The sequence below is a fragment of the Arachis ipaensis genome, chromosome B1 (genome assembly GCF_059453495.1).
Source record: "Arachis ipaensis isolate K30076 ecotype BB chromosome B1, ASM5945349v1, whole genome shotgun sequence".
Taxonomy (NCBI): Eukaryota; Viridiplantae; Streptophyta; class Magnoliopsida; order Fabales; family Fabaceae; genus Arachis; species Arachis ipaensis.
The window spans coordinates 96,977,145-97,049,233 of NC_142436.1; the positions used below are offsets into that span (position 1 = coordinate 96,977,145).

The 72,089-nt window shown below is 39.2% G+C and overlaps 3 non-coding genes across 3 annotated transcripts; 1 reads left to right on the forward strand and 2 right to left on the reverse strand.

Annotated features, from left to right (window-relative positions):
• Positions 1-24,869: 24,869 nt before the first annotated feature.
• LOC148577579 (small nucleolar RNA R71) lies at positions 24,870-24,977 on the reverse strand. Its single transcript, XR_015904256.1, has one exon. It is a non-coding gene; the product is annotated as a small nucleolar RNA R71 (small nucleolar RNA).
• A 13,173-nt stretch (positions 24,978-38,150) lies between these two features.
• Positions 38,151-38,258, reverse strand: LOC148577580 (small nucleolar RNA R71). Its single transcript, XR_015903719.1, has one exon. It is a non-coding gene; the product is annotated as a small nucleolar RNA R71 (small nucleolar RNA).
• Positions 38,259-45,987: 7,729 nt separating this feature from the next.
• LOC148577581 (small nucleolar RNA R71) lies at positions 45,988-46,091 on the forward strand. Its single transcript, XR_015903819.1, has one exon. It is a non-coding gene; the product is annotated as a small nucleolar RNA R71 (small nucleolar RNA).
• Positions 46,092-72,089: the final 25,998 nt, after the last annotated feature.

Here is a 72,089-nt window from a genome sequence, read left to right on the forward strand (position 1 = left end):
AATACACTAAATATTGGACATATAGAATGGAACAAAGTAAAGATTACAATCATAGAGAATGGAACACACAAATAAAATATTTATGGTTAAATAATGTAACCATATAAATAAGCTCAAATCTCACAGGTTGTGTGTTCTTTAGCTCAAAAACCATGTTCCAAATACAACTTCCAAACAAGTTTAACACAAAAAAAATTTTTTTCAATTTAAATTAGTGAAATATTATATTGAAAAAGAAAATATTACTTCAACCAAGTAGTAACTAAATGCATAAAATCAAATAAACATGCAATTAAATATGCAAATGCAACAATGAACAAACAAATAAAATAAAAAATTTGGTGTTGAAAAGAAGAGGATAGCTAACCCCTGGAAGAGCACCTACATCCATCAATCCAAGAGCAAGATGATCTCAATTATGCTATTGATATGGAAAAGGAAAGAAGGAATCATCTTCGCGAATCCATACTTCATAAAGAGCTAGAGGAGGCCCTACGGGTAAAGGTAGGAGAGACCCTTGAAGGTGAAAGAGTAGTTGAAAGGAGTCGTCATGGAAAGGAAATCATCGAGGATGAGTACGATTTTATACTTAAACAACTGGACAAGGCAGCAATTATTAAAAAGGAAGAAGTGGTTGCAGACTTAAGAGATGCTGTCCCTCAATTGGAAAGTCCAGTTATAGAACCTCCTTCCAAGGCAATTGAAATTGATGCTGAGGAGGGTGTACAACCTCCAAAGCATATCACAGTTAAAGACTTGGAAGAGGTTGATCAAGAGATGGAGATTCAAGAAGAAGAAGCACAACCTACCATGCCCTTGGAAAGCAATGAAGAGAAGATTGACTTGGAAGAAAGCTACCAAGAGGAAGATGTTGAAATTGAAGAAGCTTGCAAAGAGGTGGTAATTATCAGAGAAGAGCACAAGGGAGTGGAGCTTACAATTTCATTAAAAATACCTCCCCCTAAGTTGCCATCATCCTTCACAACATTCAAGTAGGTAAAATTCATATCCCTTAGCTTTCTAATTCCACTTGAATATGGGCTACTGGAGACGGATGGTCAACTTAGAGCTCTTTGTAACATTCAGAGTAAGAGGAAGATGGCCAGTGGTAAGAATTGTCCTACAAGGTTCATTATGGTTGGAAGCTTTAAGTTTAAACGCAACGGTTGGTGTAGAGCTCAATTGAATGGGTCTAGGAAGCTGTTTGGTAGCTGTAGTGAGAATTCAAATTACTTATCACCTAGTTGGAAAAATACAGATCCCGACAAAGATGGGTGTAAAAGCAAGATTTGGGATCCTGGAATCTGCTCTGACACTTGTTACCCCGGGAGCCTAAGAATCTGTTTGAAGCTTATTAAGGGCTTTACATGCCTAGTTTGGGATCCCGAAGGCTACTGGAGGTACAAACATTGGTGGGGATTCCTGGATCAGTACAAGCACAAGCCACCATAGCAGGAAACTCATCAAATGTCCAACTTAAGGACTATAACTAAAAGTGCTAGGTGGGAGACAACCCACCATGGTATGATCGTTCATTTTGCAATTTTAATTTTATTTAGTTTTGTTTGTTTTTGAGATTTATTTTATTTTATTGAACCTGGAGTTTTGCATAACATTCATATTAGCATTGCATTCTGCATACTGCATTATAAAAAAAAAAAAAAAAAACATGCATGCGACGCGGCAGCGTCGCTGACGCGTCCGTGTCACCAGTGCGTTTTGGAAGAAAAGAATTGAACAGAGAGTTACGTAGGGGCAGGGCTGGAGGCGTGCCAATGGCACAATTCACCCCACGCAACCGTGTCGCTGACGCGATCGCGTCATGTGGCAAAAGAGCCTCCCACGCGTCTGCATGCCTCACGCGACCGCGTGGCCCTGGATTTCGACGTAACAAGGTGTACGGCCGAAAGTTGAGCTGGAATTGGGCTGGACTCGTGCTGGAAGTCCAAACTCTACCACGCGACCGTGTGCCCCACGCGGCCGCGTCATTTAAAAAAAAAGATGGCCATTCACGTGATTGCATGCCCCACGCGATCGCATCACCCAAATTTTTGGCAAAAGAGTTTCGAACAGAGAGTTGCAAGACCGCGAGGCTGCACTCGCGCCAATCACACAAAACAGGCCACGCGATCGCGTGACCCACGCGTCCGCGTCACCTGACCTTATCACGCACCACGCGACCGCATCACTCACGCGTCCGCGTCACAAGCGGTGCACAGAATATCCAGATCAGCCAATTTTCTTACCTCTTCTTCTCTAATCCTTATTTTTCTTATCTTTTCTCATTTCTTTCTTCTTCCCTTCTTTTCCTTCTCATTCTTCTTATCTTTTATTTTATTTTACTTAATTTATTTGAATATTTCATTCATTGCATCTTAATTTTGTGCATATTTTTATTTTTCTTTTTCTAAAATTAATTATTTTTCCTTTGGTGTTAAAATTTTCTTATTTAACTATTGTAATTTCTCTTGAATTATTTTGGGTGCTTCATGACTTGTTTTATTCTGATTGGGTAATATTATTTAAATCAATGCTAATTTTTATATTACTGATATTCCTTTTGCTTTGACATGAACTTACATTGTCTTTCATTACCCACTCTCTTTCCCATTGTTGCAAATTTTGCACCACTGGTATGCCATGGCTTCTATTATTTTCTCACGTACATGTTGAAGCTTCCATGTAAATGAGACCCTTATCATTTGGCATTAACACCCATATTTTATTTATTTTCTATCTTTTGGGTTACTTTTCTTCCCGTTTTCTTTCAGGATGGCCACCAGGAAGAGAACCGGAAGACGTTCACATGGGAGAGACAAACAAGTTCTTACGCACATTCCTTGATGAGAAAAGCATCAGTTGGAGCAACCCGTCCACCTGTACATCTTAGCATGCACCGAGGACGGTGCAATCTTTAAGTGTGGGGAGGTCGATACCGACTTCCAGGGGTTAGCTGTCCTCTTCTTTTCAACACCAAATTTTTATTTTATTTGTTTGTTCATTGTTGCATTTTCATGTTTGATTGCATATTTGTTTAATTTTATGCATATTTTACCACTTGGTTGAAGTAATATTTTCTTTTTCAAAGAAAATTTTTAGAGCATTTCACTAATTTAAATAAAATATAATGTTACACTTGTTCGAAGAGATATTATTTTGGAACATGGTTTAGAGCTCGAACACACAAAACCTGTGAGATTAGAGCATTTTATCAACCTTTTTGCATGTAGTTGCATTCATAAAGATAGGTTGCATTTCATACATCCTACCATTCCTCTTCATCTTTATAGTTTCTCTTGAGCTTAGCATGAGGACATGCTATTGTTTAAGTGTGGGGAGGTTGATAAACCACTATTTCATGGTTTATCTTGTGCTCAATTGAGTGGTTTTTATCAACTCTTTACCCACTTATTCATACTATTCGCATGTTTTACATTTTCCTTGCTGATTTTGTGCTATGATTGAAAACATGCTTCTTTGATCTTATATTTGCTTATTATTAATCCTCTCTTATTACCATTAGATGCCTTGATATGTGTGTTAAGTGCTTTCATAGATTATAGGGCAGGAATGGCTTGGAGGATGGAAAAGAAGCATGCAAAAGTGGAAGGAATACAAGAAGTTAAAGAAACTGCAAAGCTGTCAGCCTGACCTCTTCGCATTCAAACAGTCATAACTTGAGCTACAGAGATCCAAACGATGCGGTTCCAATTGCGTTAGAAAGCTAACGTTCGGGCCTTCAATTTGATATTTAATATGCCATAGTTGCCCTGACGCTAGGCAACGCGACCGCGTGCTCCATGCGGCCGTGTCGCAAGTGACGAAAATCAGCGAATCTGAATTCACAACCAGCGAATTCTGGGTTGATTCTGACCCAGTTCTCGGCCCAGAAAACACAGATTAGAGGCTATGAAGTGGAGGAATGCATCCATTCATAAATCAGGCTTTCACATTCACAATTTTTGGAGTATATGTAGTTTTAGAGTGAGAGGTTCTCTCCTCTCTCTTAGGATTAGGATTTAGTACTTCTCTTAGTTTTAGGAGTGACTCTCAATCCAGGTTAAATGTTCTTTTATTTATTTTTCCAATTTAATTTATGAATGTCTATGTCAGATTTAAGTTCTTTTGTTAATGCAATTTGAGGTATTTCAGTTTAATATTGCTTTCCTTTATTTACATGATTATTGCTTCCCATATGAAGGCATTTTTATTCCAGTAGATTTACTTTTTCCCTTTTGGTTTTGGTTAAGAAATCAGTAACTCAGGAGTTATCCAATTCAACAGCATAATTGATAATTGTTATCTTGCCAATTGAATTGAACTTCAATAATCCCAATCTTTTCTTAGGAAATAAATAGGATTCGAAGATCAAACTAATTAGTCCATTGACTTTCCTTTATTTTAGTAAAGGTTGACCAAGTGGAATTAAGATTCGACTTTCATTGTTATTGATAAGGATAACTAAGTCTGGACTTCCAATTTCTCATACCTTGCCCAAAAGTTTGCTTTACAGTATTTATTTATTTTTAATTGCCATTTAAATTATTTGTCATATAACATATTCCCACCTTACTTCCAAAACCCCAATTTACAATCTCCATAACCAATAATAAGAACATACTTCCATGCAATTCCTTGAGAAGACGACCCGAGGTTTAAATACTCGGTTATCAATTTTAAAGGGGTTTGTTACTTGTGACAACCAAAACGTTTGTATGAAAGGACTTTTGAAGGTTTAGAAACTATACTTGCAACGAGGATTTATCCACAAATTTCTAGACCACACAAAAGTTCTCTCATCACGGAGATTTTTCATGCTTTAGCCCCTTTATCAACAAAATTTATATGAAACCTAAACTAAAATCCAATGAAAATGCATAGAAAAATAGGCAATGATGCCTTGGCATCACAACTCCAAACTTAAACCTTGTTTGTCCCTAAGCAAGAAGAGAATCATGCAGTAAAGTTTGACAATCCAAGGTAAGAAGAATAGCAGTGTAATGTTCATGCAACAATCACAAAAGAGATTCACATAATTGATGCCTCTATCTAGCTCATTTTATGAAATCTTTTTCCTTAAGTTTCTTCCTTGAACAAGCTTTTCATTCTGTTTATAGCTTATTTCTTTCGGGTGCTTTGCACCATGAGTTACAAACAAAGCTACGACTCTAAATGCTTTGTTTTCAAGTATTACCACTTCATACATAAGCACCACAAGCATTTAATTAGAGGACTCTTTTATCTCATTTTGTTTCTTATCTTTTTGACTCTCTAATCATTGATGCTCAGAGCCTTGAGCTTTAAGGGAGTGCCTTGCACTTGAGCCTAACCTTGACTCTAAGTGTTTTGTTTTCAAGCTTTTTGCTTGATACATAAACACCACAAATACTTAACAATTGACTTGTCATTGGTACTCAGAGCCTTCAGCTTTCTCATTCTTTCCCTTTTCTTTTCTTGCCTTATTTGTAATTTGCTTCTTCAAGGTTTTCATGATTTCAAAATTTTCATAAAATGTCCTAGATGAAAACTTCAATTCACAAATTCAAATGCAATTGAGCAACAATAGTCATGATAGCTTCCCAATACTTATAAGCTCATGCGAACTTCTTCTTTAAGGACCTTGGTTGTTTATGATCATGAAACTAAATTGCTTTGGACTCACCAAATTCAAGGTGATAATCATAATGTCACAACAACATGTTACAAGTCAAAACATCAAACTATGCTTATTCACAAGGAGAAATCACACATATATACAAAGAAAATAGTAGACAATCATGCAATTGAACATACTGGGAACAAGTAAGAGGAAAAAAAGAACTTTACCACCTTATAGTTCATCTTCATTATTGTTGTCCTTTTCCTCCTATACTTCTGATAAACCCCATTTGGAGGGTTTATCATGTGTTAAATTTAGAAGATTTTGTCAACCTTTTACCCACATTTATCCAATGAAATAACATGGTTTTATAACTTCTCCTTTAATTGTGCTTAAGAGTGAAAACATGCTTTTAGGACTCAAAATATCTAAATTTAATTCACCTTGATACTATTAAATGCCTTGATATGTTTGTTAAGTGATTTCAGATTTAGGAAGCAAAGATTGGATCAAGGGAATGAAGGAAAAGCATGTAAAAATGGAGAACTCATGAAGAAATGAAGGAATCGCAAAAGCTGTCAAGCCGACCTCTTCGCACTTAAACGACCATAACTTGAGCTACAGAGGTCCAACTGATGCGGTTCTAGTTGCGTTGGAAAGCTAACATCCGGGGCTTCGAAACAATAGAAGGTTTACCATAGTTGCTACACGTATGGTGACACGTACATGCACGCATCGTTGCTGCCATATGATCCACTTAAAGCAATTCGTGGCCAGTGAATTCTAAAGCCTTGTGGGCCCAATCCAACTCATTTATTATGCTATTTAAGTCAAGGATTGAAGGGGAATCAACATAGTTTACATACTTTCACAGATTTGTTTAGTTTAGGATAGTTTTAGAGAGAGAAGTTCTCACTTCTCTAGGATTAAGAATTAGGATTAGGATTAGTTCTTAGATCTAGGTTTCAATTAATGCTTTCTTCTTCTTCTACCTCTCAATTTTTTGTTGTTACATTCATCACTTTTCTATTGTTGTTATTACTTTCTTCTATTTTGTTTATGGATCTACTCTTGTTCATCCTATTTTCTTTTAATGCGATTTGAGGTAATTCATAATAATTGTGTTTCTTTTGATTGTTATTATTAATTTCTTGCAATAAGTAGTTGTTAGATTTCATTGTTGTTATCAATTTACCTTGCTTTCCTTCTATGCCTTCCAAGTGTTTGATGAAATGCTTGGTTGGACTTTAGTGTAGATTTTGCACCTTTTGGCTTTGGTAGAGTAATTAGTGACGCTTGAGTTACCTAATTCCTTTGTTGATTGTTAATTAGAAGTTGCTAATTGATTTAGATACCACTAAAGCTAGTCTTTCCCTTGGGAGTTGGCTAGGACTTATGGAATCAAGTTGATTCTTCCACTTGACTTTTCTCCATGATTAGAGGTTAACTAAGTAGTAGCGATGGATAATTTTGGTCACAATTGAGGAGGATAACTAGGATAGGACTTCTAGTTCTCACAACCTTGCCAAGAGCTTTTCATAGTTGTTAGTTTACTTTTATTGCCATTTACATTTCTTGTCTAAAACCTCAAAAACCCCAAATATAACTCATAACCAATAACAAGACACTCTATTGCAATTCCAAAGGAGAACGACCTGAGGTTCAATACTTCGGTTTATAAATTTAGGGGTTTGTACTAGTGACAAACATAATTTTTGTATGAAAGGACTATTGCTTGGTTTAGGAACTATATTACAACGATCTTTCAATTGTGAATTCTAAACCACAGAAAAGTCTAATCATCAAAATGGCACCGTTGCCGGGGAGTTTCAATGGTGTTATGTTATTGGTTATTGTATATATGTGAATATTGTGAATAGCTTTATTTTTGGATTGTTTGTTAGCTTTTGTTAGTTTTAGGACTCTATTAGTTTTGTTTTTATTTGTCACTATGAATTCTCGTCCTTGTGGTTTTGGATATGGTTATGACTATGTTGTAGGTGATGAAAACATGAATGATGGCTCACATTATGGGAGAGATGAATACTTGAGAAGGGAGCCACATCTATATGAGCAATCACCATGGCAACCTCCTCATTCAAGCTACTATGATGGTAATCCCTCCTTTAATGCATATCATTCCAATGGATATGATGGTTCTCATTATTATTATTCTACTCAACCACCATCATTCCATGCACCATACTCTCAACATAGTCCTCAAACACCATCATTCCAACCACCATATTCTCAATCCACATTCTATTTCCACCAATTGCCTCCACACAATCCTAATCCATATTCCCCATATGCATATCCTTGTGATAATTATGAACTAGCAACCATTGAATCACCACCACTCTAACATCTTTACCCTTCAAACTAAATTTCCATGTATGACACACTTGGTATCATTCCTCAAGAGCAAGAAGAGCTCCAAACCACACTCACTAGTTTCACCTCTACCCTTCAAGAACTTATGTAACGTATACTTTCAGCTTCTACTAACAACCAAAACACTTTCCAACCTCCAAGCTTTGGTGAACCTCCTTTCCAACCACATGATGAATTTTCCTTTCTATCACAACACTCCATGGAAGAATATCCATGTCCATCAATCCAAGAGCCATATGATCCTACTTATGTTAGTGAAGAGGAACAAGATTCAAAGGATCATCTCAAGGAAGCAATGGATCGGCTTCAAGCAACCATCCGTCAAAAGTTGGACTCGTGGGATTCATGCCACAAGAAAAATATGTCCACGGATGATTCTGAAAAAACAACCAAAGAGGGAAGTATGAGGGATATTTTAGATCTCAAGTTGAGCACAAGGAAATGGAGTATGTTTTGCAACAAGTGGAAGAGATGGAGATTGTTGAAGAAGAAGAAGTGGAAGAAGACCTAGGGGAGGTTGGACAAGAAGGAAACTCCGTCATTGAAGACAACTCTACACCAAGCGACAATAGTGATCTTGTTGAAACTTCTTCCATGGGATGTGAAACCGATGTTGAGGAGGCATGTGCACAACCTCCAATGCATGTTTTGATCAATGAGAAAGAGTTGGAAGAAGTTAGCAAACAAGAGGAAATTGAAGAGAGTTGTCAAAAGATGGAATTCATCAAGGAGGAGCTAAAGGAAGTGGAGCCTACAATGTCAAGCCCATTGGATATCTTCCTTGCTAAGTCACCATCCAAATCACAAATTGAGTGGGTAATCATCTCATCCTTTAATTTTCTTGGCCCATATCAATATGCATTGTTAGAAACGGATAGTCAACTTAGAACTATTTGTGGGTTAGAAAGTAGAAAAGAGTTGGATGTTAGTTGGCAACAAGAATCAAGGTACATAGTGGGTAGAAACTCAAATTTTAGGATTCAAAGGTGGAGTGGTACTCAAGTCAATGGAATTAGGACGATGACTAGGAGTCACAAAGAGAATTCAATAAGTTTGTCACCCTATTGGAAACATGAAGATAAAGAAGAAAGGGGGTTGACAAACAAAGTATGGGACCCCGGAATATACATAGACAATCATCAACTTTGGGACCTTGTTACTTGCTTAAGCCTCCTTGAAGGCCTTGTACGCTTAATTTGGGATCCCGAAGGCTATTGGAAGTACAAACATTGTTGGAGATTTAAGGAAGAGTTCAAGCATAAGCCACCCTAGCAAGGACTCCACCAACTGTCCAACTTAAGGACTTTAAATAAAAGTGCTAGGTAGGAGACACCCCACCATGGTACACTCTTTCCACTCTCTTGAAGCTTTGATTAATAAGTGATTTGAGTTACCATTGTAGGTAGTCTTCCTATTCATGTAGTTTTATCTTAATATCTTAGTTGTTAGTTGCTTAAAGTGCAAGTTATGTTTGTTTGCACTTGAAATTTTTTATTAATTTTGTGTTTTAGTTGATCTTTAGTGTTAGGGAGATTTTTAGCTGTTTATAGTATTTTTGAAAAAAAAAAAAAGAGTCAAGGACACGTACGCACGCTGTGCACGTGCGCGTCCATACGCATATTCAGGCCCATACTTTTTCCAGAGAGTTGGGCCAATCTCGCGCAATAGCTGGGCCAATTGCACAACTGCATGTACGCGTGCGCGCACTACGCGCTTACGCGTCGATGTCCTTATTTTGCATATGTGCGCGCCCGCGCACATGCCGCGTGTGCGCCGATTCGCTAAAGTGGTTCCCAGGCCAATGACCCGAGAGTTGTGCCAGCTCTGGGCCAGCACTATGCCTTTGGCCTAACCTCACCCACGCGTACGCGCACCTAGCGCGTACACACCCTTCGGCCAGAATGCACATCGGCACGTAAGCGCACATGCCGCGTGCGCGCTGGTAAAAAAAAAACAAAAAAGAGTTTTTTCTCCTCTTCTATTTTCTTTTGTCTATCGCATTCGTATAGTTCTATTCTTTGCATTTTCATTTTGTTTTTATAGCTTGTTTTTACTTTATTTTTTTCAAGTTTCTCATTTTAATAATAGTGTTGAATTCTTACACTCAATTGTTGAGAACTTCTTGCATTGTTTTGGTGCTTGGTGACTTGTTTAACATTAATGATCATATTTGTTCCACACACAAGATTAGTTCTTTAGTCCTTCCTCATGCATTATTCTTTGTTTTTGTACTTCATTATTGGTGCCAGAAATCGTGATCGTTCATTCCTTGGTAACGGTGCTAAAAACTTCATGCGCACGTTCATAATTTTAGTTATTTGTCACAACTTCGCACAACTAACCAGCAAGTGCACTGGGTCGTCCAAGTAATAAACCTTACGTGAGTAAGGGTCGATCCCACGGAGATTGTTCGCTTGAAGGAAGCTATGGTCACCTTGTAAATCTCAGTCAGGCGGATTCAATTGATTTTGGAGATTTAATAATTAGAAGATAAATAAAACGTAAATTAAAGATAGAGATACTTATGTATTTCATTAGTGAGAGTTTCAGATAAGCGTATGAAGATGCTTGTTCCTCCTGAACCTCTGCTTTCCTGCTGTCTTCTATGGCAAGCTGTATGTTAGGCATCACCGTTGTTAATGGCTACATCCTGTCTTCTCAGTGAAAATGGTCCTATGCGCTGTCACTGCATGGCTAATCATCTGTCGGTTCTCGATCTTACTGGAATAGGATCCATTGATCCTTTTGCGTCTGTCACTACGCCCAGCACTCGCGAGTTTGAAGCTCATCGCAGCCATCCCTTCCCAGATCCTACTCGGAATACCATAGACAAGGTTTATACTTTTCGGATCTCAAAAATGGCCGTCCATGGATTCTAACTTATACCACGAAGACTCTGATTAAGGAATCCCAGAGATACTCATTTAGTCTAAGGTAGAACGGAAGTGGTTGTCAGGCATGCGTTCATAGGTTGGGAATGATGATGACTATCACGATCATCACATTCATATTGAAGTGCGAATAAATATCTTAGAATCGGAATAAGCTTGAATTGAATAGAAAAACAATAATACTTTGTATTAATTCATGAGGAACAGCAGAGCTCCACACCTTAATCTATGGTGTGTAGAAACTCTACCTTGAAAATACATAAGTGATAATGGAGTTCATTGGTCTCGGCCCCAGAGGGGAACCGGAGTAACCACGACTAAAATGATCCGAAGATTTCAATACAATAGTAAAACGTCCTATTTATGCTAAACTAGTTACTAGGGTTTACAGAGATAAGTAAATGATGCAGAAATCCACTTATGGGGCCCACTTGGTGTGTACTTGGGCTGAGCATTGAGCTTTACACGTGTACAGGCTTCTCTTGGAGTTGAACGCCAGTTTGTAACCTGTTTTTGGCGTTTAACTCCACTTTGCGACCTGTTTCTGGCGATTAACTCCAGAATGCAGCATGGAACTGGCGTTGAACGCGAGTTTGCGTCATCTAAACTTAGGCAAAGTATGGACTATTATATATTGCTAGAAAGCCCTGGATGTTTACTTTCCAACGCAATTGAGACCTTGCCATTTGGAGTTTTGTAGCTCCAGAAAATCCACTCTGAATCTGATTTTTGCTCAAGTCCCTCAATTTCAGCCAGAAAATACCTGAAATCACAAAAAAACACAAAAACTCATAGTAAAGTCCAGAAATGTGATTTTTATTTAAAAACTAATAAAAATATGCTAAAAACTAAATAAATTATACTGAAAACTATGTAAAAACAATGCCAAAAAGCGTATAAATTATCCACTCATCAATTATCATTGAGTTTGAATGGGACCTAATGCTTTCATGCTTATCACTAATCTTATTTGTGTCAATTCTTATTTGAACTTGATGCTCAATATGCTCTTCATGCTTTGATTTTACTCTTGCATCAAGTATTAGTTGATATGCCATTAGCTCGTATTGTTTTCTCCTTCACATGCTTAGCTACCATATAGTGAGAACCTTACCCTTATTTGGCATTAGCCCCGCCTATGTTCTATTTCCTTAAATATCTTTGTTGTAGGCTTAATTTTCTTTCTTTTTCTTTCCTTTTAGGTTGGCCACCAAGAAGGAAGAAAAGGAAAAGTTTCTAAATGGGGCACCGAACAAGTCATCCGCACAACCTTTTGAAGGAGCTCATCACTTTTCTATTGTTGTTATTACTTTCTTCTATTGTTGTTATTACTTTCTTCTATTTTGTTTGTGGATCTACTCTTGTTCATCCTATTTTCTTTTAATGCAATTCGAGGTAATTCATAATAATTGTGTTTCTTTGATTGTTATTATTAATTTCTTGCAATAAGTAGTTGTTAGATTTCATTGTTGTTATCAATTTACCTTGCTTTCCTTCTATGCCTTCCAAGTATTTGATGAAATGGTTGGTTGGACTTTAGTGTAGATTTTGCACCTCTTGGCTTTGGTAGAGTAGTTAGTGACGCTTGAGTTATCTAATTCCTTTGTTGATTGTTAATTAGAAGTTGCTAATTGATTTGGATACCACTAAAGCTAGTCTTTCCCTTGGGAGTTGGCTAGGACTTGTGGAATCAAGTTGATTCTTCCACTTGACTTTCCTCCATGATTAGAGGTAAACTAAGTGGTAGCAATGGACAATTTTGGTCACAATTGAGGAGGATAACTAGGATATGACTTCTAGGTCTCACAACCTTGCCAAGAGCTTTTCATAGTTGTTAGTTTACTTTCATTGCCATTTACATTTCTTGTCTAAAACCTCAAAAACCCCAAAATATAACTCAAAACCAATAACAAGACACTTTATTGCAATTCCAAGGGAGAACGACCCGAGGTTTAATACTTCGGTTTATAAATTTAGGGGTTTGTACTAGTGACAAACACAATTTTTGTATGAAAGGACTATTGCTTGGTTTAGGAACTATATTACAACGAGCTTTCAATTATGAATTCTAAACCACACAAAAGTCTAATCATCAACTTCCCCTTCCCATACCAACTTAGGATGATTGCTTATCCTGAAGCAACAATTAAAATAGTGGTAGTAGGGTTTATGATGGGTCATGAATGTCTCATAATAAAATATGAGTGATGTATGTGGTTAAGCAAGAAAAATTAAAGATACAACAAAAGCACAAGAAGTACAAACAGAGGCAATATGATTGCATAACCAAACGGGTGTTGTTGGATACAATGCATAGAAAAATAAGTGGCACACCAAACTTAGTGTGACACTTTCTCTTGAAATTGATGCAAGTATCCAAAAAGATTGAAACAAGTTGTTGCATGACAACACCAAAATTAGAATGTAACCATATGCCATTTTGAAAGAAAACTAAGTAAAAGAAACTGTTATATGTTAATAACACAATCACCAAGAGCCAAAGGTGTCACGAATAGGGCTTCTTGGTGAGGTATTAACACAAACAGTTAAGGAGCAAGAGAAAATAAAGAACAAAAGCAATTAAATGAACAGAAAGAAAAATGTCTAATCTAGGTAATCAACCAACCGGTAGTTTGTTAATCACAAGTAATCCCCGGCAACAGTGCCATAAACTTGTTACGCGAAAAATTAATTCTCCGTAATAACTAATCGGTAAGTGTATCGGGTCGTATCAAGTTATAAAACTCACAAAAGAGTGAGGTCGATCGCACGAGGATTAACAGATTAAGCAATCAATAGTTAGTTGATTAGCCTAGTTAGACGATTCAGTTTGGAGTGATAAGCAGCAGAAAAGTAAATTACATCAAAGTAAATAAAAGCAGTAAAGTGCAGAAAAGTAAATTGACATAAATGTAAAGTGCAGGAAGTAAATGACAGAAAGTAAAAGAAGAAAAACAAAATGAACATTAGGATCAAGAGATATTGCAATTCTCCGGATCAGGATCATCCTCATCTCTTCCTCAATCAATGCATTCATTGATCTTCTTGGCAATCTTAAGTGATTGGATCCTAATGTCTTGGCTCACCAATCTCTCTAAGCTTGAACAATTTCCCAATGTCTTTGTTTAATCACTCATAGGAAGAGATGAAGCTTGGTCACTGATTATACCTCACACATTTATAGATCAAAGTATTGGTAGGATTAAATGTCACAATATCCATCCAACCTCCAACCTAATCCAATGTGTGAAAGCATTTCTAGCATGATTTCCTCATTCCTCTGTCAAGGTTCCGAGGAAATCCAATTATGAACAATTTTTCCGTCGAGACAATTGTTCAATTGAATTAAGATTGAAAGCTTTCTAGTAAGACTAAGAGAAAAGACAGAGAAAGGATGATGAAAATTACAATTAATCCATTAAATAACAATAGAGCTCTCTAACCCAATGAAAAGAGTTAGTTTAGTTCATTGCTCTAATTTAACAGAAAAGAAAGAAAGTGCAGAATAAAGAAGAAGATGAAGAAATAGAACTGGAATTAAAACTTCAAATTCATAATGGAAATTACAAACTAAAATTAAACTAACAAAAAAGAAAAGAAAAGAAAAGAAAGAGAAGAAAGAAAAGTGTATGAAAGGTGTGTGTCAGGGGATGTGGATGCATGACCCTGGACTCCCCTCCAGTCCAGAGTGATTTCTCCAATCCAGCTACTGCCTATGTATAGGCTTACAAAGATGAAAATTCAAATTGAGTGATCTAGATGCCTCTTGGGCCTTGGATTGAGTAATGTTTGATGGGCTCAACTTGCTTGCATGATTCGGGGGGTGTATTGGGGCCTTTATTGGTGTTGCAGGGTTTAAAAATTGCTCCCTGGCCCTGTCTTCCACGTTTGCGTCAACGTTGGCATGCAAACGTTCTCACCAACTTTTTCCAATCCATGCGTACGCGTTTCCCACGCATACGCGTGAATGCTGCTTTTTGCCAATCGACGTCTACGCGTAAACCATGTGTACGCGTCATATCAAATTTTTTCCTTGGTCGGGTAAGAATGGGTGGTTGCCCCAAGAATTTTTGAAATCTCGGAAGACTTGTTTGCACTACATTGTCCTTTTCAAACCTCTCTCCCTTCCTTAATATACCTCTTTGAGGTGTCTTTTGCAAGATGGTTTAGAGGTCCCTCCTCCTGCGAATCCTCCATTTATCATATGAACACGTCTGTTGGGGGGGTGAGGTGGATATTCAACTCGTCCGACCTCTTTGGTGTGGGGTGGACGTTCTACTCGTCCGACCTCTTCGGTGTGAGGTGGACGTTCAACTCGTCCGACCTCATTGGTGTGAGGTGGACCTTCAACTCGTCCGACCTCTTCGGTGTGAGGTGGACCTTTAATTCGTCCAACCTCTTCGATGTAAGGTGGACTTTCAACCCGTCCGACCTCTTTGGTGTGAGGTGGACCTTCAACTCGTTCAACCTATTTGGTGTGAGGTGGACCATCAACTCGTCGGACCTCTTTTGTTTTTGATTGGGCGAGGTGGTGGGATCTTCTCAGTGTTGCATATTTCTCGGTAAACATCCACAAGAGACACCCAAAGAGAGGTGTAATTGTGGTATTTTCTTGATCTTTTCTCCATGCTGGTCTTTTTTTTTCTTGGACTCTTTATCCTTGTCCCGTGATGGGTTAGGAGAATGTGGTTTTTGAGCTCTCTCCTAGTCGAGAGTTCTCCTCCATGTTGATGTATTTCTCTGCCCGTTCTTGTACCTCGTTCAAAGATGTTGGGTGCTTCTTGGATATTGAGTGTCTAAAAGGTCCTTCTCGTAGGCCATTGATGAAACCCATGATAGCTGCTTCTGTTGGCAGACTTTGTATGTCCAGGCACGCTTTGTTGATTCTTTCCATGTAGTTCCGAAGACTTTTCCGATCTCCTTACTTGATCCCTAGTAAGCTCAGGGAGTGTTTGGTTTTATCCTTCTGGATGGAGAATCTGGCGAGGAATTTTTTGGCTAAGTCGTCAAAACATGTGATGGATCTAGGAGGCAAACTGTCGAACCACTTTATTGCTATTTTTGTTAGGGTAGTCGGGAAGGCTTTGCATCGAATAGCATCCGAGGCGTCAGTGAGATACATTCTGCTTCTGAAATTGCTAAGATGATGGCTTGGATCCGATGCGCCGTCATATGGGGTCATGTCGGGAGCTTTGAACTCCTTTGGGACTTTAGCTTTCATGATCTCTTTAGTGAATGGGTCTTGATCTTTGTGGGGGATATCTTCATGACTGGATCGAGCGGTCTTGGTTTTGAGATTGGCTTTGAGCTTTAAGAGCATGTCCTCTAGCTTTCGATGTCGTCTTGTTTCTCTACGAAAGTTTCTTTCAGCTTCTCGTTGATGTTCAGCTTCTTGTTCCAGCTGTTTAAGGCAATTTTGTTGCTCACAGATAGCTTCCAAAATTTCTGTGCATGGGGGTTGCTTATCTCCCCCGTTTTGAGGTGTGTCTTTGTAGGTGGCGTCCGTGTCTTTGTTTGGTGTTTTGTCTACCAAACCAGAGTTGTGATCGTTGTCATGGTTGTCTGCCATGGTGATGGGATGACTTCCAGGTTCCCCGGCAACGGCACCAATATTCTGAGGGTTACCTGAATCTGTGGGTCGATTTCGGACAAGACCTTCTTTGCTGGTCGGAGATGACGTGTCCGGCTGGTGAATGGCGATTGGGATTGTCATGTCCGACTTGTTGAACTAGCGATGCTGCTGATCCTTTATCACTGGAAGGTAGTGGTACCTGCAAGGGACTCCGATGCTTAAGTTAGCAAGGGTATTAAGCAGGTTTTTAGTAGAATCAGAGTATGAGTTATACCTGGGTGCTCCAGTGTATTTATAGTAGTGTGGAGTGACCTTTCTAGATAAGATAAGTTATCTTATCTTATCTTATCTTTGAGTAAAGTCATCTTATCTTCTGGGGAGCTGCCCTTATCTTTCTAGGCTTTAACTGCCTTTAGATTGGGATGTGCCCCTTTATTTGGGCCTGCTTTGGGCTCTTCTAGCGATTTGGCCAAACTCTTTGTGAATAGGTCGGTAATGGGCCAACCTTCCAAGAGGTCGGTCATGGGCCAACCTTCTAAGAGATCGGCCAACCCGGTTCATTACAGCTCGAACCGATGTATGAACAGTTCTAGGACATGTTGTTTCTAATATTGGTATTTCTGTAGATCCAGCAAAGGTAGATGTAATTTCTAGTTTGCCTTACCCCTCCTCCATGAGGGAAGTCCGTTCATTCCTGGGCCATGCAGGTTTCTACTAGACTACTGCAGAAGGATGTTGAATTCAAGCTGAGTGAGGACTGCATGAATGCGTTCGATAGGCTGAAGATTGCCTTGACTCAAGCTCTTATTGTGAGAGGACCAGATGATGGACAACCAAGGGTGTATTGGTAAAGATTTTCCACAATAAAACTATGTTGCAAGTATAGCTCTACCAACAACAATCCTCGGGCATCAAATTTAGAAGAGGGATTTGGTTGTCACAAGTTCAACCCCAATAGAAATAACCGAAGTATTCTAACCTCGGGTCGTCTCACAAGGAATGGGCAAACATGTGCTTCAACATTGGTTAGAAATCCGTGGTTGTGAGTTATGAGCATAAAAATAAATGGGAATCTTAACAAGCAACTTGAAAATCTCTTAGATGTCGGATGGGGTCTTGGCCCGGCAACCCATGATATTTAGGAAGTAGATGTATCAAGCTACCCTTCAATTCAAAGTTTGGATCAAGGTTAGGATACCTTGCTTGGAATGGTTGAAGTATGATATCTGGAGCTCCTTGCTCATGTAAAGTGATCCGTCGTGGCTCCACCATGTGTGACTCACCTGTAGGATGTAAAGATGTATTTTAGTGCCAACAGAAGAATAGGAAGTAGCGGACTCCAAGTCACTCTCGGTACCGCCTAGTAATTCGGTATGTTCCTCAAGAGAGGCCAAAGTACTAGCCGTATAATCCAAACGCCGTCTAGCTTGCCGAGTATGTAACAAAGTTCTTTCAATCTCGGGATCAAAATTGGCTAAGCTAGAATTCGGTTGAGACCGAGTCATCAAACTCGAGAGTCATAGTACACATATAAAAGAAATCTAAACTATAGCTAAGTAATGAAAATAATTAAAATATCTATAATATTCACATATTCACATAACCAATATCAAGGCATATGTTGCAACCATTCCCCGGCAACGGCTCCAAAAATTTGATGGACAACCAAGGGTGTATTGGTAAAGATTTTCCTCAATAAAATTGCGTTGCAAGTATAGCTCTACCAACAACAATCCTCGGGCATCAAATTTAGAAGAGGGATTTGGTTGTCACAAGTTCAACCCCAATAGAAATAACTGAAGTATTCAAACCTCGGGTCGTCTCACAAGGAATGGGCAAACATGTGCTTCAACATTGGTTAGAAATCCGGGGTTGTGAGTTATGAGCATAAAAATAAATGGGAATCTTAACAAGCAAGTAATCTTGAATTGCAAGAAACTAATTCAATTAACTAAGCATGATATGAGTAATTTCAAACTAACAAAGTAACATCCAATATGATTCTATTCTAATCTAAACAAGTGACTATAACTAAAGCAAGTGATTGGAAATTTTGGTTTTCAAGTGTGAATAATAAAAGCAACTCTTGGCTAGGCATGGGAATTGGGGTCATCATCCTTGTCTAATAACCATATCATGACAATTATGAGGAACCAAACTCATTAAGTCTACTTCTATACTTGAAGTATGTCAAATGGTTTGGTCAACATCAATCCATTAGTTCTAACCTCACTACTAATTGACTTAGTAGGAAGTTAGCGTCAATGGTTATCAAATTGACCACTAAGGGTTCCCAAATCATCAAATCCATTAGATCCAATGACTCAAGTTTACCCAATTCCCTTGGCCTAGGCCAAGAGTAAAGAGAACTACTCCATAATCAAAGTAAACATTCCATCAAACACATGGTAAGCATTAACAAAAGACATGTTCAAAAGAGCAATTAAATTGAAATCAACAAGTACCCACTAACAATTATCAACATACAATCATCCAAACAACACAATTAAACATAGAAATCATCAATATAACATCAACAAGTCAATATTCACAACATTCACGAAATGGGTATAAAATGACAATTGACAAGAATTCATAAAACTATCACAAGATATAAGCAAAATTATACTAGGAAATTCAAATTGAACAACTAAAACCAGTAATTAACAAGATCCAATTCATAATTCAACAAGGGAAGATCAAATTAAAACTAGATCTAGAGAGGAACAAGGGTTTCTCTCTCTAGAAGAACAAAAGAACCAAAAACTAGCTAAAATTGTGTCTTAGTGTCAAAATGGTTGATCCTCCCTTTTTCCCCTAGCATCCTTGGGTCTTTTCCATGCAAAAACAGCTTGAAATTGGGCCTGATGAGCCTCAGAAATCGCCAGGTACGATTTCCTTTAATGAGGTCACGTGCAGCTTCCCACACGTGCGCGCCATGCGTGCGCGCGCCGATTGCTTTTGCTATCCACGCGTGCGTGCCAAGTGCACGTGCGCGTCGATAGGAACCTTCTGATCCACACGGATGCGTCCATCCTTGCGCGCCGCTTCCAGCCAACCTCATCCACGCGTGCGCGTGGAGTGCGCGGGCGCGCCAATGCTGCTCATTCCAAATTTTCAAGTCTTCATGTTCCTCCCTTTTGCACATGCTTTCCTACCCTATAATTCCTGAAATCACTCAACAAATACATCACCTCATCGAATGGCAATAGAAGAGGATTAAGATATAGCAATTTTGAGGCAAAATAAGCATGTTTTTCATCATGGGGCAATATTAGGAAGTGAACACAAAACCATGCATTTTTTGTGAATAAGTGTGAGAAATATTGACAAAACCCCCCAAATTCTACACAATATAAACCACAAAATTAGGGTTTATCAAATCTCCCCACACTTAAACCAAGCATGCCCTCATGCTTAAAATAAAAAGACCAAAGATCATGGTGAGAAAGGGTTTATGAAATGCAAACTACCTAAGTGGATGCATGCAAATAATGTAAAATCATCTACCTACTTGGTCAAGAGTAAATCTATCCTCCAAGAATACATGTGAGCATATAGGGTGAAAATAGTATGTAACTCATGAATCCTACCAAATTGAACATCACTAAGGGGTGCATATGACTTGCTAAATGAACGCTTGTGAAAGCTGGAAACAAAGAATTGAGCATCGAACCCTCACCGGAAGTGTATCCGCTCTATTCGCTCAAGTGTATAGGGTTCGTCGCTCAATCTTCTCCTAATCATGCTTTCCAAGATTTGTCTTTCTTCTAATCAATCAACAATTACTTAATGCATGCTTACAAGTATCATGAGGTCTTATTCATAGGTTGTAATGGGGCTAGGGTGAAGGTAAGGATGTATATGACCAAGTGAGCTTAAAATTTGAATCCTTGATTAACCTAGGGTCACACTAGACACATAGAACAACCTATACAACTATAATACATTACCTAGCTACCCTTGAGTTTCACTATCTTGCATACTCATGCATTCTCTTTAATTCACACCCATATGCATTATTTTCTTCATTACTTTGTCTTGGGGTTTCTTTGTCCGCTTTGTTGCTTATATATATATATACATATATATATATATACATATATATATATATACATATGTATATATATATATATATGTATATATATATATATATGTATATATATATATCCCCTCTTCTTGGGGCCTTGTAAACAAAAGTTTCAATGCATATAGTTGATGAGCGGATAATTTATACGCTTTTTGACATTGTTTTTAGTATGTTTTTAGTAGGATCTAGTTACTTTTAGGGATGTTTTCATTAGTTTTTATGTTAAATTCACATTTCTGGACTTTACTATGAGTTTGTGTGTTTTTCTGTGATTTCAGGTATTTTCTGGCTGAAATTGAGGGACTTGAGCAGAAATCAGATTCAGAGGTTGAAAAAGGACTGCTGATGCTGTTGGATTCTGACCTCCCGGCACTCAAAGTGGATTTTCTGGAGCTACAGAACTCGAACTGGCGCGCTTCCAATTGCGTTGGAAAGTAGACATCCAGGGCTTTCCAGCAATATATAATAGTCCATACTTTGGCCAAGAATTGACGACGTAAACTGGCGTTCAACGCCAGCTTTCTACCCAAATCTGGCGTCCAGCGCCAGAAAAGGATCCAAAACCAGAGTTGAACGCCCAAACTGGCACAGAAACTGGCGTTCAACTCCACAAATGGCCTCTGCACGTGCAACACTCAGGCTCAGCCCAAACACACACCAAGTGGGCCCAGGAAGTGGATTTATGCATCAATTACTTACTCATGTAAACCCTAGTGACTAGTTTATTATAAATAGGACCTTTCACTATTGTATTAGACGTCTTTTTGACCATCTTTGAACGCATTGTTCTTAGACCATAGGGGCTGGCCACACGGCCATGCCTGGACCTTCACTTATGTATTTTCAACGGTAGAGTTTCTACACTCCATAGATTAAGGTGTGGAGCTCTGCTGTTCCTCAAAGATTAATGCAAAGTACTACTGTTTTCTATTCAATTCTTCTTATTTCGCTTCTAAGATATCCATTCGCACCCAAGAACGTGATGAAGGTGATGATTATGTGTGACGCTCATCATCCTTCCCCCTTATGAACGCGTGCCTGACAAACACTTCTGTTCTACATGAATTAAGCTAGAATGAGTATCTCTTAGATCTCCTAACCAGAATCTTCGTGGCGTAAGCTAGAATGATGGCGGCATTCAAGAGAATCCGGAAGGTCTAAACCTTGTCTGTGGTATTCTGAGTAGGATTCAATGATTGAATGACTGTGACGAGCTTCAAACTCGTGATTGTTGGGCGTTAGTGACAGACGCAAAAGGAGGGTGAATCCTATTCCAGCATGATCGGGAACCGACAGATGAATAGCCGTGCCGTGACAGGGTGCGTGAGCATATTATTCACTGAGAGGAGGGGATGTAGCCACTGACAACGGTGATGCCCTTGCATACAGCCAGCCATGGAAGGGAGTAAGACTGATTGGATGAAGATAGCAGGAAAGCAGAGGTTCAAAGGAACGAAAGCATCTCCATTCGCTTATCTGAAATTCCTATCAATGAATTACATAAGTATTTCTATCCTTATTTTATTAATTAATATTCGAAAACCACATAACTGTTTTATATCCGCCTGACTGAGATTTACAAGGTGACCATAGCTTGCTACATACCAACAATCTCCGTGGGATTCGACCCTTACTCACGTAAGGTATTACTTGGACGACCCAGTGCACTTGCTGGTTAGTTGAACGGAGTTGTGTCCACACATAGGTGCCATAATAATGATTCCATACAACAACAAAGAATACTACATTGATGTGATCACAATTTCGTGCACCAAGTTTTTGGCGCCGTTGCCGGGGATTGTTTGAGTTTTCGGCAAGCTTTTGGTCCGGTAACATCAGTGCCAGATTCCCTTTTGATCCGGCAACAGCACCAAGTTTTTGGCGCCGTTGCCGGGGATTGTTTGAGTTTGGACAACTGACGGTTCATCTTGTTGCTCAGATTAGGTAATTTTCTTTTTATTTTATTTTCAAAAATTTTTTCAAAAAAAAATTTTTTTTAAATTTTCTCATCTGTTTTCGAAAAAAAAAATAAAAATGTTTTCAAAAATAAATTATTCTATGGCTTCAAAATTTTTAAGAATGAATTCTAGTGTTTCATGAAATATGTTGAATCATATCTGGCTGTAAAGCCATACCCAAACTACTTTGGGATTGGTATTCAACTAATCACTCCAGCCCATGTAATTATATGTTGCAGCCTGGCTCGCTGTAAGGCCATGTCTAGTGTTTTGGACTGGAGCTTTCTTTGAAAGCTTGGCTGGCTAGTGAGCCATGTCTAATTCCTGGACTGAAGCTTTAGACTAAGAATGCAAGATTCCTGGAATTCATATTAAAAATTTTGGAATCCTTATTTTTCTTTTTCATATAATTTTCGAAAAATATAAAATAAAAATCCAAAAAAAATTAGAAAATCATAAAAATCAAAAATATTTTCTGTTTCTTGTTTGAATCTTTAGTCACATTATAAGTTTGGTGTCACTTGCATATGCATCTTGCATTTTTCGAAAATTTCATGCATTCATAGTGTTCTTCATGATCTCAAGTTGTTCTTGGTAAGTCCTCTTGTTTGATCTTGATGATTTTTTTGTTTTGTGTCTTTTCATGTTTATCATATGCATTGTTGAATTCTTAGTGCGTGAGCATTAAAGAATTCTAAGTTTGGTGTCTTGCATGTTTTCTTTGCATTAAAAATTTTTCAAAAATATGTTCTTGATGTTCATCATGACATTCAAAGTGTTCTTGGTGTTCATCTTGACATTCATAGCATTCTTGCATGCATTCATTGTTTTGATCTAAAAATTTCATGCATTGCATATTTTTCATGTTTTTCATAAAAATTTCAAAAATCAAAAAAATATCTTTCCCTTTTTCTCTCATCAAATTCGAAAATTGAGTTGACTTTTTCAAAAATTTTTAAAAATCAAGTTGTTTCTTATGAGTCAAATCAAATTTTCAATTTGAAAATCTTATCTTTTTCAAAATCTTTTTCAAAAATCAAATCTTTTTCAAAATTCTTAGTTATTTTCGAAAATTCCAAAAATATTTTTCAAAAATCCTTTTCTTATTTTTATATCAAAATTTTCGAAAATAACATAATCAATTAATGTTTTGATTCAAAAATTTGAAGTTTTTTACTTGCTTGTTAAGAAAGATTCAAACTTTAAGTTCTAGAATCATATCTTGTGATTTCTTATGAATCAAGTCATTAATTGAGATTTTAAAAATCAAATCTTTTTCAAAAACTAACTTCAATCATATCTTTTCAAAAATATCTTCTTATCTTATCTTTTTCAAAAATATCTTTTCAAAATATCTTTTCTAACTTCCTAACTTCTTATCTTTTCAAAATTTGTTTCAACTAACTAACTAACTTTTTGTTTGTTTCTTAACTTTTTCAAAACCACCTAACTAACTCTCTCTCTCTCTCATTTTTCGAAAATATCTTCCCCCTTTTTCAAAATTTCTTTTTAATTAACTATTATTTTAAATTTTAAATTTTAATTTTCGAAAAAAAAAAATACTAACAATCTTCAAAAACCATTTTCAAAAATCACTAACTCCTTTTCAAAAATTTTCGAAAATTCCCTCCTTCTCTCTCATTCTATTCTATTTATTCATTCATATCCTAACATCTCATCTCACATCTCTTCCATTCGTACAGTTGCATTTCTTCCTTTACATCACATTCTTTGTCTCCCCCTTCCCTTCCACTCACAAAGGGATCCCTATACTGTGGTATAGAGGATCTCTATTATTATTATCATTTTTCTGGCCATTCTTCCTTGTCATATGAGCAGGAGCAAGGATAAGAACATTATTGTGGAAGCAGATCCAGAACCTGAAAGGACTCTGAAGAGAAAATTAAGAAAAGCTAAAATACAACAATCCAGAGATAACCTTTCAGAAATTTTCGAACAGGCAGAGGAGATGGCAGCCGAAAATAATAATAATGCAAGGAGTATACTTGGTGACTTTACTGCACCTAATTCCAATTTACATGGAAGAAGCATCTCCATTCCTGCCATTGGAGCAAACAACTTTGAGCTGAAACCTCAATTAGTTTCTCTGATGCAGCAAAACTGCAAGTTTCATGGACTTCCATCTGAAGATCCTTTTCAGTTCTTAACTGAATTCTTGCAGATATGTGATACTGTTAAGACTAATGGAATAGATCCTGAAGTCTACAGGCTCATGCTTTTCCCTTTTGCTGTAAGAGACAGAGCTAGATTATGGTTGGATTCTTAACCTAAAGACAGCCTGAACTCTTGGGATAAGCTGGTCACGGCTTTCTTAGCCAAGTACTTTCCTCCTCAAAAGCTGAGCAAGCTTAGAGCTGATGTTCAAACCTTCAGACAGAAAGAAGGTGAATCTCTCTATGAAGCTTGGGAAAGATACAAACAATTGACTAAAAAGTGTCCTTCTGACATGCTTTCAGAATGGACCATCCTGGATATATTCTATGATGGTTTATCTGAGCTATCAAAGATGTCACTGGACACTTCTGCAGGTGGATCCATTCACCTAAAGAAAACGCCTGCAGAAGCTCAAGAACTGATTGACATGGTTGCTAATAACCAGTTCATGTACACTTCTGAAAGGAATCATGTAATCAATGGGACGCCTATGAAGAAGGGAGTTCTTGAGGTTGATACTCTGAATGCCATATTGGCTCAGAACAAAATATTGACTCAGCAAGTCAATATGATCTCTCAGAGTCTGCATGGAATGCAAGCTGCATCCAACAGTACTCAAGAGGCATCTTCTGAAGAGGAAGCCTATGATCCTGAGAACCCTGCAATAGCAGAGGTAAATTATTTAGGTGAACCTTATGGAAACACCTATAACTCAACATGGAGAAATCATCCAAATTTCTCATGGAAGGATCAGAAGCCTCAACAAGGCTTTAACAATGGTGGAAGAAACAGGTTTAGCAATAGCAAACCTTTTCCATCATCAACTCAGCAACAGACAGAGAACTCTGAACAAAATGCTTCTAATTTAGCAAATCTAGTCTCTGATCTATCTAAGGCCACTGTAAGTTTCATGAATGAAACAAGGTCTTCCATTAGAAATCTGGAAGCACAAGTGGGCCAGCTGAGTAAAAGGATCACTGAAATCCCTCCTAGTACTCTCCCAAGCAATACAGAAGAGAACCCGAAAGGAGAGTGCAAGGCCATTGACATAAGCGCCATGGCCGAACCTGTGAGGAGAGGAGAGGACGTGAATCCCAAGGAGGAAGACCTCCTGGGACGTCCAGTGATCAATAAGGAGCTTCCCTCTGAGGAACCAAAGGAATCTGAGACTCATCTAGAGACCATAGAGATTCCATTGAACCTCCTTATACCCTTCATGAGCTCTGATGAGTATTCCTCTTCTGAAGAGAATGAAGATGTCACTGAAGAGCAAACTGCCAAGTTTCTTGGTGCAATCATGAAGTTGAATGCCAAGTTATTTGGCATTGATGCTTGGGAAGTTGAACCTCCCTTGTTCATCAATGAACTAAGTGATCTGGATCAACTGACATTGCCTCAGAAGAGACAGGATCCTGGAAAGTTCATAATACCCTGTACCATAGGCACCATGATCTTTAAGGCTCTGTGTGACCTTGGTTCAGGAATAAACCTCATGCCCCTCTCTGTAATAGAGAAACTGGGAATCTATGGGGTGCAAGCTGCTAAAATCTCACTAGAGATGGCAGACAGCTCAAGAAGACAGGCTTATGGACAAGTAGAAGATGTATTAGTAAAGGTTGAGGGCCTTTACATACCTACTGATTTCATAGTCCTGGATACTGGAAAGGAAGAGGATGAATCCATCATCCTAGGAAGACCTTTCCTGGCCACAGCAAGAGCTGTGATTGATGTTGACAGAGGTGAAATAGTCCTTCAATGGAATGAGAACTCCCTTGTATTCAAAACTCAAGGATCTCCCTCTGCAACCATGGAGAGGAAGCTTGAAAAGCTTCTCTCAAAGCAGAGTCAACCAGAGCCCCCACAGTCAAACTCTAAGTTTGGTGTTGGGAGGCCACAACCAAACTCTAAGTTTGGTGTTGAACTCCCATATCCAAACTCTAAGTTTGGTGTTGGAGAGTCTCAACAAAGCTCTGCACATCTGTGACGCTCCATGAGAGCCCACTGTCAAGCTATTGACATTAAAGAAGCGCTTGTTGGGAGGCAACCCAATGTTTATCTAATTCTTATTTTTATTGTTTTTCATGTTTTCTTAGGTTCATGATCATGTGGAGTCACAAAATAAACAAAAAAATTGAAAACGGAATCAAAAACAGCAGAAGAAAAATCACACCCTGGAGGAGCATCTGTCTGGCGTTCAAACGCCAGAACAGAGCATAGTTCTGGCGCTGAACGCCCAGAATGGGAGCATCCTGGCGCTGAACGCCCAGAACAAGCATGGTTCTGGCGTTCAACGCCAGAAATGGCAGCAAAGGGGCGTTGAACGCCCAAAATGGGCACCAACCTGGCGCTAAACGCCCAGAGTTGTGTGCAAGGGCATTTTACATGCCTAAATTGGTGCAGGGATGTAAATGCCTTGACACCTCAAGATCTGTGGACACCACAGGATCATCTCAGGATCTGTGAATCCCTCACCCACCTCACCCTCTCTCTCTCCATTCATGACCATCCCTTCTGTTCTCCATTCACCACTCACATCCATACACAGATCCCTCCATCTCCTCCATATCTTCTTATTCATCTATTCTTTCTTCTTTTGCTCGAGGGCGAGCAACATTCTAAGTTTGGTGTGGCAAAAGCATAGCTTTTTTGTTTTTTTTCCATAACCATTGATGGCACCTAAGGCTAGAGAAACCTCTAGAAAGAGGAAAGGGATGACAAAAGCTTCCATCAAGGGTCTATAGCTCAGTGGTAGAACATTTGACTGCAAATCAAGAGATCCCTGAGATACCTCAGGGGATTCATTTTCTTCCACACAATTATTGGAAGCAACTAAGGGTGGAACATCAGGAGCACTCCATCATCCTTCATGAAATTAGAGAAGATCTAAAAGCAATGAAGGAGGAGCAGCAAAAACAAGGAAGAGACATAGAAGAGCTCAAGGACATCACTAAGGTGGACTCATTCCTTGTTCTTACTTTCTCTGTTTTTTTTCGTTTTATATGTTATGTGCTTATCCATGTTTGTGTCTTCATTACATGATCATTAGTAGTTAGTAACTTTGTCTTAAAGTTATAAATGTCCTATGAATCCATCACCTCTCTTAAATGAAAAATGTTTTAATTCAAAAGAACAAGAAGTACATGAGTTTCGAATTTATCCTTGAACTTAGTTTAATTATATTGATGTGGTGACAATGCTTCTTGTTTTCTGAATGTATGCTTGAACAGTGCATATGTCTTTTGAAGTTGTTGTTTAAGAATGTTAAATATGTTGGCTCTTGAAAGAATGATGACTAGGAGACATGTTATTTGATAATCTGAAAAATCATAAAAATGATTCTTGAAGCAAGAAAAAGCAGCAAAGAACAAAGCTTGCAGAAAAAAAAAAAGAAAGAAAAAAAAAATATAGGCGAAAAAAAAAAATAGAAAGAAAAAGAAAAAGCAAGCAGAAAAAGCCAATAACCCTTAAAACCAAAAGGCAAGGGCAAATAAAAAGGATCCCAAGGCTTTGAGCATCAGTGGATAGGAGGGCCTAAAGGAATAAAATCCTGGTCTAAGCGGCTAAACCAAGCTGTCCCTAACCATGTGCTTGTGGCGTGTAGGTGTCAAGTGAAAACATGAGACTGAGCGGTTAAAGTCAAGGTCCAAAGCAAAAAAAAAAAAAAGAGTATGCTTAAGAACCCTGGACACCTCTAATTGGGGACTTTAGCAAAGCTGAGTCACAATCTGAAAAGGTTCACCCAATTATGTGTCTGTGGCAATTATGTATCCGGTGGTAATACTGGAAAACAAAATGCTTAGGGCCACGGCCAAGACTCATAAAGAAGCTGTGTTCAAGAATCATCATACTGAACTAGGAGAATCAATAACACTATCTGAACTCTGAGTTCCTATAGATGCCAATCATTCTGAACCTCAATGGATAAAGTGAGATGCCAAAACTATTTAAGAGGCAAAAAGCTATAAGTCCCGCTCATATGATTGGAGCTATGTTTCATTGATAGTTTGGAATTTATAGTATATTCTCTTCTTTTTATCCTATTTGATTTTTAGTTGCTTGGGGACAAGCAACAATTTAAGTTTGGTGTTGTGATGAGCGGATAATTTATACGCTTTTTGACATTGTTTTTAGTATGTTTTTAGTAGGATCTAGTTACTTTTAGGGATGTTTTCATTAGTTTTTATGTTAAATTCACATTTCTGGACTTTACTATGAGTTTGTGTGTTTTTCTGTGATTTCAGGTATTTTCTGGCTGAAATTGAGGGACTTGAGCAGAAATCAGATTCAGAGGTTGAAAAAGGACTGCTGATGCTGTTGGATTCTGACCTCCCTGCACTCAAAGTGGATTTTCTGGAGCTACAGAACTCGAAATGGCGCGCTTCCAATTGAGTTGGAAAGTAGACATCCAGGGCTTTCCAGAAATATATAATAGTCCATACTTTGGCCAAGAATTGACGACGTAAACTGGCGTTCAACGCCAGCTTTCTACCCAAATCTGGCGTCCAGCGCCAGAAAAGGATCCAAAACCAGAGTTGAACGCCCAAACTGGCACAGAAACTGGCGTTCAACTCCACAAATGGCCTCTGCACGTGTAACACTCAGGCTCAGCCCAAACACACACCAAGTGGGCCCAGGAAGTGGATTTATGAATCAATTACTTACTCATGTAAACCCTAGTGACTAGTTTATTATAAATAGGACCTTTCACTATTGTATTAGACGTCTTTTTGACCATCTTTGAACGCATTGTTCTTAGACCATAGGGGCTGGCCACACGGCCATGCCTGGACCTTCACTTATGTATTTTCAACGGTAGAGTTTCTACACTCCATAGATTAAGGTGTGGAGCTCTGCTGTTCCTCAAAGATTAATGCAAAGTACTACTGTTTTCTATTCAATTCTTCTTATTTCGCTTCTAAGATATCCATTCGCACCCAAGAACGTGATGAAGGTGATGATTATGTGTGACGCTCATCATCCTTCCCCCTTATGAACGCGTGCCTGACAAACACTTCTGTTCTACATGAATTAAGCTAGAATGAGTATCTCTTAGATCTCCTAACCAGAATCTTCGTGGCGTAAGCTAGAATGATGGCGGCATTCAAGAGAATCCGGAAGGTCTAAACCTTGTCTGTGGTATTCTGAGTAGGATTCAATGATTGAATGACTGTGACGAGCTTCAAACTCGCGATTGTTGGGCGTTAGTGACAGACGCAAAAGGAGGGTGAATCCTATTCCAGCATGATCGGGAACCGACAGATGAATAGCCGTGCCGTGACAGGGTGCGTGAGCATATTATTCACTGAGAGGAGGGGATGTAGCCACTGACAACGGTGATGCCCTTGCATACAGCCAGCCATGGAAGGGAGTAAGACTGATTGGATGAAGATAGCAGGAAAGCAGAGGTTCAGAGGAACGAAAGCATCTCCATTCGCTTATCTGAAATTCCTATCAATGAATTACATAAGTATTTCTATCCTTATTTTATTAATTAATATTCGAAAACCACATAACTGTTTTATATCTGCCTGACTGAGATTTACAAGGTGACCATAGCTTGCTACATACCAACAATCTCCGTGGGATTCGACCCTTACTCACGTAAGGTATTACTTGGACGACCCAGTGCACTTGCTGGTTAGTTGAACGGAGTTGTGTCCACATATAGGTGCCATAATAATGATTCCATACAACAACAAAGAATACTACATTGATGTGATCACAATTTCGTGCACCAATAGTTCAATCATTCAATGCATGAATATGTTTCCAAATCCTAGAATTTTCAATTACACTACAATTACACACTTATATATCTACCCAAAATTTCCAAGTATACCCTAATTGAATGATACACATCCTAACTTACCTAAGCCAATCAAGGATCCAAATTTAGGGACGTTCATGGTTTTTTGCTTCGGGTTGTTAATGTGCTCTATTTAAGAACAAATAAGGGTTTATTATGGGCTCAAACTTGGTTAGCAATGGTAGATAAGAGGGTTAAGGCCATTTAGCGAAAAGTGACTATTGAAATGATGGCCTCAATCATGTAAATGCATTCATACACAAAGTAATGGACATATAGAATCAGACAAAGCAAGGATCACAATCATAGAGAGAGAGATATGCGCACAAGAATGGAATTAATGGTTAGAAGATGTAACCATGCAATAGGCTCAAAACTTTCATGCTTGTGTTCTTAGCTCAATCACTATGTTCCAAATTACATTCTTAAAGCAAGTTTACTGCAAAAATTTTCAAAAATTTGGGTTCCTTCATGCTAGGGGTAACACAACGCAGAAGCTTCTTGATGTAAGTATATCGGCGTTGATTGCACCGCTCATATCTATCAAGCTTCCGGTGAAGATCTTCTATCCTTTGATGTGTGGATCTTTGCCGTAGTGGTGATGATGAAGTGGAAGGAATAGTAGATGGAAGGGCTATGTCAAGGCTCGGGTTGTTCATGGGAAGATGTAAGTATTTTCCAGTTGGGACCTCATCGCCCTTAGCCGGAACTATAATCTTTCTGTCCTTTTCTTCCCAAGGAACACCTACAGCAGCAACTAAATCAGATACCAATGCTGGAAATGGTAAATTACCCCGGTCATGAACTTGACTCATCGCTTGCTTGACAAGAAGCGGAATGTTCACCGGCTTCTCTGTGAGAACACACCAAACGAGCAAGGCGAGGTCTGCCGTGAAGGACGACTTGTGGGTGCTAGGTAGTACATAGTGAGATAGGATCTAGGCCCAAGCTCTAGCTTCCACAGTGAGAAGGTGAGCGTCAATGCTCTTGGGCCTCATTCAGAGTCGACCTTGGATCCAAAATGCCTCTGGCTCAGCAATGACTCGAAGGATCGAGTCCCAATCCAAACTTCTCTCGCTGGTGTAAGACTTCTTAGTATCCATCCATGTCACTTGGCACTGGTAGGACATTAAGCACTTGCTGAATAGCCTCTTCTGAAACTGAAACTTGCTTGCGGCGCATGTATACCAATTGAAGGGAGGAAAGATGGTAGTTAGTGTAGAATTTTTCAACCCAAGAGAGGTTGATTTCCCTTAGTTTTCTCAAAAGAAACTCCCATCCTCGTCGTTCAATGCGGGGTAAAATACAAGGAGCAACCTTGTTCGGCGGAGCAAGTAGATGCTCGGGATGATAGTTTCGTACCGCTTTGGAGGGGAATATAAGTTCACAGAAGCGGTTAGGAAACCTTGAAGAATCTTGCACCGGCTTGCTCTTTTCCTTCTCATCAATAGGAGCGGGTGTCTTCGCTTTCTTAGTTAAGGATCTGGCTCCCAATGAAGAGTGCGCCTTAGAAGTGGATCTTTGGGGTGCCCTTTTTGTGGCTGGTTTTCTTAGAGCTTTCGCCTTGCCTTTCGCGGTGGCCATTCTGAGAAAGGAAGGGAAACAGAAAAACATTAAACCCAAAGTATCATTTTAATAAAAACATGCAAGTGAAGGATAGTAATCATAAAGACATGGGTCACAACACTTGGCATGGGATGCAAGAGAAAGTAAAGCATGCAATGGCATGAGAGGAGTAATCTCAAGCATCCATAACAAAGAGCAAGTCACATTTAATGAGTATCTAATTAGCAAACAAAGTGGACTCAATGCGTGTAAAGGATAACAAGTGAATAAGGAGATGCACCCAATTGAAAGTACATTGTCAAGAGAAACCAAAATGGTTTTCATGCATTCCCTCGAACACTTGGCGTGTAATTATTAAGCAAAGAGTAATTATGAGATACTTAATCAATTCAAAGCCCAAAATGGAACATCAATCATCACATAGACATCACACATTGGCAAAGATAAGAAAAATAATGACAAAAGACCTATTAAGGCAAATTAAACTCAATTCAACATCCATGGAAAAATAAGGAAAAAGGAAAAATAAGCAAACACAAAGCAAGAAACATCATCATGCAATTGAAAGAGAGACTAAATAAAGCAACAAGAAGCATCTAATTAGAAGAAATAATGCAAAGAAAATGAAAGAAAAGAAATAAAAGAAGTGAAACCTTGAGAAGTAGAGGAGAACAAGGTTGAATCTTCTTTTGTGAAGATGAGAAAGAAGATAGGAGAGGTGTAGTGTCACCGGAAGAGGTGGTTGTCGCCGGTGAGTGGCCAGAGACAAGGGTGTAGATTATGGAAGAAGAAGAAGAAGAGGGGTGTGATGGAGGAAGAAGAAAAGGAGAATTAAGAGAGAAAAGGGGGTTGAGAGAGGGAAATAGAATAAAGCGCAAAGTTATAAAACTGATTCGAGCAACTGGCGCGCGCGCGGACAGTGCGCTGGCGCGTCGGTGAGGGTGTTAGCAAGGGACGCGTGCGCGGCAGTGGCGCGTACGCGCGAGGGAAATTGTGCCCCTGACACGGAAGTGGCACAAAGTTGGCATAAGTCTCTGGATTTTGTACAAGAGTTGGTGAATGGTGCAGGCGCGCGGACGCACACCTTGCGCGGAAGTGTGCCTGAAGGTTTTTTTGCAACTGGCGCGAACGCGCACAGCGTGCGGACGTGCACAGTGCGCGGACGCGTCAGTTTTTGGCACAAGGTTGGCTCAATTGTGGCACAACTCTCTGGTTTTTGTACCAGAGAGTCCAGATATCGCCATCGGTGCGTGCGCACAGCGTGCTTGCGCGTCGATGGATGTTTTGCTATGGTGCGCGCAGGCGGCAAGTACGTGGACGCGTGAGTGCCTGGCACAATTTGGGCACGAAATAGGCATGACTCTCGGGTATTTGGCCCAAGAGGTAGAATTACGCCACCGGTGCGCGCGCACAGTGCGTTGGCGCATCGGTGCCCATTTTCATTTTTCTATCTCTTTTTTTTTTCAACATAACAAGACCTATTCTAACACATTCTTGGTAGGTGCTTAAGCTAGTAGCCAAAGAGAATACTTCACAATGTCATGCTCAATCCAAAACATAGCATTCTCCTTACTTCAACAATTCATCCATACCAAAATGATGAAAACTACATTCACATTCTAATTATTCAACAAGGAGAATAAAACTAGCATTCATATGCAATCAATCAATCATCAAGAAATCACAAAATTCACAAGAATTTAAGGTTACAAATAAGATGGTATAAACATGGAAGATCTTACCACGGTGGGGTGCCTCCCACCTAGCACTTTTCTTTAACGTCCTTAAGTTGGACGGTCCTTTTCTTAAGCTTCTTTTCTCCTTGGTGCATCCTCCAATAGGTACACCTCTAGCTCTTTTGGGGGCTTGTAACCATGATACTTCTTCACTCTATGTCCATTCACTTTGAAATTCACTTCACTCATGGGATCAAACAATTCCACCACTCCATATGGCTTTATCTCCTTCACCTTGAAAGGTCCTTCCCATCTAGAACGGAGCTTGCTAGGCATAAATCGAAAACTTGAATTGTAGAGGAGGACTTCATCACCTTCTTGAAAGTCCTTCTTCCAAATGTGATGGTCATGAAATGCTTTGGTCATCTCTTTATAGATCCGGGCATTCTCATATGACTCGTTCCTCAAACACTCAAGTTCCTCTAGTTGTAGCTTCCTAGCTTCACCCGCCTTGGCTAAATCCATGTTGCACTGCTTTACTGCCCAATAGGCTCGATGCTCAATTTCCACCGGAAGTTGACACGCCTTACCATAGACGATCTGGAAGGGACTCATCCCTATCGGAGTCTTGTAGGCCGTTCTATACGCCCATAGTGCATCTCCTAACCGGAGGCTCCAATCCTTTCTTTGTGGATTGACCACTTTCTCCAAAATCCTCTTAATTTCTAGGTTGGACACTTCCACTTGTCCATTTGTTTGCGGATGATAAGCAGTAGCAACCTTATGCGACACTCCATAGCGCTTGAGCAATGCCTCTACGATGAGCGGATAATTTATACGCTTTTTGGCATTATTTTTACATAGTTTTCAATATAATTTAGCTATTTTTTAGTATATTTTTATTAGTTTTTAAATAAAAATCACATTTCTGGACTTTACTATGAGCTTGTGTGTTTTTCTGTGATTTCAGGTATTTTCTGGCTTGAGCAAAAATCAGATTCAGAGGTTGAAGAAGGACTGCAGATGCTGTTGGATTCTAACCTTCCTGCACTCAAAGTAGAATTTCTGGAGCTACAGAACTTCAAATGGCGCTTTTAATTGCGTTGGAAAGTAGACATCCAGGGCTTTCGAGCAATATATAATAATCCATACTTTTCCCGAGTTTAGATGACATAAACTGGTGTTGAACGCCAGTTCCATGCTGCATTCTGGAGTCAAACGCCAGAAACAGGTTGCAAAGTGGAGTTAAACGCCAGAACCAGGTAACAAACTGGCGTTCAACTCCAAGAAAGACCTCTACATGTGTAAAGCTCAATGCTCAGCCCAAGCACACACCAAGTGGGTCCCGGAAGTGGATTTCTGCATCATTTACTAATTTCTGTAAACCCTAGTAACTAGTTTAGTATAAATAGGACTTTTTACTATCTTTGGATCAGATCTTTGATTAGTTTTCATGCTATCTTAGAATTTTATGGGGGCTGGCCATTCGGCCATGCCTGGACCATTATCACTTATGTATTTTCAAACGGTAGAGTTTCTACACACCATAGATTAAGGTGTGGAGCTCTGCTGTTCCTCATGAATTAATACAAAGTACTACTATTTTTCTATTCAATTCAAGCTTATTCCTATTCTAACATATCCATTCGCACCCAAGAACATGATGAATGTGATGATTATGTGACGCTCATCATCATTCTCACTTATGAACGCGTGCCTGACGAACACTTCCGTTCTACATGCAAACAAGCTAGAATAAATATCTCTTAGATATCTAATACAGAGGACCGAGTCCGAGATATTAGAATCTTTGTGGTATAAGTTAGAACCCATGGATGGCCATTCCTGAGATCCGAAAAGTCTAAACCTTGTCTGTGGTATTCTGAGTAGGATCCGGGAAGGGATGGCTGTGACGAGCTTCAAACTCGCGAGTGCTGGGCGTAGTGACAGCATAAAAGGATAGTAAATCCTACTCCAGTATGATCGAGAACCGACAGATGATTAGCCATGCAGTGACAGCGCATTGGACCATTTTCACAGAGAGGATGAGATGTAGCCATTGACAACGGTGATGCCCTACATACAGCTTGCCATGGAAAGGAGTGGGAATGATTGGATGAAGACAGCAGGAAAGTAGAGGTTCAAAGGAACAAAAGCATCTCTATAGGCTTATCTGAAATTCTCACCAATGAATTTCATAAGTATCTCTATCGTAATCTTTGTTTTATTTATCTTTTAATTATTAAAACTCTATATCCATTTGAATCTGCCTGACTGAGATTTACAAGGTGACCATAGCTTGCTTCAAGCCGACAATCTCCGTGGGATCGACCCTTACTCATGTAAGGTTTATTACTTGGATGACCCAGTGCACTTGCTGGTCAGTTGTTTGAAGTACTGACAAAGAATTAAGATTATGAATGTGCGTATAAAGTTTTCAGCACCGTTACCAAGGAATGGAACCGTCATGATTTCTGCGCACCATATTTTTGGCGCCGTTGCCGGGGATTGTTCGAGTTTGGACAACTGACGATTCATCTTGTTGCTCAAATTAGGTAATTTTATTTTAATTTTAAGCTTTTTATTTCTTATTTTCGAAAAATACAAAAATATAATTTCTTCTTTTTCATTTTTCCCAATTAATTTTGGAAAAATCAAAAAAATTAATAAAATCATAAAATCAAAAATATTTTTGTGTTTCTTGTTTGAGTCTAGAGGCAAGTTTTAAGTTTGGTGTCAATTGCATCTTTTTAATTTTCTAAAAAAATTATTTTCGAAAAATTCATGCATTGCATTCTTCATGATCTTCAAGTTGTTTTTGGCCAGTCTTCTTGTTTGATCTTCATATTTTCTTGTTTTGTATCTTTTGTTGTTTTTCATATGCATTCTTGAATCATTAATGTCTAAAGAATAAGAATTTTTAAGTTTGGTGTCTTGCATGCTTTCTTTTCTTGAAAATTTTCAAAAATAAGTTCTTGGTGTTCATCTTGACATTCAAAGTGTTCTTGGTATTCAGCTTGACATTCATAGTGTTCTTGCATGCATCACATGCTTTGATCCAAAATTTTCATACATTGAGTCTTTGGGTTGTTTTTCTCTTTCTTCATTGAAAATTTAAAAATCAAAAAAATATCTTTCTCTTATTTCACTCATAATTTTCGAAAATTTGATTTGATTTAGTCAAAAATTTTTAAAATTTAGTTATTTCTTATGAGTCAAATTAAAATTTTCAATTTAAAAATCTTATCTTTTTCAAATCTTTTTCAAAAATCAAATCTTTTTCATTTTTCTTTCATAATTTTCGAAAATTCCAAAATGATTTTCAAAATTCTTTTTCTTATTTTGTTTCATAGTTTCAAATCTTTACTAACAATTAATGTGATTGATTCAAAAAAAATATTAAGTTTGTTACTTGCCTAGTAAGAAAGGTTCAATCTTTAAACTCTAGAATCATATCTTTTTAGTTTCTTGTTAGTCAAGTAATCAACTTTAATTTTCAAAATCAAATCTTTTTTTAATTTCTTTTTTAAATCTTTTTCAAATTAAGTTTCAATCACATCTTTTTCAAAATCAATTTCAAAGTCTTTTCTAACTTCCTTTCTAACTTCTTACCTTTTTAAAATTGATTTTCAAATTTTTTTTCAATCAATCCTATCTTTTTGTTTCAATCATATCTTTTTCAAAACTACCTAACTAATTCTCTCTCTCTAATTTTCGAAAATCTCTTCCCCCTTTTTCAAATTTTTTTTTATTTTTTTATTTCGAACCCTCTCTTCCTCTTGGTGTTCGAATTTCTCTTCTTCTATTCTTCTATTCTTATACTCACATACAGGAATCTCTATACTGTGAAATAGAGGATTCCATATTTTCTTTTCTGTTTTCTTCTTTTTCATATGAGCAAGAACAATGATAAGAACATTCTTGTTGAAGCTGATCCTGAACCTGAAAGGACTCTGAAGAGGAAGCTAAGGGAAGCCTAAGCACCACTCTCTGGAGAAAATCTGACAGAAATTTTCGAAAAAGAAGAAAACATGGCCGAAAATAATAACAATGCAAGGAAGATGCTTGGTGACTTTACTGCACCAAATTCCAATTTAGATGGAAGAAGCATCTCAATCCCTGTCATTGGAGCAAACAATTTTGAGCTTAAACCTCAATTAGTTTCTCTGATGCAACAGAACTGCAAGTTTCATGGACTTCCATCCGAAGATCCTTTTCAGTTCTTAACTAAATTCTTGCAGATCTGTGATACTGTTAAGAGCAATGGGGTTGATCCCGAGGTCTACAGGCTTATGCTTTTCCCGTTTGCTGTAAGAGACAGAGCTAGAGTATGGTTGGACTCTCAACCTAAAGATAGCCTGAACTCTTGGGATAAGCTGGTCACGCTTTCTTAGCCAAGTTCTTTCCTCCTCAAAATCTTAGCAAGCTTAGAGTGGATGTTCAAACCTTCAGACAGAAAGAAGGTGAATCCCTCTATGAAGCTTGGGAGAGATACAAGGAACTGACCAAAAAGTGTCCTTCTAACATGCTTTCAAAATGGACCATCCTGGATATATTCTATGATGGTCTGTCTGAGTTATCAAAGATGTCACTTGACCATTCTGCAGGTGGATCCATTCACCTAAAGAAAACGCCTGTAGAAGCTCAAGAACTCATTGACATAGTTGCAAATAACCAGTTCATGTACACTTCTGAAAGGAATCCTGTGAATAATGGGACGCCTATGAGGAAGGGAGTTCTTGAAATTGATACTCTGAATGCCATATTGGCTCAGAATAAGATATTAACTTAGTAAGTCAATATGATCTCTCAGAGTATGAATGGATTGAAGGAATCATCCAACTGTACTAAAGAGGCATCTTCTGAAGAAGAAGCTTATGATCCTGAGAACCCTGCAATAGCAGAGGTGAATTACATGGGTGAACCCCATGGAAACACCTATAATCCCTCATGGAGAAATCATCCAAATTTTTCATGGAAGGATCAACAAAAGCCTCCACATGGCTTTAATAATGGTGGAAGAAACAGGTTTTGCAATAGCAAACCTTTTCCATCATCCACTTAGCAACAGACAGAGAATTCTGAGCAGAATCCATCTAGCTTAGCAAATATAGTCTCTGATCTATCTAAGGCCACTGTGAGTTTCATGAATGAAACAAGGTCCTCCATTAGAAATTTGGAGGCACAAGTGGGCCAGCTGAGTAAAAGGGTCACTGAAACCCCTACCAGTACTCTCCCAAGCAATACAGAAGAGAATCCAAAAAGAGAGTGCAAGGTCATTGAATTAACCATCATGGCCGAACCAACAAGGGAGGGAGAGGACGTGAATCCCAGTGAGGAAGACCTCCTGGGACGTCCAGTGATCAACAAGGAGTTTTCCTTTGAGGAACCTAAGGAATCTGAGGCTCAATTAGAGACCATAGAGATTCCATTGAACCTCCTTCTACCCTTCATGAGCTCTGATGAGTATTCTACCTCTGAAGAGGATGAAGAAATTACTGAAGAGCAAGTTGCTAAGTATCTTGGTGCAATCATGAAGCTGAATGCCAAATTATTTGGTAATGAGACTTGGGAAGATGAACCTCCCTTGCTCATCAACGAACTAAGTGATCTGGATCAACTGAGATTGCCTCAGAAGAAACAGGATCCTGGAAAGTTCTTAATACCTTGTACCATAGGCACCATGACCTTTGAGAAGGCTCTATGTGACCTTGGATCAGGGATAAACCTCATGCCACTCTCTGTAATGGAGAAACTGGGAATCTTTGAGGTGCAAGCTGCTAGAATCTCAATAGAGATCGCAGACAACTCCAGAAAATAGGCTTATGGACAAGTAGAGGACGTGCTAGTAAAGGTTGAAGGCCTTTACATCCCTGCTGATTTCATAATCCTAGACACTGGGAAAGAAGAGGATGAATCCATCATCCTTGGAAGACCCTTCCTAGTCACAGTAAGAGCTGTGATTGATGTGGACAGAGGAGAGTTAGTCCTTCAACTGAATGAGGACAACCTTGTGTTTCAAACTCAAGGATCTCCTTCTGTAACCATGGAGAGGAAGCATGAAAAGCTTCTCTCACTGCAGAGTCAACCAAAGCCCCTGATGCACATAAACTAGTTATGCTACGATTTAGGAAATTGCACGATCGGCAAAATTCCTTCCGGCAAGTGCACCGGTTATCGTCAAGTAAAAACTCACAATAGAGTGAGGTCGAATCCCACAAGGATTGGTTGAGTGAGCAATTCGGATTAGAAGCGTGTTCTAGTTGAGCGGAATCAAGATTGAGATGAGTATTGCGGAATGTAAAATTGGCGGGAAAAGTAAATGACAAGAAATTGAAATGGAGGAATCTTAAATTGCATGAATTAAAGAGCAGAAACTAAATTGCTGAAATTAAAAGGGAATGGGGGTGATTGCATGAATTGAGTAGCAGAATGTAAAGAGAAAGTGGAAATCAGAAATGGGGAATTCATTGGGTTATAGGAGATATTGAGATCTCCGAATCAAAACATGTTTATCTCTTCCTCAACCAATGCGTTCATTGAATTTTGCTTGGCAATCTTATATGATTGGATCCCAATCCCTTGGCTCACCAATTCTCTCTAAAAACAAACAAATTCCCAATCCCTTGGTTTAAATGTTCATAAGAAGAGATGATGCTCGATCACTGATTATACCACACAGTTTCATGAACCACAATTTGGTAGGATTACATGTCACAATATCCATCCAAACCCCAATCCAATTCACTGTGAGAAAGCTTCTCTAGCATGAATCCTCCATTCCTTTCCCAAGGTTCCGAAGGATTCCAAGTATGGGTAGTTTCTTTCCCAAGACAACTACTCAATGGGATTAGATCGAGAAGCTTTCTAACAAAATTCAAGAGAAAAGATTGAAGAAGAAGATAAACTATTATTGATTCATTGAATTACAATAGAGCTCCCTAACCCAATGAAAGGGGGTTTAGTGAGTCATAGCTCTGAATTCAATTACAAAGATATGAAAACTAGCTAAAAGTGAAGGTCCCCCTCCTCTCTAACTTAAATTCTATCCTATTTATACACTTTCTATATTGAGCTTCTGTTGTGTTTCTTGGGCTTTGAGGCCTCTCCCTGCTTTCCTTTTGCCTTGGGTTTATGATCCATAATCTTGATGAGGCTGCTGGTCCAAATTCTGTAACATTCATTGAGCCAACTTAGTGATAATCAAATAATGGTACATGACTCAATAAATTGAAATTTCAGACTCATCAATCCTTCAGGCCCAATCCCATAAACCATGATATTCAATTGGGTTTCATACCAGAATAAGTTTAAGTTAATGTTTGTGCTCAAATACTAACTTAAACCACAATATCTTTGGTCCAGAAACCTTTTCCAAGAGTGGCGTTTAAGTTGCAGTTTAAGCTTAAACTGCAGCTTAAACGCCAAACACTTCCAGTGAGGCCTTTTGTAGAAGCACGTTTAAGCTTTAGTTTAAGGTTAAACTGACGCTTAAACGTGGAAATGGAAGAAGGCAGCCCTGGAGAGTCATGTAGTCGAACACGTTTAAGCTCCAGTTTGAGGTCAAACTGAAGCTTAAACGTGGATATAGGAAGGGCAGCCCTGGAGGTCGAACACGTTTAACCTCCAGTTTAAGGTCAAACTGGAGGTTAAACGTGGAAATGGAAGGAGGCATCCTGGAGGTCGAACACGTTTAACCTCCAGTTTAAGGTTAAACTGGAGGTTAAACGTGGAAGCTTAGAAAGGTAGCCCTGGAGGTGTCGAACACGTTTAAGCTCCAGTTTGAGGTCAAACTGGAGCTTAAACGTGGAAATGGAGAGAGCAACCCTGGAGGAGAAAACTTGGTCGAACACGTTTAAGCTCCAGTTTGAGGTCAAACTGGAGCTTAAACGTGGAAATGGCTCCCTGGTGCTTTTCCCATTCTGGCGTTTAACCTCCAGTTTGAGGTCAAACTGGAGGTTAAACGTGGAACTCCTTCCTGAGTGGCATTATCATTCTGGCGTTTAACCTCCAGTTTGAGGTCAAACTGGAGGTTAAACGTGGAATGCTTCTTTGGTGAGACTTTTCATTCTGGCGTTTAACCTCCAGTTTGAGGTCAAACTGGAGGTTAAACTTCAATTCCAGCATTTCTTAGCCTTCATGATTCTGGCGTTTAAGCTCCAGTTTAGGCTTAAACTGGAACTTAAACTCCACATGTGATATTCAAGCTTCCTTTATTGATTTTGTTGCTTCCTTGCCTAGCCTCTTCTTTCCTGAAATCATCCAAACAATTGCATCAAAGTCTTGCAAAATTTCATGAGAAATCTTCCATTCATAGCATTCAAGTAATATAACTAAAACTCATGGATATTGCATCAAAATCATATTGTTTGGATGGTTCATTGCTTTGTTATTCTTTTAACCATTCTTGGTTACTTTAAGCTCAAGAAAGTGCATAAAACCACTAAAACTAACAAAAAAATACTAGTGAAACTAGCCTAAGATGCCTTGGCATCACAACACCAAACTTAATACTTGCTTGTCCCTAAGCAAGTCCTGAGTTATTTGAGAAGAAAGTATGAAACAGAAAGCAATTACATTGGCTATATTAGCAGGCATTTGAAGTTCATCAGAAGGGTTTTATGCAGAAAGTTGCAGCATCACTTTTTCATACTTATCAGGTAAGATTATCACTTTTTCATTGCATCCATCAAACACTGCTATGGCCTCTTGTTATTCTTATGTCCTTGGCACATTTCTCTTCTTTGTTTTTCTTTTCTTTTTCTTAGAGCTTCTTTTGCTCCTTGTTTGCTTAGTGTCATGTGTTGCACAAGCCTTTGGCATTTTCTTTTTCTTATCAGTGCACTACACATATCCACTTTAGGCACTTTAGTTCACATTTCTTCTTGAGACATTGGTGCCCAGCACCTCTTTGTGTGACTAAATGTTTTGTATTTAGGTTGCTCTTGATAATGGACTTTTGGTTGATAATCCCGGGTTAGTTAACCCAAGTTACCAAGTGTTGAAACACTCCTCAGAACCTATTCATCCAAGCATATCCTTAATACATACACACCACAGGCATTTGTCTCAGAAGTTCAAACCATTGGTACCTAGCTTATTTTCTCAATTTTTTTTTGCTTTTTGTTTGCCCTTTTTCAGTGGCTTTTTCTTCTTCTTTTTCTTTCTTTTTTTATGGCCAAAGACATTTATTCATCAAGATCCATAGACAGTTTTCAATTTCTACATAAAAAAAATGATAATTCTACACTCTATGTCCAGTGATCTGACTTAAACAATCAAGCATGCATACCACCACTTAATTCTACTTGAATTGTCACTAATTGAGCCAAGTTACTTTTGTTCAAACTTTTCTTTTATTTTTAGAAACAGAACAAGCATGGCAAGCACTTGTTTAAGAGGGTGAAGTTATATCCAAACATCTAGGTATTCACTTTATTCAAAGCACTAAACAGACAAATATACTAACAACTTCCCATTCCAGAAAGATTCAACATTTACAGTCTAAACCAGAACAAGCATGCTTTTGTTTGCCCTTTTTAAAGAATTATCAAGGAACAATACCACCTTGTGAAATTTCTTGATTTCTCTTTGTTGCCAGGAAACAATTTGATTTCTCCTTCTTCTCCTAATTGTTGCTTCATGCTTTAAGATCCTTGTTTCCTTTCCTGCAAAGAGTGATGAAGTTGCTTGCTTCTCAAGCACTTGAGTGGTTAGCTCAACTATGTGTGGGTAAGTATCCGAGTTTTGGTGTGCGAACACCAAACTTAGACTCCCCCTTACTTCTCTATTCTTTGAGTCCTTGAGTTCTCTTTGGAATGAAGTTGCTGCTAAGGGTTCTAAGCATTTCTGTGACTGCTTAGAATGGTTGTTCCTTTCATATAATTCAAAGGTTGTTGTGTTCAGTTGATCTTTATGGTGGAATACCAAACTTAGAGTCACACATTCCCCTTTGAATTATTGATTTACGAATTCATTGTTTGGTGTGAAACACCAAACTTATTTCTTTGCAATGCACAGAAACTACTTCACCCCTTTTTATTGAAACAAATAAAAGAAACAGCAAAAGGGTATTACCTCAGGTTGGGTTGCCTCCCAACAAGCGCTTCTTTAACGTCATTAGCTTGACGGTTGTCCCTTGTTAGGGTGGATTGTAGTGCTTGACGTCTTCTCCTCTCACTATGAAAACGTCCCCACTTGATTCATTCATGACCTCTAAATGTTCCATAGAAAGAACTTTCCTGATTGTGAACACTTGAGGGAGCTGGGAAGGAATGGTTTTGAGGCCAGGTGGGATTGGCAGATAATGACTTGATATCACGTTATCTCCCGGAGAGAAACCTTCAGTGGGAATTTTCTTGTTTCTCCACCCTCTTGGCAATCTCCCTATCACTCTTCCCTTTCTCTTGAGGATTTCTTCATTGACCCTTATGTCAGGAGGATCCTTCTGATCTGTTTCCACTGATTCTTGTGGCTTTAACTCTTGCAACTCTTGTTTGCCTTCCAAGGACTGTTTTAGAGTTTCAGCTGCTGGATTACTTTCCTCCAAACACAGATGGCTACTATCATCCTTAGGCTTTTCAGGTTCTGGTTCAGGCTCAGATGCAGGTTTGAAAACTTTGAAAACGAGCTGTTCATCATGTATTCTCAGAATTAGCTCTCCTTGTTCTACATCTATGAGCGCTCTAGTAGTGGCTAGAAATGGTCTGCCCAGAATGATAGGGTGTAAGTAGCTTTCCTCCATGTCCACAATGACAAAGTCTGTGGGGAAGTAATAATCCCCCACTTTCACCAGCACATTTTCAACTACCCCTTCAGCTTGCTTCTGAGTTTTGTCAGCCAGTTGTATGATTACATCAGTGGATTTCACCTCATTCAGTTGTAGCCTCTTCATAAGAGTTAGAGGCATCACATTTATGCTAGCTCCTAGATCACAGAATCCTCTGTCAATTTTTGTTTCCCCTATGATGCAAGGGATATGAAAACTTCCTGGGTCCGTTTTCTTAGAGAGTGTGTCCTTCTTGATGAGAGCACTGCATTCTTTGTTCATTGTTACCGTTTGTCCTCCCTTCAAAACTCTCTTCTTGCTTAACAATTCCTTTAAATACTTGATGTGTGTAGGCATTTGATGGAGAATCTCAAGAAAGGGAATATTGACATGGAGAGAGTTAAATGTCTCTAAAAACCTTGAATAGGTTTTCCCTTTTTCACCTCCTCCTAACCTCTGAGGAAATGGTGCTTTTGGTTGGTATATTTCCAGCATGCCTTTTTGCAGTTCCTTGGCTTGCTCAGTTCCACTTTCCTGCTTAACTTCTTCCACTCCTTCCTTCAAGATTTCTGGCTCCTGCTCTGAGGGCCTGATTCCTTCTTCTTCTGAAACTTCCTTCAATATAGTGATGGCCTTGCATTCTTCCCATCTCACTCTCTTTTGTTCCCCTTTAGGATTCTTTTCTGTGTCACTAGGGAACACTGCAGTTGATTTGACGGCCTGTTGAGATAGCTCTCCTACTTGCGACTCCATCCTCTTGAGTTTTTCACCATGGTTTCTTAAGGTAGCTCTCACATCATCTCTGAAGCTTTTCAATTCGGTTATGTCTTGACTCATAGTTGCCATCATTCCTTCTATCCGGTTTAATTGATCTTGAAATTGTTGGTTCGGATTAAGTTGGGTAAGTTGATTATTTTGGCCATGATATGATGGTTGGGGGTAAGTGTTTTGTGTGGCTTGGTATGATCTTTGGTTGGAGTTTTGGTATGTGGAATTGTTATGTTGGTTGTGGTTGTAAGGTTTGTGGTTTTGTGGTTGGGTTTGTTGGTTCCCCCACCCAAAGTTTGGGTGATTTTTCCATCCTGGGTTGTAAGTGTTGGAATGTGGATCATATGATTGCCTTTGTTGGTTTCCCACATAGTTGGCCTCTTCCCAATCACCTCCTTCAATGCTTACTTCCTCTTGATCTTGTGTGTGTATTGCAGCCACTTGCTTTGTTTCTAATTGCCTGGTAAGCTCTGCTAGTTGCTTGGCAAACACCTTGTTTTGGGCTAGAATTGTATCAACATGGTTCAGCTCCATGACTCCCTTAGTGTTGTGCCTTTCTGATGCATAGTAGTACTCATTCTCAGCCACTGTCTCAATCACCTCAATGGCCTCTTCCACAGTCTTTTTCCTGTTCAATGAACCTCCTGATGAATGGTCTACAGCCTTCCTTGATTCATAAGAAAGTCCATCATAGAAAATATGCAATTGCACCCAATCATGGAACATGTCTGGTGGGCATTTCCTTGTCAAGTCCTTGAATCTCTCCCATGCCTCGTAGAGAGTTTCACCATCTTGTTGTCTAAAAGTTTGAACCTCAGATCGAAGCCTATTGACCTTTTGTGGGGGGTAGAAACGTGCCAGAAACTTGCTTTCCACCTCATCCCATGTTGTTAGACTCCCCCTTGGGAATGATTCCAGCCATTTAGCTGCTTTGTCCCTAAGTGAAAATGGGAACAAAAGCAGTTTATAGGCATCTTCCTGGACTCCATTGGACTTCACAGTGTCACAAATTCTCAGGAATTTTGTGAGATGTTGGTTGGGATCTTCATTAGCACTTCCACCAAATGAACAATGATTCTCCACAAGTGATATTAGCTGTGGTTTGAGTTCAAAGTTGTTGGCCTGAATGGGTGGTTTCTGGATGCTGCTACCACAATTCCCAGAGGTTGGGTTTATGTATGAACTAAGAACCCTCCTCTCAGGAATGGCATTGTTTCCATCAGCTCTCTCATGGTTGTGAACTTCTCTATCCATGTTGAGATCTAAAGCTTCCTCAAAATTGTCCTCAGATTCTCCTTCAGATTCCTCTTCTCCCACTACTCTCTTCCCTCTTGCTTCCCTTCTCAGTCTATGAAGGGTCCTCTCTGGTTCGGTATATGGAGGAGTTGATGTCTCTCCTCTCCTACCTGTCATACAAGAACACAGCACAGGCACAAACAAGTGAAATACTCTTGGTTAATGGAAGAGTATGGAAGAGTATAAGTTAGAACCCATGGATGGCCATTCCTGAGATCTGGAAAGTCTAAACCTTGTCTGTGGTATTCTGAGTAGGATCCGGGAAGGGATGGCTGTGACAAGCTTCAAACTCGCGAGTACTGGGCGTAGTGACAGCGCAAAAGGATAGTAAATCCTATTCCAGTATGATCGAGAACCGACAGATGATTAGCCATGCAGTGACAGCGCATTGGACCATTTTCACAGAGAGGATGGGATGTAGCCATTGACAACGGTGATGCCCTACATACAGCTTGCCATGGAAAGGAGTAGGAATGATTGGATGAAGACAGCAGGAAACCAGAGGTTCAGAGGAACAAAAGCATCTCTATACGCTTATCTGAAATTCTCACCAATGAATTACATAAGTATCTCTATCCTAATCTATGTTTTATTTATCTTTTAATTATTAAAACACTATATCCATTTGAATCTGCCTGACTGAGATTTACAAGGTGACCATAGCTTGCTTCAAGCCGACAATCTCCGTGGGATCGACCCTTACTCACGTAAGGTTTATTACTTGGACGACACAGTGCACTTGCTGGTCAGTTGTGCGAAGTTGTTACAAAGAATTAAGATTATGAACGTGCGTATAAAGTTTTCAGCGCCGTTACCATAGAATGGAACCGTCACGATTTCTGCGCACCACTCTACCTTCTTGTTACAAAAGTGGGATCCTTGGTCGCTCACGATTGCTTGTGGCGACCCATAACGGCACACAATGTGATTCCTAATAAAAGAGACAACAGCATTGGCGTCGTGGCGCACAAATTGTGAATCACACTTTTCACAATTCGTACCACTAACCAGCAAGTGCACTGGGTCGTCCAAGTAATACCTTACGTGAGTAAGGGTCGATCCCACGGAGATTGTCGGCTTGAAGCAAGCTATGGTTATTTTGTAATTCTTAGTCAGGAAGTCAATGATAAGAGTGATTATAATTATGAAGAGTAAAAAGCATAAATTAAATAATACTTGTTATGCAGTAATGGAGAACAGACTGAGGTTTTGGAGATGCTCTGTCTTCTGAATCTCCGCTTTCCTACTATCTTCTTCTTCACGCACGAAAGACTCCTTCCATGGCAAGCTGTATGTTGGTGGATCACCGTTGTCAATGGCTACCATCCATCCTCTCAGTGAAAATGGTCCAAATACGCTGTCACCGCACGGCTAATCATCTGTCGGTTCTCACTCATATTGGAATAGGATCCATTGATCCTTTTGCGTCTGTCACTATGCCCAGCACTCGTGAGTTTGAAGCTCGTCACAGTCATCCCTTCCCAGATCCTACTCGGAATACCACGGACAAGGTTTAGACTTTCTGGATCTCAGGAATGGCCACCAATAGTTCTAGCCTATACCACGAAGACTCTGATCTCACGGATTCGAATGCTCTGTTGTCAGTAGATACAATTAAACGCGTGAACCAGGAATCAAAGAGATACACACTCAATCTAAGGTAGAACGAAAGTGGTTGTCAGGCACGCGTTCATGGGTTGAGAATGGTGATGAGTGTCACGGATCATCACATTCATCATGGTTAAGTGCGAGTGAATATCTTAGAACAGAGACAAGCGTGTTTGAATAGAAAAAAGAAGTAATTGCATTAATTCATCGAGGCACAGCAGAGCTCCTCACCCCTAATCATGGAGTTTAGAGACTGATGCCATAGAGATACAATATAAAATGTGAAAATGTCATGAGGTACATAGTAAGCCTCTAAAAGTTGTTTAAATACTAAACTAGTAACCTAGGTTTACAGAAAATGAGTAAACTACGATAGATAGTGCAGAAATCCACTTCCGGGGCCCACTTGGTGTGTGCTGGGGCTGAGACTTGAGCTTTACACGTGCCTAGGCTGTTTCTGGAGTTAAACGCCAGGTTGTAACCTGTTTTGGGCGTTTAACTCCAACTTGTAACCTGTTTTTGGCGTTTAACGCCAGAATAGGGGAGAGAAAGCTTTTTGCCTCTTGAATAGTTTTGGCATCTCACTTTATCCATTGAATTTTAGAATGATTGGCATCTATTGGAACTCAGAATTCAGATAGTGTTATTGATTCTCCTAGTTCAGTATGTTGATTCTTGAGCACAGCTACTTTATGAGTCTTGGCCGTGGCCCTAGGCACTTTATTTTCCAGTATTACCACCGGATACATAAATGCCACAGACACATAATTGGGTGAACCTTTTCAGATTGTGACTCAGCTTTGCTAGAGTCCCCAATTAGCCGCTTAGGCCAGGATTTTATTCCTTTAGGCCCTCCTATCCACTGATGCTCAAAGCCTTGGATCCTTTTTATTACCATTGCCTTTTGGTTTTAAAGGCCATTGGCTTTTTGCTCTTGCCTTTTGGTTTAAAGAGCTTTTGGCTTTTTCTGCTTGTTTTTTCTTTTTCTTTTTTTGTTCCGCAAGCTTTTGTATTCACTGCTTTTTCTTGCTTCAAGAATCATTTTTATGATTTTTCAGATTATCAAATAACATGTCTCCTTTTCATCATTCTTTCAAGAGCCAACATATTTAACATTCATAAACAACAATATCAAAAGACATATGCGCTGTTCAAGCATTCATTCAGAAAACAAAAAGTATTGTCACCACATCAAAATAATTAAACTAGTTTCAAGGATGAATTCGAAACCATGTACTTCTTGTTCTTTTGTAACTAAAACATTTTTCATTTAAGAGAGGTGATGGATTCATAGGATGTTTATAACTTTAAGGCATAGAATCTAATCTTTATTTATTTAATAATATAAATTAGGCATAAAAGCAGACACTTAGCAATAAAAGAAAAGAATGTAAAGACATAAAAACAAATGACTCTAATTTTAATACTCATATACATCTTAAAATAGATAAAAGGTTATCATAGAGTTAGGACTCAACAACCTTTGCTTTGGGAGGTAGATGCCTCTTTAGTCTGTGAGGTGCTTGGCCCTTCAAGAGATAGCTTCTGGCGCTTCAGCTCTTTCAGTTCACGCCCTTGCTCTTCTTGTTCCCTAAGCAGTTTGCAGAGCATGCTGTTTTGATTTTGCTGTTCTTCCTTCAGTTGATCTATAGCTTCTTGCAACTTGGTGATAGATGCTTCTAGGCGCCCCCAATATTCAAATTGATGAATTTCCGGGAGGAACTCCTATGCTCTCCTCTTGATGGGGTCGTCCTGCACTTGTCCTTCCATTAACTTTTTGGTGATTGGTTGCTCAACTGAGATATACTCATCTACTCCCATTTTTACCCCAGCATCTTTACATAACAAAGAGATCAAGCTTGGATAAGCCAATTTGGCATCTTTGGAGTTCTTGTTTGCAATTTTGTAAAGCTCACAAGAAATCAGCTGATGAACTTCCGTTTCTTTTTCCAGCATGATGCAATGAATCATCACAGCTCTTTTGATGGTGACCTCAGAGCAGTTGCTAGTGGGCAGTATAGAGCGCCTAATAAAGTCCAGCCAGCCTCTGGCGACTGGTTTGAGATCTCCTCTTTTGAGTTGGTTTGGGACACCCTTTATGTTGGTTGTCTATTTGGCTCCAGGGAGGCATATGTCCTCTAGAATTTTGTCCAAGCTCTGATTTGGTCTCATCATTCTTATATTAAAGGAGTCTAGGTCATCTTGCAGTTGAGGCAGCTTGAAGATCTCCCTTATTTTGTCAGGGTGGGTGTGAACAATCTTCTCTCTGACCAGAGTTCGATAGTCATAGAATGCGGTTCTAGCTATTCTCTGCCTGTCTGTTTGCCACAGATTAGAGTAGAATTCCTGAACCATGTTTCTTCCCACCTTTGTTTCAGGATTAGCTAGGACTTCCCAGCTCCTGTTTCGAATTTGCTCTTGGATCTCCGGATATTCGTCTTCTTTCAGATCAAATTTAACTTCCGGGATCACTAACCTTAGACCCATTATTTTGTAGTAATGGTCTGAATGTTCTTTGGTTAAGAACTTCCCTTGATTCCAAAGTGGTTTTGGAATATTCTCTTTCTTGCCTCTTGAGTTGGTTTGTTTTCCCTTAGGAGCCATGATCATGGTGGGTATTGGCTTAGTGATCACGGATAAACACACCAAACTTAGAGGTTTGCTTGTCCTCAACCAAAAAAAAAGAAAGGAGAGGGATAGAGGGAGAGCCAAGTTTGAATTGTGGAAGAGAGGGGGAGGCCGAATGAGGATTTAAAGGGAAGAGGGGTGGATTTTCGAAAATTTTTTAAAAAGATATGATAGAAGATGTGATTTGGAAAGGATAAGTATGATAGGAAAAGATTTAATTTAAGATTGAAAATATATGAAAGATATTTGAAAAATATAGATTTGTTCTAAAAATGTTGTGAAGATTTGAAAAAGATATTGATGAGTTTGAAAAAAAATTTGAAAAAGATAGATTTGTCTTGAAAAATATTTGAGAAGAGGTTGAAGAAGAATTGAGAAAGATTTAATTTTAGGATTAAGATATTTTAAAAATTTTTGGAAAAGTTTGAAAATTGAAAGTTTGGGAATATGTTTATGCAAGAAAAATGGATGGATATATGAAATTTTGAAAAAAAAAATGAAGTTGGGAACAAAAACTTCCTCCCCTCCATAATCCTGGCATTAAACGCCCAACTGCTGCTTGTTTTGGGCGTTTAACGCCCATCTGTAGCCTATTCTGGGCATTTAACGCCCAGCTGTTGCTTCTGGCTGGCGTTAAACGCCAGAAATCTTTCGTCACTGGGCGTTTTTCTGAACGCCCAGGATGCTGCAGGTATGGCGTTAAACGCCCAGAATGGTGCCCATTCTGGTGTTTAACGCCTAAAAAGATATCATTACTGGCGTTAAATGCCCATTGGATACTTCTTTTGGGCGTTTAACGCCCAAATATACCTCTTACTGGCGTTTTCTTGCCAGTGAGCTCCTTCTCCCTGTTTTGTATGCTGAATCCTTCTGTAACCCTGTGAACTTATGCAATTGATTCTTTACCTTGAAGATTATTTATATTAAACTTGTAAAATAAAAAAATTAATAAATAAATAAATAAAAAGCTTTACTAATGGCTGGGTTGCCTCCCAGCAAGCGCATCTTTATTGTCTTTAGCTGGACCTTGCTAAGCTTTTATTCTAGCCTCAGCCTTGAGCATTCTTGCTCAACATTGCCTTCAAGATAATGATTGATTCTCTGTCCATTAACAATGAACTTCTTATTAGAATCAATGTCTTGAAGCTCCACATAGTCATATGGTGACAGACTTGTAATTACATTTGGTCCCCTCCACCAGGATTTCAGTTTCCCGGGGAATTGCCTGAGCCTAGAGTTAAACAGTAGAACCTTCTGTCCTAGTTCAAAGACTCTAGATGACAGCTTTCTGTCATGCCACCTCTTTGCTTTCTCTTTGAAGAGCTTGGCATTTTCGAAAGCAGTGAGTCTAAATTCCTCTAGCTCATTCAGCTGGAGCAATCTTTTTTCTCCAGCAAATTTGGCATCAAAGTTTAGGAATCTGGTTGCCCAGTAGGCCTTGTGCTCCAGTTCCACGGGCATATGGCAGGCCTTACCATACACAAGATGGTATGGAGAGGTCCCTATAGGAGTCTTGAATGTTGTTCTGTAAGCCCACATAGCATCATCCAAGCTTCTCGCCCAATCCTGTCTACGGGTACTTATAGTCCGTTCAGGGATTCTCTTTAGTTCTCTGTTAGAGACTTTAGCTTGCCCGTTTATCTGTGGATGATATAGAGTTGCCACCTTATGACTAATTCCATACCGGACCATAGCAGAGTAAAGTTGTTTGTTGCAGAAGTGGGTGCCCCCATCACTAATTAGTGCTCTAGGGACACCAAACCTGCTGAAGATATGTTTCTGGAGGAACTTCAGCACTGTCTTAGTATCATTAGTGGGTGTGGCAATGGTCTCTACCCATTTGGATACATAGTCGACTGCCACCAGAATATAAGTGTTTGAGTATGATGGTGGCAAAGGCCCCATGAAGTCAATACCCCATACATCAAACAACTCAATCTCCAAGATTCCTTGTTGAGGAATGGCGTAACCATGAGGCAGATTACCAGCTCTCTGGCAACTGTCACAGTTACGTACAAACTCTCAAAAATCTCTATAGAGGGTAGGCCAGTAGAAGCCACATTAGAGGACCCTGGTGGCTATTCGCTCACCTCCGAAGTGGCCTCCATATTGTGACCCATGGCAATGCCATAAGATCTTCTGTGCTTCTTCTCTAGGCACACACCTTCGGATTATTCCGTCTGTACATCTCTTAAAGAGATAGGGTTCATCCCACAAGTAGTACTTTGCATCAGTAATTAATTTTTTCTTTTGTTGCCTGCTGTACTCCTTGGGTATGAACCTTGAAGCTTTATATTTTGCAATGTCTGCAAACCATGGTGTTTCCTGAATGGCGAACAAATGCTCATCCGGAAAGGTTTCTGAGATATCTCTATAGGGAAAGGACGCCCCTTCTACTGGTTCTATCCGGGACAGATGATCAGCCACTTGGTTTTTTGTCCCTTTTTTGTCTCTTATTTCTATATCAAACTCTTGCAGAAGCAACACCCATCTTATGAGCCTGGGTTTTGAATCCTGCTTTGTAAGTAGATATTTAAGAGCAGCATGGTCAGTGTACATAATCACTTTTGATTCTACTAAGTATGATCTAAACTTGTCAATGGCATAAACCACTTCAAGCAATTCTTTCTCTGTGGTTGTGTAATTTTTCTGGGCATCATTTAAAACACGGCTAGCATAATAAATGACATGCAGAAGCTTGTCATGCCTCTGCCCCAATACTGCACCAATGGCATGGTCACTGGCATCACACATTAATTCGAATGGTAATGTCCAGTCTGGTGCAGAAATAATTGATGCTGTGACTAGCTTAGCTTTCAGAGTTTTAAACGCCTGCAGACACTCTGTGTCAAACATAAATGGCGTGGCAGTAGCTAGCAGATTGCTCAGAGGTTTTTTGCAATTTTTGAAAAATCCTTTATAAACTTTCTATAGAATCTTGCATGCCCCAAAAAGCTTCTGATTGCCTTAACATTGGCAGGTGGTGGTAATTTTTCAATTACCTCCACCTTAGCTTGATCCACCTCTATTCCCTTGTTTGAAATCTTGTTCCCAAGGACAATCCCTTCAGTCACCATAAAGTGACATTTTTCCCAGTTTAAAACCAGGTTAGTCTCTTGGCATCTTTTCAGAACCAGTGTCAGGTGATCAAGACAGGAGCTGAATGAGTCTCCATATACTGAGAAGTCATCCATGAAGACTTCTAGGAATTTTTCCACCATATCAGAGAAAATAGAGAGCATGCATCTATGAAAGATTGCAGGTGCATTACACAGCCCAAATGGCATCCTTATGTTGGCAGATACTCCAGATGGACATGTGAATGCTATTTTCTCTTGATCCTGGGGATCTACTGCAATTTGGTTGTAACCTAAATAGCCATCCAAAAAGCAGTAATAATCATGACCTGCTAGTCTTTCTAGCATCTAGTCTATGAATGGTAAAGGAAAATGATCCTTTTTGGTGGCTATATTGAGCCTTCTGTAGTCAATACACATGCGCCACCCTGTAACTGTTCTTGTTGGAACCAGTTCATTTTTTTTATTATGAACCACTGTCATGCCTCCCTTTTTGGGGACAACTTGGACAGGGCTCACCCAGGGGCTATCAGAAATAGGATAAATAATCCCAGCCTCCAGTAACTTGGTGACCTCTGTAGTTGAACCACTGGCTTAGCATCGTCCTCCAATAGGATCTTGTGCATGCATCTTGGTGGGCTGATGCCCTTAAGATCACTTATGGACCACCCAAGAGCTGTCTTATGTGTCCTTAGCCCTTGAATTAGCGCTTCCTCTTCTAGGGGATTTAAGGCAGAGCTTATAATCACCGGAAAAGTGTCACCTTCTCCCAGAAATGCATATTTTAGGGATGGTGGTAATGGTTTGAGCTCGGGTTTAGGAGATTTTTCCTCTTCCTGAAGAAGTTTCAGAGGCTTTTTCAATTCCTCTCACTCCTTCAGATCAGGCTGAACATCTTTAAAGATGTCTTCCAGCTCTGATTCGAGACTCTCAGCCATGTTGATCTCCTCTACCAAAGAGTCAATAAGATCAACTTTCATGCAGTCCTTTGGTGTGTCTGGATGCTGCATGGCTTTGACAGCATTCAACTTAAACTCATCCTCATTGACTCTAAGGGTTACTTCCCCCTTTTGGACATCAATGAGAGTTCGTCCAGTTGCTAGGAAAGGTCTTCCTAGAATGAGAGTAGCACTCTTGTGCTCCTCCATTTCCAGTACTACAAAGTCAGTGGGGAAGGCGAATGGCCCAACCCTGACAATCTTGTCTTCAATCATGCCTGATGGGTATTTAATGGAGCCATCAGCAAGTTGGAGACATATCCGGGTTGGTTTGACTTCTTCAGTTAAACCATGCTTTCTGATAGTGGATACAGGTATTAGGTTGATGCTTGCCCCTAGATCACATAAAGCTTTCTTGGTGTAATTATCCTCTAATATGTATGGTATTCTAAAGCTCTAGGGATCTTTAAGCTTTTTTGGAAAGCTTTTCAGAATGACTGCACTGCATTCTTCAGTGAGGAGAACTCTTTCAGTTTCTCTCCAATCCTTCTTATGACTCAAGATCTCTTTCATGAACTTGGCATAAGAGGGTATTTGCTCAAGTGCCTCTGTAAACGGAATCTTTATTTCAAGAGTCCTGAGATAGTCTGTAAAGTGGGCAAATTGGTTATCCTGCTCCTCTTAGCGTAGTTTTTGAGGATAAGGCATCTTGGCTTTGTATTCCTCAACCTTAGTTGCTGCAGGTTTATTTCCTACAGAGGTGGTTGGAGAAGCCTTTTTAGAGGGGTTGCTATCAGCACTTGTGTTTGTCTGATCCCTCAATAGCATTTGGAGGCCAGGGTTGGAAGCTTGATTGGCGTTGGACGCCAACTTCTTACCTGTTTCTGGCATTTGAACGCCAGAACTGAGCTTTCATTGGGCGTTTGACGCCAGCTCCTTGCCTGTTTCTGGCGTTTGAACGCCAGAGTTGTTCCTCTCTGGGCTCTTACTGTCCTCAGAGGGATTTTGGATAATATTTTGCTCATCCTCTGTCAGTTGTTCTTTCCTTGGCTTTCTGCTGCTATGAAGTGAGGTAGTTAATGTTATCCCACTTCTTAATTGTACTGCCTGGCACTCTTCTGTTATCTGCTTTGATAACTGCTGTTTTGTCTGATTCAATTGTGCTTCCATATTTTTATTAGCATTTTTAGTGTCTTGTAGCATCTCCTTGAATTTTTCTAGCTGTTTTGTTAGAAAACACAATTGTTGATTGAGTTCAGCAACTTGTTCTAGAGGACCAAGTTCAGTAGACACTGCTTTGGCTTCTTCTTTTATGGAAGACCCACTACTTATGTACAGATGCTGATTTCTAGCAACTATATCAATAAGCTCTTGAGCCTCTTCAATAGTTTTTCTCATGTGTATAGATCTACCAGCTGAGTGGTCTAGAGATATCTGAGCTCTTTCTGTAAGCCCATAGTAGAAGATGTCTAATTGCACCCACTCTGAAAACATTTCAGAGGGACATTTCCTTAGCATCCCTCTGTACCTCTCCCAGGCATTATAAAGGGATTCATCATCCTCTTGTTTAAAGCCTTGGATGTCCAGCCTTAGCTGTGTCATCCTCTTTGGAGGGAAATATTGATTCAGGAATTTGTCTGATAACTGTTTCCATGTTCTTATGCTTGCTGTGGGTTGGCTATTTAACCACCTTTTAGCTTGATCTTTTATAGCAAACGGAAATAGTAACGGTCTGTATACATCCTGATCTACCTCCTTATCATGTAATGTGTCAGCAATTTGCAAGAATTGTGCCAGAAACTCAGTAGGTTCTTCCTGTGGAAGACCGGAATACTTGCAGTTTTGCTGCACCATGACAATGAGCTGAGGATTCAGCTCAAAACTGCCTGCTTTGATGGGAGGTATACAGATACTACTCCCATATACAGCAGTAGTGGGATTAGCATATGACCCAGAGTCCTTCTGGACTATTCATTTCCACTTAGATCTATGATGGATAAAACAGAATTGATATGAATTGCAAAGAAAATAAATTTTTGTTTTTATTTTATTTAAGTAGGACAAACAAAATTATTAAGATAAATAAAAATAATAAGATAAAATAAAATAAAATATTTAGAAATTAAAATATAAATTTCGAAAACCAAGAGAAAAATAAAGTTGAAAATGAAAATAATTGCTTAATTGAGAAGATTTGAAAAACTTTGGATATGATTTTTTTTTGAAAAAGATTTTGAATTTTGAAAAGATTTGATTTTTAAAATAAAAATCTAAATTTTTAAAAGTAATTTTCGAAAATTCAATTTAAAATAAAGAGAAAAGATATTTTTGAATTCAATGAGGAAAGAGAAAAACAATAAAATAACACAAGACTTAAAATTTTTAGATCCAATGCTCCTTGTTTTTCGAAAGTTTTGGAGGGAAAACACCAAGTAACACCAAACTTAAAGGTTTTAAGATCGAAACACAAAGAAGCCCCAAGAATATTTTGAAGACTCACAAGAACATAGAAAGAACACTAAACTTAAAACTTTTAGAAAAATAAAAAAAAAATTCGAAAATAAAAGAAAATAACAAGAGAACACCAAACTTAAAAGTTTGACATGAGATTTAATCAAAGAAAAATTATTTTTGAAGAAGTTTTAAAAGGAAGATTCCCAATTACCAGGAACATAAGCACACCGCTCTAGTCAATTGAGCTATAAATTTAAAGTGTTTTAATAAAGGTATTTAATGTATAAATTTTTTTTAGATACTAATAATTCAAAAATGCACAAGAAAAACAAGAAAAAACAAAGAACAAGGAAAACTAAAGATCAAACAAGGAAAATAAATAAGAACAACTTGAAGATTAAGAAAGAACAACGAAAACAAATTCAAAAATTTGAAAGAAAATAAAAACATGCAATTGACACCAAACTTAAAATGTGAAACTAAACTCAAACAGAAAAACTCAATTATTAGTTTATAAAAATTTTTGAAAAATTTAAAAAGAGAAAATAAGGATTTAAAAAAAAAAGATTTTCAACCAAAACCAATAATAGAAGACTCTAAACCAAAAAAGAAAATTTTTTCCTAATCTAAGCAACAAAATAAACCGTCAGTTGTCCAAAATCAAACAATCCCCGGCAACGGCGCCAAAAACATGGTGCACAAATTGTGAATCACACTTTTCACAATTCGTACCACTAACCAGCAAGTGCACTGGGTCGTCCAAGTAATACCTTACGTGAGTAAGGGTCGATCCCACGGAGATTGTCGGCTTGAAGCAAGCTAAGGTTATTTTGTAATTCTTAGTCAGGAAGTCAATGATAAGAGTGATTATAATTACGAAGAGTAAAAAGCATAAATTAAATAATACTTGTTATGCAGTAATGGAGAACAGACTGAGGTTTTGGAGATGCTCTGTCTTCTGAATCTCCGCTTTCCTACTATCTTCTTCTTCACGCACGCAAGACTCCTTCCATGGCAAGCTATATGTTGGTGGATCACCGTTGTCAATGGCTACTATCTATCCTCTCAGTGAAAATGGTCCAAATGCGCTGTCACCGCACGGCTAATCATCTGTCGGTTCTCACTCATATTGGAATAGGATCCATTGATCCTTTTGCGTCTGTCACTACGCTCAGCACTCGTGAGTTTGAAGCTCATCACAGTCATCCCTTCCCAGATCCTACTTGGAATACCACGGATAAGGTTTAGACTTTATGGATCTCAGGAATGGCCACCAATAGTTCTAGTCTATACCACGAAGACTCTGATCTCACGGATTCGAATGCTCTGTTGTCAGGAGATAGAATCAAACGCATGAACCAAGAATCAAAGAGATACACACTCAATCTAAGATAGAATGGAAGTGGTTATCAGTCACACGTTCATGGGTTGAGAATGGTGATGAGTGTCACGGATCATAACATTCATCATGGTTAAGTGCAAGTGAATATCTTAGAACAGAGACAAGCGTGTTTGAATAGAAAACAGAAGTAATTGCATTAATTCATCGAGACACAGCAGAGCTCCTCACCCCCAATCATGGAGTTTAGAGACTCATGCCATAGAGATACAATGTAAAATGTGAAAATGTCATGAGGTACATAGTAAGTCTCTAAAAGTTGTTTAAATACTAAACTAGTAACCTAGGTTTACAGAAAATGAGTAAACTACGATAGATAGTGCAGAAATCCACTTCTGGGGCCCACTTGGTGTGTGCTGGGGCTGATACTTGAGCTTTACACGTGCCTAGGATGTTTCTGGAGTTAAACACCAGGTTGTAACCTGTTTTGAGCCTTTAACTCCAACTTGTAACCTGTTTCTAGCGTTTAACGACAGAATAGGGCAGAGAACTGGCGTTGAACGCTAGTTTGCGTCGTCTAAACTTGAGCAAAGTATGGACTATTATATATTGATGGAAAGCCCTGGATGTCTACTTTCCAACGCAATTGAGAGCACACCATTTGGGTTTCTGAAGCTCCAAAGAATCCATTTCGAGTTCAGGGAGGTCAGAATCCAACAACATCTGCAGTCCTTTTTCAGCCTCTGAATCAGAATTTGCTTAGGTCCCTCAATTTCAGCCAGAAAATACCTGAAATCATAGAAAAACACACAAACTCATAGTAAAGTCCAAAAATATGATTTTTTTTTAAAAACTAATAAAAATATACTAAAAACTAACTAAATCATACTAAAAACTATGTAAAAACAATGCCAAAAAGCGTATAAATTATCCGCTCATCACGTCGTCAAGGCAGGTAGGTATGGCCTCTACCCACTTTGACACGTAGTCAACCACTAATAGAATATAGAGATACCCACTAGAGTTGGGAAACGGTCCCATAAAGTCAATGCCCCATACATCAAATATCTCACAAAATAACATCGGTTGCTGAGGCATTTCATCCCCTTGGGATGTGTTTCCCGACCTCTGACTCTGATGGCAAGACACACATAACCGGTTAGCATCCTTGAATAAGGTTGGCCACCAGAATCCACAATCCAACAGTTTTTTAGCGGTCCTTTGTGGGCCAAAGTGGCCGCCACATTCGGACGAGTGACAAGATTCAAGAATTGGTTGGGTTTTAGATTCCGGGATACATCTTCGAATTACTTGGTCCACGCCTCTCTTCCACAAGTGAGGGTCATCCCAAATATAGTATTTAGAATATCTCCTCAACTTGTCCCTTTGATTTTTCAAAAAGTTGGGAGGGAAGATTTTCGCAACCAAGTAGTTCGCCATTGGGGCAAACCAAGGAAAGCTATCCGACACAGCATGCAAACTATCTGATGGTATATTTTCGCGGAGAAACGAGTTTCTCCAAAACACCCAAATCTAACCGGCAAGTGCACCGGGTCGCATCAAGTAATAATAACTCACGGGAGTGAGGTCGATCCCACAGGGATTGAAGGATTGAGCAATTTTAGTTTAGTGGTTGATTTAGTCAAGCGAATCAAGATTTGGTTGAGAGATTTGTGATTTGCAGAATTTAAATTGCATAGAAAGTAAAAGGGAATGAGTAATTGGCATGAAATTAAAGAGAACTGGAATTTAAAGTGCTGAATTATAAAGAGAAAGAAATTAAATGGCAGAAACTTAGAACGCAAGAAATGTAAATTGCAAAATCTTAAAGTGCAAGAAATGTAAATGGCTTGAATTATAAAGGGAATTGGGAGTTGAATTTGCAGGAATTAAACAAGGAAAAGTAAATTGCAACAAACAGAGAAGTAAAGGATGTCTTGAATCAAACCGGATCTTAAAACAGAAATGTAAATAAGCATGAAAACAGTAAACAGGGAGTGGGAAATGGGAAATCCGAATCTCAGGACCCAAGAGACTAGAAAACCAAGTCTAGATCTCAGTGCCTTCCCAGATCCAACAAGAACAAATGCAAAAGAGATTGTAGATTGCAAAGAAAGTAGATGAAGAAGCAAGTGACTGAAACTGAAATTCAATTAAGCAGAAAATTAAACAAGATCCCAAGGTGAGATTGAAACAGAATTTCTTCAATTCTCCACCCAAGATCCAAGGCAAGAAATGTAAAGAATGCTGGGCAAGAACAAGGAAGAAGAGAGATCAATTCTCCTCCCAAATTCTCTTGAATTAAAACAACAATGCTAAGAAAAATAAAAGTGAGCTCCAAGCAAAACCGAAAAGAAAAGCTATTCTGAAAAACTAAAAGGGAAGCTCCTCGAAAAACTTGAATTCTATCCTATTTATACACTTTCTTCAAATGATCTTCAAGCCTTGAGTTGGGCCTTTGCTCTTGGTGGAATTGGGTTGAGAGAGGCCTTGGTTGATTGCTCTTGGAGTTTGGAGAGGAACCAAAGTGAACCAATTGAACCGGGTTGGAGTTTTGCAAAAGTTTGAGTAAAAGTTTGAGTAAAAGTTTGAGGCTAACTTTTACTCTAACTTTTACTATCAGCCTCCATGCTTTGCTGCTATCCACGTTGGGGCAAAAGTTAGGGGTCTAACTTTTGCTCCAACGTTGGCCTCCTTATGTGTACTTATGGCGCCAACGTTAGCCCAGAAGTTAGAGGCTAACGTTGGCGCAAACTTTTGGTGGCTAGGGAGTGTTTTTCTCATGCCAACGTTAGCCACAAAGTTAGGGGCTAACGTTGGCGCAAACTTTTGGTGCCCAGGGAGTGTTTTTCTCATGCCAACGTTAGCCACAAAGTTAGGGGCTAACGTTGGCGCAAACTTTTGGTGCCCAGGGAGTAACTTTCATGTGCCAACGTTAGCCCAAAAGTTAGGGGCTAACGTTGGGGCTAACTTTTCACCCAAAAGTTTGTGCAAAAGTTTGAGGCTAACTTTTACTCTAGCTTTTTGCTTCCTGGTTCATTTTCACTTATTCCATTGTCCTCTCTTTACTCCTAGCCATTCCTTCTTGCTTCAACCTTTCTCCAAGCTTTCTTCACCTATCATTAATCAACCAAACACATCAAAGCTATGCTTAAAATCATGAGATATTCATTTTATCGTAATATGTGACAATTATAGCATAAAACCTCATGACATAGCATGAATTCATACATGGTTGATTCAATCAAAGGAAGCATGAAAATTTACCCATATTAGCTTACTTGTAGCTCAAGAAAGTGCACAATTCAAGTGAAAACAAAAGAAAAAGACTAGTGAAACTAGGCTAAGATGACTTGTCATCACAACACCAAACTTAAAGCTTGCTTGTCCCCAAGCAAGAAAAGATTTATTGAGAAGAAAGGATGAAATGGAAGAGGATGTTCATGCTAGCAGAGTATTATTGATAGTTCATGGGATTTTGTGTGGCTATGTGAATACTCACTTCTTATTGACTCCTAGGCCTAGAAAGTCTCCTTCAAGCTTCAAGCAACATACTGCTATGACTTCTCATTATTCCTTTATCCTTGGCTATTACTTTGTTCATAAGCTTTAATTGAGTGTCATGTGTAGCAAGTTCATTTCCTTTTCTTTATACTTGACACATTATTCACTATAGACACTTGGCTCACATTCCTTCTTAGAACATTGATGCCCAGCACCTCTTTGGGCTGCTAAATGCCTTGTAGTTAGGTTGCTCTTGATAGTGGACCTTCAGCTGATGATCCCGGGTTAGTTAACCCAAGTCATCAAGTGTTGATGCACTCCAAAGAGCTTAATAATCCAAGAAGATCCTAATACAAAGACACCACAGGCATATATTCTAAGGTTCAAGCTATTGGTGTCCAGCTTTGTTTCTTTTTGTTTTTCTTTTGTTCTGCCACTTCTTGGCTATTTCTTTTTCTCCCCTTTTTTCTTTCTTTTTGTTTTTCTTTTTAATCAAGGATTTTTTTATTTAATTGAGATTCATAGACAGTAGCTACTTTCTACTTAAGAGGAGACATCCTAGTGTTCTTATTCATTAAAGGTGAGCTATTATACAATCACACACATACCACCACTTACTTTTATTCTACTTCTATCTAACAGAGAACTATCTCACTTCGCATTCAAACATTTCTTTTATTGAATTGAAAATGCAGGGGACAAAGCATGCTTTTTGTTAAGTGAAAGTAAACACACAAGCACACACATAGACTAGCTTACTTATTCTAAGAGAAACAAACAAAATGCAAAGACTATTAATTATGACAACTACTTAAAGATGCAAGGACCACTTAAAACAGACACAATGCATGCTTTCTTAGTGTTGAACAAGGATCAAGTCCACCTTTTATTTGTCATGCTTTTTCTTTCTTCTTTCATACACCTGGTTGCTGGTGTTCCCTGTGTCCATGTCTGTTGTCTGTTGATCCCGCCAGAACCCAGCTCTATTCTTTGCTTCCTCTACTCTATCTTCAAGTCTCATAGCATTGCTTACCTCTACCTCACTTCTCTTTTTGAAAAATTCATCAAAAGTTGGGAAAGCCGGATCCATGTTGTGCAAATGTTCTCCAATATAGTTTAGTTTGATTTGGCTATTGATGTTGTAATCGGCTTGTACTTCATACCTTGCATCTTGGAGTGTTGTGAACTCTTTGAGAGCCCTCAAATTTTCAGCTTGCATTTGTTCCAACTTTCCAAATGATTCATGAGATTGAAAAGCATGTTCTTCTTGCATCACAAGGAATCTTGACTCGAATTCACTTTGTTTGTTCATCATTCTTAGCTCCCGTTCTTCTTGTGCTTGTTGGTTTTTCATGTATAGTGAATGATATTCCTCTTGCCTTTCTTGAATTCTCATGTACTGTTGTGATAATCTTCCAATAGCTTCCTGCATTTGAGCCATGTCCAGATTGTTATGTAGAGGAGTGTGCTGCTGTTCCTCCTCCTCTTGTGGCTCTTCTTCCTCTTGTAATTCTTCTCCCTCCATTGGTTCCTCTCTTTCCCTTCTTCCATGTGGTCTTCGGCCTTGATGTGCTTCAGGGGGCATCATCATTCTTTCAATGGTTATAGGCATGCCTTGGCTTAACCACATTGGATTCTCCTCTTCCATTAGAACTTTAGCCTTTGCACACAACCTCCAAATGGTACTCGGATAGTACAACCAAGATCCGGCCGAATTCTTCTCAGCCAGCTTTTGAATGTCTTTTGCAAGGATTTCATGAACTCTTATCTCTCCTCCCACAATGATGCAATGCAACATCACGGCTCTCTCCCTGTTAACTTCTGAGGTGTTCACTGTGCCCAGAATTGATCTTTTCATAAACTCATACCATCCTTTTGCTTCCGGGGTGAGGTTACATCTCTTCAGATACTTATATTTGTTCTTGTCATCTCCTTCCCACTCTGAGTTCTCCATACAAATATCTCTCGCAATCTCATCATAATCCTGATCTTCATTCAATCTTTGTTGGTATCCCGGTTCACTAAAGCGGACTGACTTTAGTCCCAAGACTTTCTTGATTGCATCCGAGCTAAAGTCTACTTCCACCCCCCGCACATAGCTCTTGTACGTTGGGGGCTCACGCATGTCAAGCCTTGAGACATTTGCATAGAACTCTCTTATGATATTGGCATTGATTCGGGTGGCTGGTGATGCAAGTTCCTCCCACCTCCTCTTTCGAATTTTGTCCTTCATTTCTTGGCATCCATCATCCGGCAACAAGAGTGGAATTTCAGGATAGATCTTTTTCTCGTTCATCCATTCAATTTGCATTTGATGGTACCAAGACTTGAATCTCCATTGGTCATATTCATGTGTGTCTTCCTCCACCATGGGGTCTTTCCCTTTTCTTTGTTTGGTTCTTGAGGAAGAGGCCATGATCACTTGGTTAGTTGAGTTTTGTGAGGTTAGAGGGAGTGTGAAGAATGTTGGAGAATTTGATGTGTGTTTGGAGCAAGAAGAAATTGAGACCGAACTTGCTATGACAAGAAATGATGAAGGGAAGTTTAAATGGTTGGAGTTTAACGCAAGAGAAATATTGAACCGAGCTTGTTATGTTGAGGAGTGATGAAGGGAATGAAGTTTCCAAGGTTGGAGTGATTCGGTCATGTGCATGGCTTGAGGTGGTACGTTTGAGCAATGAAAGGCTAAGATGCAACTAGACACTATGGGGATCAAAGGTGTGCATGTAAGGATGAATGAAGACAAAGCTTGCTTCTTCACTTGCCTTTGCCGTGATCATTCTCAAGGAGTGGCAGATTTCTTTTTCGAAGCATGTGATGAGATTTTGTCCTCATGCAATGCTTTCCTTTGTCTTGTCTCTTTCATTGAAGATTCTTTGACCACCTAGTCATCACAACATACATTAGTTTTGTCCAACTGTGGCAAGAGTATTCCTTTTATTAATATTATATGAATCATCAATTCTTATATCCAATTGAACCGTGACTCATCTTTGGAGGACACCAAACTTAATGTTTGGTCATGTATGAAGAAATTGTGTCTCTTCCTCCAATTAGTAAAATTTTTTTTTTCATGAAGGGTCAATTGTGTCCCTAAATTGGTGCATCAAAGTTTGATGAACACCAAACTTGTTTCTTGTCAAAGGGTACATCACAATTGATGCCTTCATTACCGAATAAGAATTTTTTTTTTTCATTTATAAGATTTTGGAAAACAACAATTGTATGATTATTGATGCATGAATTTCTAATTTTCATGAAGCTATGTGGACACCAAACTTTAGTGTTTGGCCATATGCTTTGTCAAGACACTCTAAGCTTGCAAAACGGAATTATTTGTAACGTTGGTTTAGTGTGCTTGAAGGCACACCAAACTTATAATTCTCAGCATATGTTTTAAAACAGTGCATGCAGTCAATGGACATGTTCATGAAAAGAGAAAAGAATTCATGCTCAAATGATCATAACTTATTGAATTTAAAATGACATGAATCTTAAATCATGGGTTGCCTCCCATGGAGCGCTCTTTTATTGTCATTAGCTTGACATTGAGGCTTTTCTTTTATGGTGGTTGGTGCTTGTAGAGCCTCAATTTGTCTCCCCTGACTGTGATCCTCTTCTTTGTTCCCTGGTGTTCAATTTCAGCATGCTCTAATGAGAGTATGTTGCTGACAGTGTAGTAGTCCTCAGTTTGTTGGTTTGCCCCCAGCTGTTGATATATCAGTTGCACTTTGTCACCTTTGGAAAGCCCCTCTGTTGGGATCTTCCTGTTCTTCCAACCCCTTTTTGTTTTGTTTCTCCGTTTCATCTTTCCTTTTGTTGATCTTTCTTTTCTGGCCGTAGGCTTCCCTTGGGGACCTCTCTTCTCAGTGGCTAATACTCCAATATCCTCTTGGGCCTCTTCATCAGTCTGCACAATCCTTAGCCTTGGGATGTTGCTGTGACTCTCTTTGTCATTTTCTTCCTTCAACTGTGATTCTCCCTTGTCAATTTTCATATAGTCTTTCTTCTCCTTGCTAAATTGTGCCTCTGGTAATACCTTCAGAGTGACACTCTTATCATGCATTCTAAGAGTTAATTCTCCTTCCTCTATGTCTGTGATAGCTCTAGCAGTGGCCAAGAATGGCCTTCCCAGAATAATAGAATCACTATCATCCCCTTCTGAATCTAGAACCACAAAAACTGCAGGGTATATGAAGTTGTCCACCTTGACCAGCAGGTTTTCAATCATACCCCTGGGGTATACTGTTGACTTATCTACTAGCTCTAGAGATATTTGTACTGGTTTAACTTCCTTTATATGCAGCTTTTTTACCAAGGAGGATGGTATTAAGTTGATACTTGCTCCTAGATCGCACATTGCTTTAGTGATGGTTAATTCCCCAATGGTGCAAGGTAGCAAAAAGCTCCCTGGATCTTCAAGCTTAGAGGGAAACCCTTTTTGAATCAAAGCCCTGCATTCCTCAGTGAGCAGTATGGTTTCTTTCTCATCCCAATTTCTTTTCTTGTTGATAAGCTCCTTCAAAAACTTGGCATACAGAGGCATTTGCTCAAGTGCTTCATCAAAAGGAATATTGATTTCCAGCTTTTTGAAAGTTTCAAGGAACTTGTGAAAATGCTGGTCCTTGGTTTCTTTGTTGAACCTCTGGGGATATGGCAGTGGAGGTACAAAGGTTTTCTCTACTTGTTGCTTTTGATTCTTGGTTGGCTTTTCAACTGCTTCATTCCCTTTTTTTGGAATTTTTGGTTGTTCCTCCTTTGCTTGAGTTTGCTTTGAGGCTTCCTTGCTTGCCATTGCATCATCGTCATTGGCTTCCTCTGTGTGTATTGGCTGTTCCTCTTCTATTGGTCTTTTGCTGCTCTCTACTTACTTCTTAGTAGTGTCATTGTTGCTCATCAATGTTCTCCCACTCCTTAATTGTATTGCCTTGCATTCTTCCTTAGGATTTAGGATTGTGTTACTCGGCAGTGAGCTTGAAGGTCTCTCAAGAGAAATCTGCTTGGAGATTTGCCCCATCTGTCTCTCTAGGCTTTTCAGGGATGCTTCCTGATTCTTGGTTACCATTTCCTGGTGTTTCAACATTTTGTCTATCACGGCCTCCAAGTTAGTGATTCTCTAGGCTTCAGGTGATACTTGAGGTGGGTTATGAGATGTGGGTGGTGGATGATAGGCATTTTGGTTGGTGGGTTGGTTATTGGATTGGTACTGGTTGGGGTTGGGATAGTTGTTTTGAGGTTTTCTGTAGGGGTTTTGGTTGGTCTGCTGCTGGTTGTGGTTTTGGTTACTTCTTGGGTTATTTTGGTTTGAGTTCCTCTGCCATGGTTGTTGGTTTTGGGTATGATTATCTCCCCATCTGAAGTTTGGGTGGTTCTTCCAAGATGGATTGTATGTATCACCATACACTTCATTTGGTCCTTGGTTGTGCATATACTGTACTTGCTCTTGTTGTTGTTCTTCTTGAGTTTCTTCACTCTGTCCCCATGTGGTTGATGGTTGGCTAGTGTTAACTGCTGCAACTTGGAGACTATCAATCCTCTTGGCCATTTGCTCAAATTATTGTTGAATTTGCTGCTGCATCATCTTGTTTTGAGCCAAGATTGAGTCCACACCTTCTAGCTCCATTACTCCTCTTCTTTGTGATGGTTGGCGGTTTCTTTGATGAGCAAAGAAATATTGGTTGTTAGCCACCATATCAATGAGATTTTGAGCTTCCTCTGCAGTTTTCATGAGTTGCAAGGAACCTCCAGCTGAGTGGTCAAGTGATTCTTGAGCCTTTAGGGTGAGTCCTTCATAGAAGTTCTGTAGCGTGTCCCACTCAGTGAACATTTCTGGTGGACATTTCCTCAGTAGAGCCTTATATCTCTCCCATGCTTCATACAGATTTTTAGCATCCAATTGTGTGAATGTTTGTACCTCGGTTTTCAGCCTGTTAACCCTTTGAGGTGGATAGAATTTGGCTAGAAATTTAGTCACCAAATCATCCCAGCTAGTGATGCTTCCTTGAGGAAAAGTTTCAAGCCATTGTGCGGCCTTGTCCCTTAATGAGAACGGGAACAGCAGAAGCTTGTAGGTCTCAGGATTCACGCCATTGGACTTGACAGTGTCACAAATCCTTAAGAAGGTAGACAAATGTTGATTTGGATCCTCCAATGGTCCTCCCCCAAACGAGCAGTTGTTTTGGACCAATGTAATGAGTTGTGGCTTTAATTCAATGTTATTTGCATTGACATTAGGGGTGAGAATGCTGCTTCCATAATGTCTAGCATTTGCAAAGGTATAGGAGGCCAGAACTCTCCTCTGGGGTGGATTGTTATTGTTGTTGTCTGCTCCACCTGGTGGATTGGTTGAATGTTCCTCCATATCTTGGAATTCTTCTTCTGATTCCTCTTCTCCAACAATATTTTTCCCTCTTTCCGCTCTTCTTAACCTTCTAAGAGTTCTTTCATCTTGTTCATGAAAGATGGGTGTATTTCTTCTTGTACCTGACATACAAGCAGAACATAAGAAACACACAAACCAGTGACACTTCAATCTATTGCTAGAATGAAGTTTTAGTTAGCTTAAGCAAAAATTCAAACAGTTAGTGGGTTAATTGAAAATTAAAAGAACAGAAAATAAAAAGAAAAAATGCTAGATCTAGATCACCACCTCACTTAATCATTGTCAATCTAATCAATCCCCGACAACGGCGCCAAAAACTTGATGTTATATTTTTGCGGAGAAACGAATTTCTCCAAAACACCCAAATCTAACCGGCAAGTGCACCGGGTCGCATCAAGTAATAATAACTCACGGGAGTGAGGTCGATCCCACAGGGATTGAAGGATTGAGCAATTTTAGTTTAGTGGTTGATTTAGTCAAGCGAATCAAGATTTGGTTGAGAGATTTGTGATTTGCAGAATTTAAATTGCATAGAAAGTAAAAGGGAATGAGTAATTGGCATGAAATTAAAGAGAACTGGAATTTAAAGTGCTGAATCTTAAAGAACAAGAAATTAAATGGTAGAAACTTAGAACGCAAGAAATGTAAATTGCAAAATCTTAAAGTGCAAGAAATGTAAATGGCTTGAATTGTAAAGGGAATTGGGAGTTGGATTTGCAGGAATTAAACAAGGAAAAGTAAATTGCAACAAACAGAGAAGTAAAGGATGTCTTGAATCAAACCGGATCTTAAAACAGAAATGTAAATAAGCATGAAAACAGTAAACAGGGAGTGGGAAATGGGAAATCCGAATCTCAGGACCCAAGAGACTAGAAAACCAAGTCTAGATCTCAGTGCCTTCCCAGATCCAACAAGAACAAATGCAAAAGAGATTGTAGATTGCAAAGAAAGTAGATGAAGAAGCAAGTGACTGAAACTGAAATTCAATTAAGCAGAAAATTAAACAAGATCCCAAGGTGAGATTGAAACAGAATTTCTTCAATTCTCCACCCAAGATCCAAGGCAAGAAATGTAAAGAATGCTAGGCAAGAACAAGGAAGAAGAGAGATCAATTCTCCTCCCAAATTCTCTTGAATTAAAACAACAATGCTAAGAAAAATAAAAGTGAGCTCCAAGCAAAACCGAAAAGAAAAGCTATTCTGAAAAACTAAAAGGGAAGCTCCTCGAAAAACTTGAATTCTATCCTATTTATACACTTTCTTCAAATGATCTTCAAGCCTTGAGTTGGGCCTTTGCTCTTGGTGGAATTGGGTTGAGAGAGGCCTTGGTTGATTGCTCTTGGAGTTTGGAGAGGAACCAAAGTGAACCAATTGAACCGGGTTGGAGTTTTGCAAAAGTTTGAGTAAAAGTTTGAGGCTAACTTTTACTCTAGCTTTTTGCTTCCTGGTTCATTTTCACTTATTCCATTGTCCTCTCTTTACTCCTAGCCATTCCTTCTTGCTTCAACCTTTCTCCAAGCTTTCTTCACCTATCATTAATCAACCAAACACATCAAAGCTATGCTTAAAATCATGAGATATTCATTTTATCGTAATATGTGACAATTATAGCATAAAACCACATGACATAGCATGAATTCATACATGGTTGATTCAATCAAAGGAAGCATGAAAATTTACCCATATTAGCTTACTTGTAGCTCAAGAAAGTGCACAATTCAAGTGAAAACAAAAGAAAAAGACTAGTGAAACTAGGCTAAGATGACTTGTCATCACTATCCAATGGGAATGAGTCATTGATTGGAAATGGATCAAATTTTAAATTCTCAATGTGGCTTAAATGATCTGCAACCAGGTTTTGAGATCTACTCCGGTCCCTAATCTCAATGTCGAATTCTTGCAAAAGCAAGATCCAACGTATGAGTCTAGGCTTTGACTCATTCTTTGTCAATAAGTACTTTAATGCTGCATGATCCGTGTATACCACTATCTTTGACCCTAGCAAATAAGATCTGAATTTATCTAAAGCATGAACAATATCTAAGAGCTCTTCTTCGGTAGTGGTATAGTTGGATTGTGCTGTATCTAGTGTCTTAGAAGAGTAAGCAATGACATAAGAGAGTTTACCATCGCGCTGTGCAAGCGCGGCACCTATAGCATAGTTTGACGCATTGCACATTATCTCAAATGCCAACATCCAGTTGGGGCCTCGCACAATTGGTGCCGTGGTAAGAACTCTCCTTAGCTCTTTAAAAGCTTTCACGCATTCACTATCAAACTCAAAATCCACATCTTTTTGGAGTATGCGCGACAATGGCAAAGCAATCTTGCTGAAATCCTTGATAAAGCGCCTATAAAAACCTGCATGTCCCAAAAAATGAGCGGACCTCCCTCACAGATGAGGGGTGAGGTAAAGTGGTGATAACATCGACCTTGGCCGGGTCTACAAAAATGCCTTCATGAGATACTACATGTCCTAACACTATGCCTTGTCGTACCATAAAATGACATTTTTCAAAATTTAAGACAAGGTTAGTGTCAACACATCTAGCTAAGACCTTGGCCAATCTCTCCAGACAACAATCAAATGAAGTACCATAAACGCTGAAGTCATCCATAAACACTTCTAGACACGTCTCCATTAGATCGAGGAAGACACTCGTCATGCACCGCTGAAAAGTAGCGGGTGCGTTACATAGTCCGAATGGCATCCTTTTATAGGCAAAGGTGCCAAACGGACAAGTAAACGTGGTCTTCTCCTAATCTTCAGGAGCAATATGTATCTGAAAGTAGCCAGTAAATCCATCAAGGAAGTAGTAATGAGATTTACCTGCCAAGCGGTCTAGCATATGATCGATGAAGGGTAAGGGATAATGGTCCTTCTGTGTAGCGGCGTTCAGTCTTCTGTAATCAATATATACTCGCCACGCATTTTGTACTCTTTTAGTAACCATTTCACCGTCGTCCTTCTTGACCGTCGTGATGCCTGACTTCTTGGGGACTACTTGAACCGGGCTCACCCACTCACTGTCGGCTATTGGGTATATGATACCCACATCCAATAATCGGGTGACCTCTTTCTTCACTACATCGAGGATGGTCGGGTTGAGCCTCCTTTGTGGTTGCCTAACCGGCCTAGCTCCATCTTGGAGATATATCATATGCATGCACTTGCGGGGGTCAATTCCCATAATATCCGCTAGGCTCCATCCTATTGCTTTCTTGTACTTTCTTAGAATATCTAGGAGTCTTTCTTCTTCTTCACTTGAAAGCTCACTAGCAATAATGACCGGAAACCCTTGGTTGTCCTCTAAGAAAGCATACTTCAAATGAGATGGAAGGGGCTTCAGTTCACTTTCTACCTCAAGCTGGGGTTCCTTTTTATCAAGCTCATGGGGTTCATTCTTGACAACTTTCTCATGTTTATCCTCTTGGTCATCCGTCTCTTCAACAATAGGGTAGCACAACTTGTTGTTGTCTTCTTCTTGCACTTCCGCTACCACTTCATCAATTACATCACATCGGAACACGGAATGTTCTACGGGATGATGTTTCATGGCTTCCTCTAAATTGAACTTGATAGTCTTGTCTCCAACCTCAA